The sequence below is a fragment of the Loxodonta africana genome, chromosome 17, assembly GCF_030014295.1.
Source record: "Loxodonta africana isolate mLoxAfr1 chromosome 17, mLoxAfr1.hap2, whole genome shotgun sequence".
NCBI classification, from domain to species: Eukaryota; Metazoa; Chordata; class Mammalia; order Proboscidea; family Elephantidae; genus Loxodonta; species Loxodonta africana.
This window is the reverse complement of record NC_087358.1, coordinates 5,963,515-6,035,603: the sequence shown is the minus strand read 5'-3', so window position 1 is coordinate 6,035,603 and position 72,089 is coordinate 5,963,515. Positions and strand designations below refer to the sequence as shown.

At 42.7% G+C, this 72,089-nt stretch overlaps 1 protein-coding gene and 1 long non-coding RNA gene across 4 annotated transcripts; one reads left to right on the top strand and one right to left on the bottom strand.

The window, feature by feature from the left end:
- Positions 1 to 24,590: 24,590 nt before the first annotated feature.
- On the top strand, positions 24,591 to 55,476 carry LOC100670514 (zinc finger protein 883-like). Of its 3 annotated transcripts, XM_023547264.2 has the most exons (6): positions 24,591 to 25,554; positions 32,985 to 33,216; positions 48,655 to 48,708; positions 50,321 to 50,447; positions 51,725 to 51,875; positions 52,481 to 55,476. In XM_023547264.2, the coding sequence occupies exons 4-6, from the start codon at positions 50,414 to 50,416 to the stop codon at positions 54,012 to 54,014; spliced, it is 1,719 nt and encodes a 572-aa protein (XP_023403032.1). In that variant the 5' UTR covers positions 24,591 to 25,554; positions 32,985 to 33,216; positions 48,655 to 48,708; positions 50,321 to 50,413; the 3' UTR covers positions 54,015 to 55,476. The 3 variants fall into 3 exon arrangements, with proteins under 3 accessions (XP_023403032.1, XP_010587677.1, XP_064126023.1); XM_010589375.3 differs by lacking the exon at positions 48,655 to 48,708 and having other exon boundaries at positions 24,592 to 25,554; XM_064269953.1 differs by lacking the exons at positions 24,591 to 25,554; positions 48,655 to 48,708 and having other exon boundaries at positions 26,194 to 33,216.
- A 6,439-nt stretch (positions 55,477 to 61,915) lies between these two features.
- LOC111750513 (uncharacterized) lies at positions 61,916 to 66,207 on the bottom strand. The gene is made up of 3 exons (XR_002785635.2): positions 64,568 to 66,207; positions 63,163 to 63,321; positions 61,916 to 63,011 (listed from the first exon to the last, which is right to left on the bottom strand). It is a non-coding gene; the product is annotated as an uncharacterized LOC111750513 (long non-coding RNA).
- Between the last annotated feature and the right edge of the window lie 5,882 nt (positions 66,208 to 72,089).

Here is a 72,089-nt window from a genome sequence, read left to right as displayed (position 1 = left end):
CTGAGCAGGGTTCCGTATTGTGACAGCAGACCATGGGCTCCCCCACACCAAGGAGACAATGGAGGACGGTGAGTAAGACATAGAAAATAATGATGCCCAGCTACCACCACTGAACATTTTGATCAAATATATACGAATCCCGATTAAACAAGGAAAATGCAGAACAGAATTTCAAGTTCTCATGGAATCCAGACTTTCTGGAGACATGGAGGCTGGATAAACCCCTGAAACAATTGCCCTGAGATAATCTTTTAAACCTTAAACCAAAAATATTCCTTGAAGTCTTCTTTAAACCAAGTAATAGATTAACTTAACTAGTAATTAATGTCTTCCTTGAGCATTGTGCCCTTTTTAGAACTATCTATACTGGGTTTTTGTTTATATGGGATCAAAGTGACAACACCATCTTGAAAGATTAAATAGGAACCTTAGGGGCAATGAGTTTATGTTAGCAGGGGAAGAACAACTAGGAAAAGGAGGGTGAGAATGGTTGTAAAACTTGAAGGATGTAATCATTGTCAGTGAACCGTACACGTAAAGATGGTGGAATCGGTGTATGTTCTGCTGTGCGTAGTCTCAACAACAAAAACAAAAAATTGAAAAGAAAAAGATATAGGGAAGAATGGGCAGGAGAAGCCCCAAGATCTGCCTCCCAACAGAAAAAGTGAAAGTCTGAGCATTTGGCGCAAGGGAGCATGCCCATCTTAAGGAGCCCTGGTGGCACTCAGCTGCTAACCAAAAGGTTGGTGGTTCTGCAGGAGAAATGACCTGGAAATCTCCTTCCATAAAGTTTACAGCCTAGGAAACCCCATGGGGCAGTTCTACTCTGTCACATAGGTTGTACAAATTGAAAACAACTCGATGGCCCCTAACAACAACAACAACACACCCACCTTGATGTTGACTTTCGGGATGTTCTGACCCCAGTACTGCAGACATGGGGTATCTGGGCCAGCGCTGCTGCTAGAGGCCACTGTCGACAGTTAAAACGGACCCTCCACATGGACTCCAGTTACCTAAGACTAACCTGCCTGTTAGTGTGCCTTGAATATGCTCTAGGTTTCCATGGCGATGACTTAAACTTTTCACCTTCTTTCAGACCTTGGGGGAGAGCTTGGCTCTCTGGTTTCCATAACAACAACTTAAACACAAATCTCTGTCTCGCTTCATTGGAAAAGAACTGCTAGAGATCTTTTCAATGAACTGGCTGCTCTACCTGTAGCTTAAAAAGTAAAAATGAAATCACACACCAGCTTGGAAGTTTTAGATCTCTGCTCCTAATGAGAAGGTGAAAAGTCTCACACTCGTGTTTGGGGATGGCTGGTTTCATGGCTTTGACACTTCGTGTGTCCACCCAGATACACTGGCTGTCCGCATCTTCAGGAATTACCTACACTCCACACTTCTCCTCCACTCCCCTTTGCCTGGCAGGTGAAACAGCTGCACGTTCAAGGCCGTTTGCCTTCCTACAGCGTGGTAAAGAAGGAAGGGAAGGACAGGGCCAGGGAGACTAGCTAGCCCTCCTGCCCAGCCCAGCCCTTAGGACCAGGGAAAGAAGCCATGAAGAACAGGGGTGACCCCTCAGTTCATTGTCAATAAACTGGCCAGCGGCAGCCCAGGACTCAGATTACCAGGTGCCATCAAATCAACTCCAACTCGTGGTGACTCCATAGGGTCTGCAGCGACTGATTTTTCAGAAGTAGATCGCTAGGCCTTTGTTCCAAGGTGCCTCTGGGTGGGCTTGAACATGCAACCAATCACTTAGCAGCCAAGCACATTAACTGTTTGTGCCACATTGCTTCTATTTTGATTCTATTTTTGTGTAGATTCATAAACCAACAAGTTACTTGATTTATGATCTGTTTTGGTGGCTCAGTGGTTAAGAGCTATGACTGCTAACCAGAAGGTCAGCAGTTTCAATCCATCAGCCACTCCTTAGAAATCCTATGGGGCAGTTCTTCTCGGTCCTATAAGGTCACTATGAGTCAGAATCAACTCATCAGAAACAGGTTTAGGTTTATTATTATTATTATTATTTGTTCTCTGTTAAAATAATTATAGGACAAAATTGTCTGGTTGGGTGATAAAACTGATAGGTCAACTCGATGGGCACCGAGGTAGGAGTCAGGCAGTGCGGGGTTTGATTCCTGGTCCCACCATTTCCTGGATGGGAAGCATTTTAACCTCTCTAAGTGCTTTCTTACCTGTGAGGTGAAGTGATGATGCCTTGTCTCACCCAGTTTCTGTGACACGCAAACAGAATGGTCAATGAAGAAGCCCTGCCACAATGCCTGGTACTTGGTCAACAATTCATAAAAGTTAGTTTCCTCTTTCATGCTTCCTCTTTTCCCCTGGTGCTCTTCTTGCTCCTTTCTAGAGACCAAAAAAACAAAAAACAAAAAAACACATTGCTGCCAAGTCAATTCTGATTCATAGTGACCATATAAAACCAAACCCACTGCCATGGAGTCAATTCTGACTCGTAGCCACCCCACTGGGTTTCCAAGGCTATAAATCTCAATGAAGCAGATGGCCACATCGTTCTCTCGAGGAGCCCCTGGTGGTTTGAAACCACCAACTTTTTAGTTAGCAGTTGATCGCTTTAACAACTGCGCTGCTCCTTAGTGACCCTATAGGTAGGGCTGATTACCCTATAAGCAAGGTATGCACAGGCCCAATTGTACCTTCCCACCAATCTGCAGTGAACAATTTCACCTGCCCCCCACCACGTCAACAATGTGGTGAAACCCGTGTGAAACTTCTCACCACAGATTAGCAAGTAAATGCAATTAAGCCCGTGAGTACCTTGCCCAACACAAGCTGGTGCATACCATACTTACCGGTTCACCCACCCTTGGCAATAGGACAGAGTAGAACTGCCCCATAGGGCTTCCTAGGCTGTAATCTTTACAGAAGCAGACTGCCACATCTTTCTCCTACAGAGCAGCTGGAGGCTTCAAACCACCGACATTTCAGTTAGCAGCCGAGTGCTTAGCCACTGCGCCACCAGGGCTCCTCTTTCTAAGGGAGGAAAAAAGTTTTGCTTTTCTTCCATTCTTTGATGGTTTAATACCTGAGGGTGAGGGGAGGAGAACCATTAATCATTGCTGAAAACAAACCTGGGACCTTTAAAAATATGCAATGTCTCGGAAAGGAGACTGATCATACTGAGAAACTGCGTTTTGTTTTCATGTTGATATGTCTAGGGTGCACCTCAGGACCAATAAACATCAAGTAAAAGATGAAAGAGATGAGGAATGTTGGCAAAGATGTCACAGCAAGAAAAGACCGAGCATGCCTCATTTTGCCCCAAGGCGGGCAGGATGCGATTAAAGGGTGTTTTCATCTATAAAGGCCGTCAAGGCCTTTTTGTTCTGTGAGAGAAACAGCTTGCCGCTGACAGGTGGGCTGGATCAAATCACTGAAATCCATAATCCTTGTCTGCCTGGGTAAGTTTTTTTTCTGTCTCCCACAAAGGGCACCATTGATGTGGTCAGGTGCATGGAAGCAGAAGGGGGGTTGCTAATTCCTTATTAGGATAATTTATGGAGCCTTAGTAGCGCAGTGGTTAAAGCAGTTGGCTGCTGACCAAAAAGTAGGCAGATTCAAAACCTCCAGCGGCTCCGTGGACATGGCAGTCTGCTTCCATAGAGATTTATAGCCTTGGAAACCCCATGGGGCGACTATGAGTCAGAATCGACTCACTGGCAGTAGGCTTCGGGTTTTGTCCAAACTTAAGGTGTCTGAGTGCCTCAAACATTTTCAGCTCGGCTACTAACCTAAAGGTTGGCAGTTCGAACCAACCCAGCAGCCATGGAAGAAAGGCCTGGTGCTTTGATTCTGTAAAGATTGTTGTTGGGTGCTGTTAAGTCGATTTTGACCCATAGCGACCCCATGTCACAGAGTAGAATTGCCTCATAGGGTTTTCTTGACCGACTCTTTATTGAAGGAGCCATGGTACTGCAATGGTTAAAGCACTTGGCTGCTAACCAATAGGTCCACAGTTCGAACCCACCAGGTGCTTCACAGGAGAAAGATGTGGCAGTCTGCTTCCGTAAAGATTATAGCCTTGGGAGAATGAAGAACACCAAAAGACACAAGGTAATTATGAGCCCAAGAGACAGAAAGGGCCACGTAAGCCAGAGACTACATCAGCCTGAGACCAGAAAAACTAGATGGTGCCTGGCCAAAACCGATGACTACTCTGACAGGGAACACAGCAGAGAACCCCTGAGGGAGCAGGAGACCAGTGGGATGCAGACCCCAAATTCTTGTAGAAAGTCCAGACTTAATGGTCTGACTGAGACTAGAAGGACCCCAGTGGTCATGGCCCCCAGACCTTCTCTTAGCCCAAGACAGGAACCATTCCCAAAGCTAACTCTTCAGACAGGGATTGGGCTGGACAATGGGATAGAAAAAGATGCTGGGGAAGAATGAGCTTCTTGGGTCAAGTAGACACTTGAGACTATGTTGGTATCTCCTGTTTGGAGGGGAGATGAGAGGGCAGAAGGGGTCAGAAGCTGGCGGAATAGACAGGAATAGCGAGAGTGGTGGGAGGAGTAGGCTGTCTCATTAGGGGGAGAGAAATTAGGAGTATATAGCAAGGTGTATATAAATTTTTGTATGAGAGGCTGACCCGATTTGTAAACTTTCACTTAAAGCACAATTAAAAAAAAAAAAAGATTACAGCTTTGGAAAACCTATGGGGCAGTTCTACTCTGTAACCTATTGGGTTGCCTTAAGTGGCAATCGGCTCGACGACAATGGATTTGGTTCAGTTTTGTCCAAAATCAATGTCCCCATGCATCCGGCCTGGGAAACCTCTTTGTAGCCTTAAAGATTCATGTTTGGCCATCTACAGATACAATGTAATCCCAACCCAAATTTCAATGGCATTTTTTAATGAGATGGAGAAACAAATCACCAACTTCATATGGAAAGGGAAGAGGCCCCAGATAAGTAAAGTGTTACTGAAGAAGAAGAACAAAGTAGGGGGCCTCACTCTACCTGATTTGGACTACCACCACGGTAGTCAAAACAGCGTGGCACTGGTACAACAACAGATACATAAACCAATGGAACAGAATTAAGAATCCAGAGGTAAAATCGTCCACCAACGAGGAGATGATATTTGACAAAGGCCCAAAGTTCATTAAATGGGGAAAAGACAGTCTTTTTAACAAATGGTGCTGGCATAACTGGATATCCATCCACCTGCAAAAAAATGAAACAAGACCCATACCTCACTCCATGCACAAAAACTAACTCAAAATGGATCAAAGACCTAAATATAAACTCTAAAATGATAAAGATCATGGAAGAAAAAAATAGGGACAACGCTAGGAGCCCTAATACATGGTATAAACAGTATACAAAACATTACTAACAATGCGCAAACACCAGAAGAGAAACTAGACAGCTGGGAGCTCCTAAAAATCAAACACTTACGATCGTCCAAAGACTTCATCAAAAGAGTAAAAAGACAAGCTATACACTGGAAACAAAATTTTGGCTATGACAAATCCAATCAGCATCTAATCTCTGAAATCTACCAGATGCTGCAAAACCTCAACAACAAAAAGACAAATAACCCAATAAAAAACGGGCGAAGGATATTGTGTTAGTTATCTAGTGCTACTGTAACAGAAATACCACACGTGGATGGCTTTAAAAAAGAAATTTATTTTCTCAAGGTAAAGTAGGCTGAAAGTCCAAATTCAGGGTGTCAGCTCCAGGGGAAGGCTTTCTCTCTCTGTCTGCTCTGGAGGACGATTCCTTGTCATCTGTCCTCCCTGGTTGAGGAGCTTCTCAGGTGCAGGGACCCAGGGTCCAAAGGATGAGTTCTGCTCCCAGTGCTGCTTTCTTGGTGGTATAAGGTCCCCTTGCCTCTCTGCTCATTTCTTTCTTTTATATCTCAAGGTTGTCTCAAAACACAAACCAATCTTGTAGTCTGAGTCCTGTCTCACTAGCAACTACCACCCATCCTCCCTCATTAACATGATAGAGCCAGGATTTACAAGATATGGGAAGATAACGTAACACAAAGTCCATACACAGCCAAACTGATACACACATTTTTGGGGGGATATAATTCAATCCATGACAGATATGAGCAGGCACTTCAACAAAGAACACATTCAGGCAGCTACCACATACATGAGGAAATGCTCAGGATCATTAGCCATTAAGGAAATGCAAATGAAAACTACAATGAGATAGCATCTCACCTCAACAAGGCTAGCATTAATCCAAAAAACACAAAATAATAAATGTTGGAGAGGTTGTGGATAGACTGGAACACTTCTACATTGCTGGTGGGAATATAAAATGGTACAACCACTTTGGAAATTGATTTGGCACTTCCTTAAAAAGCTAGAAGTACCATACGATCCAGCAATCCCATTGCTTGGAATATATCCTAGAGAAATAACAGCCTTCACACGAATAGATACATGCACAAACATGTTCATTGCAGCAGTGTTCACAATAGCAAAAAGATGGAAATAACCTAGGTGCTCATCAATGGACGAATGGATAAACAAATTATGGTCTATTCGCATGATGGAATACTACGCAATAGTAAATAACAGTGATGAATCCACAAAACATCTCATAACATGGATGAATCTGGAAGGCATTTTGCTGAGTAAAATTAGTCACAAAAGGACAAGTATTATATGAGACCACTATTACAAGAACTCAAAAAAAGGTTTAAACACAGAAGGAAACATTCTTTGATGGTTACAAGGGTGATTATCAAGGGAGAGGGGTATTCACTACATAGTAGACAAGAATTACCTTAGGTGAAGGAAAAGACAACACACAATACAGGGAAGTCAGCACAACTGGACTAAACCAAAAGCTAAGAAGTTTCCTGATTACAACCAAACACTATATGGGACAGAGTAACAGGGGTAGGGGTCTGGGGACCATGGTTTCAGGGTACTCCTAAGTCAACTGGCGTAACAAAGTTTATTAAGAAAACGTTCTACATTCCACTTTGGTGAGTGGTGTCTGGAGTCTTAAAAGCTAGTGAGCAGCTATCTAAGATGATCAATTGGTCCCAAACACCTGGAACAAAGGAGAATGAAGAGCACCAAAGACACAAGGAAAATTTTAGCCCAAGAGACAGAAAGGGCCACATAAACCAGAGACTACATCAGCTTGAGACCAGGAGAACTAGATAGTGCCCAGGTACCACCAATGACTGCCCTAACAGGGAACACAACAAAGAGTCCCTGACAGAACAGGAGAAAAGTGGGGTGCAGAACTCAAATTCTAGTAAAAAGACCAGATTTAATGGTCTGACTAAGACTGGAGGGACCCTGGAAGATATGGCCACCAGACTCTCTGTTAGCCCAGAACTGAAACCATTCCTGAAGCCAACTCTTCAGACAAAGATTAGACTGGACTATAAGACATAAAATGATACTCATGAAGACTGTGCCTCTTAGCTCAAGTAGATACAGCAGACTAAATGGGCAGCTCCTGTCTGGAGGCAAGATAATATGGAAAAAAGGGACAGGAGCTGGCTCAAAGCACGCGGGAAATCCGGGGTGGAAAGGAGGAGTGTGCTGTCAAATTACAGGGAGAGCAATTAGGGTCACATAACAATGTGCATTTAAATTTTTGTATGAGAAACTACTGTAAACTTGCGCTTAAAGCACAATTAAAAAAAAAGATTCATGCTTTGGCGTTAATAAGATTCCTTCAAAACGTCAATGCCAAAATACGTGAGGCAGAGCCAAGATGGCGGAATAGACAGATGCTTCCGTCGAGCCCTCTTTCCAACAAAGAACCGAAAAAACAAGTGAAATGAGTATATTTGTGACAAGCTGGGAGCCCTGATCATCAAAGGCAAGCTTAGACAATGAACTGAGGGGTAGGGGAAGGAAGAGACCATTCAGAAGCAGAGAGAAGTTACCGGACCTGAATCACGGGGAGCCCTCTGGCACCATTCCCAGAGCGGCGGTGGCCGCGGCGGCGGCGGGCTGGTCCTAGCGTTTGGCCACAGTTTCCTCAGGGAGAAGCAGCAGCCACAGAGCCCACTCACACCTCCTGAACCTGAGGAGAAGGGCACTCTCGGCAAAAGCTAAGTACTTGCGTATATTTTACCGTGCCCCCCCCACCCCCAAGTCGGCTTCAGCGGCTGAACCCCTGGGCCTGAGATAGACCCTGGTGAGCACCTAGAGCCATCCTCCCGGCCTTGGGGAAGGAAAAAATTTGCAACTGGGGGGAAAAGATAATTTGCTAGCTCCATTAAGTGGGGGAGCTCAGGACAGAAGCAGCTCTTGTCCAGGCATAAACCGTCTGTAGACCTTGAGCACCTTTCCCTTCTGCATGGACCTGTGTGGGCCTATTTCGGGAGAATAGGCCCTTGTTGGCAAACTCCAACCATTTCAGCTATGCTCTGGAGAGGTGGGTGTTTGACGTTTGACATTGCTTTGCCTATTAAACAAGGTCCTCACCTACCCACATCAGGGACCTAAGGACTGGTGGCTCCACTTGGGTTGCCCAGCCACCAGAGACAGGGGGCCAGGGATAACTGGTACCTCCCAGTCCTTACAACAAAAACTTTGGGTACCCATGGTCCCTCTGCAGAGTCCACCCACCAGCACGCTCTAGGGAACAGAGGCGCATTTTCCTCAGAGACACGTGGGAGTTGTTTCTCAGCCCCCTGCCTTGTTCAGAGTGTGCCCCCTGCTGCAATCAGATACGGGTATATACGCCAATCACCCCTGCCCCTCTAAGACTCTAGGACAGATCCTGTACCACACACTTGATATCAGCTACCTGGAAACCTGAGCTGAATTCATACAAGAAAACTGAATGGACGCCTAGACTGATATACATGATAACAGCTCTAGCCAGCTGGGGACAGGACACAAGAGCTCCAAAGGCAAAAATAATTAAGCTAGCTCACTCAAGCAACCCATAGGGGTATACCAAAACAAAATAAAGCAAGCAGCTACGACACAATAAGCAAGCATAAACGAATACAATAACTTATAGATGGCTTGGAGACAACAGTGAATATCAAGTCGCATAAAGAAACAGGCCATGATCACCTCAACGGGCTCTCAAAACAAAGAATCCAGGGATCTTTTAGATGAAAGTGCTTTCCTGGAATTACCAGACACAGAACACGAAAGTTTAATATACAGAACCCTTCAAGACATCAGGAAGGAAATGAGGCAATACGCAGAACAAGCCAAGGAACAGACAGATAAAGCAACTGAAGAAATCAGAAAGATTATTCAGGAACATGATGAGAAGTTTAATAAGCTGGAAAAATCCATAGACAGACAGCAATCAGAAATTCAGAAGATTAACAATAAAATTACAGAATTAGATAACTCAGTAGAAAGTCAGAGGAGCAGAATTGAGCAAGTAGAAGCTAGAATTGCTGAACTCGAAGATAAATCACTTGGCACTAATTGAAGAAAAATCAGATAAAAGAATTTAAAAAAATGAAGAAAACTTAAGAATCATTTGGGACCCTATCAAGAGAAATAACCTACAAGTGATTGGAGTACCAGAACAGGGAGGGATAACAGAAAATACAGAGAAAATTGTTGAGGATTTGTTGGCAGAAAACTTCCCTGATATTGTGAAAGGTGAGAAGATATCTATCCAAGATGCTCATCGAACTCCACATAAGGTAGATCTTAAAAGAAAGTCACCAAGACATATTATAATCAAGCTTGCCAAAACCAAAGATAAAGACATAATTATAAGAGCAGCAAAGGATAAACAAAAAGTCACCTACAAGGGAGAGCCAATAAGAATAAGCTTGGACTACTCGGCAGAAACCATGCAGGCAAGAAGGCAATGGGATGACATATTTTAAAAATTGAAGGAAAAAAATTGCCTGCCAAGAATCATATATCCATCAAAACTGTCTCTTAAATATGAAGGTGAAATTAAGACATTTCCAGATAAATACAAGTTGAGGGAATTCGTAAAAAGCAAACCAAAACTACAAGAAATACTAAAGGGAGTTCTTTGATTAGAAAATCAATAATATCAGGTATCAACCCAAGACTAGAACACTGGGCAGAGCAACCAGAAGTCAACCCAGACAGGGAAATCCAAAAAAACAAAGCAAGATTATTAAAAAAAAAAAAAAAGCCCAACACAGGGTAACGGCGATGTTATTATATGAAAGAAGATAACATTAGAATAATAAAGAGGGACTAAGAAATGTAATCATACACCTTCCATATGGAGAGGAAGATGAGGCGATACAAGGCAATAAAAGTTAGTTATAAATTTAGAAAAATAGGGGTAAATAATAAGGTAACCACAAAGGAGACAAACTATCCTACTCATCAAAATAAAATACAAGGGTAAAATACAGACTCAGTGGAAACAAAATCAACAACAACAAATATGAGGAAAGGACAATATATAAAGAAAATCTACTCAGCACATAAAATCAAGTGGGAAAAAGAAACGGTCAACACACAAAAAAAGACATCAAAATGATAGCACTAAATTCATACCTATCCATAATTACCCTGAATGTAAATAGACTAAATGCACCAATAAAGAGACAGAGAGTGGCAGAATGGATTAAAAAACAAGATCCGTCTATATGCTGCCTACAAGAGACACACCTTAGACTTAAAGACAAACTAAAACTCAAAGGATGGAAAAAAATATATCAAGCAAACAACAATCAAAAAAGAACAGAAGTGGCAGTATTAATTTCTGACAAAATAGACTTTAAAGCGAAATCCATCAGAAAGGATAAGGAAGGACACTATATAATGATTAAAGGGACAATACACCAAGAAGATACAACCATATTAAATATTTATGCACCCAATGACGGGGTGCAAGATACATAAAACTCTACCAGCATTGAAAAGTGAGATAGCTCCACAATAATAGTAGGAGACTTCAACACACCACTTTTGGTGAAGGACAGGACAACCAGAAAGAAGCTCAACAAAGACATGGAAGATCTAAATGCCACAATCAACCAACTTGACCTAGTAGACATATACAGAACACTCCACCCAACAGCAACCAACTATACTTTATTTTCTAGCACACGTGGAACATTCTCTAGAATAGACCACATATTAGGTCATAAAGCAAGCCTTAGCAGAATCCAAAACATTGAAATATTACAAAGCATCTTCTCTGATCATAAGGCCATAAAAGTGGAAATCAATAACAGGAAAAGCAGGGAAAAGAAATCAAACACTTGGAAACTGAACAATACCCTGCTCAAAAAAGGCTGGATTATAGAAGACATTAAGGATGGAATAAAGAAATTCATAAAATCCAATGAGGACAAAAACTTTTCCTATCAGAACCTTCGGGACACAGCAAAAGGGGTGCTCTGCGGCCAGTTTATATCAATAAATGCACACATCCAAAAGGAAGAAAGGGCCAAAATCAAAGAACTATCCCTACAGCTTGAACAAATAGAGAGCAACAAAAGAAACCCACAGTCACCAGAAGAAAACAAATAATAAAAATCAGAGCTGAACTAAATGAAATAGAAAACAGAAAAATAATTGAAAGAATTAACAAGACCAAAAGCTGGTTTTTTGAAAAACTCAACAAAATTGATAAACCACTGGCCAAACTGACAAAAGAAAAACAGGAGAGGAAGCGAATTACCCAAATAAGAAATGAGATGGGCGATATTACAACAGGCCCAATGGAAATTAAAAGAATCATATCAGACTACTATGAAAAACTATATTCAAACAAATTTGAAAACCTAGAAAGAAATGGATGAATTCCTAGAAACTCACTACCTACCTAAACTAATACAAACAGAGGTAGAACAACTAAATAGACCCATAACAAAAGAAGAGATTGAAAAGGTAATCAAAAAACTCCCAACAAAAAAAAACCCTGGTCCGGACGGCTTCACTGCAGAGTTCTACCAAACTTTCAGAGAAGAGTTAACACCACTACTACTGAAGGTATTTCAGAGCATAGAAAAGGGTGGAATACTACCAAACTCATTCTATAAAGCCACCATATCCCTGATACCAAGACCAGGTAAAGACACCACAAGAAAAGAAAATTATAGACCTATATCCCTCACGAATGTAGATGCAAAAATCCTCAACAAAATACTAGCCAATAGAATTCAACAGCATATGAAAAAAATAATTCACCATGACCAAGTGGGATTCATACCAGGTATGCAGGGATGGTTCAACATTAGAAAAACAATTAATGTAATGCACCACATAAATAAAACAAAAGACAAGAATCACATGATTTTATCAATTGATGCAGAAAAGGCATTTGACAAAGTTCAACACTAATTCATGATAAAAACTTTCAGCAAAATAGGGAGACAAGGAAAATTTCTCAACATAATAAAGGGCATTTATACAAAGCCAACAGCCAACATCACCCTAAATGGAGACAGCCTGAAAACATTCCCATTGAGATCAGGAACCAGACAAGGATGCCCTTCATCACCACTCTTACTCAACATTGTGCTGGAAGTCCTAGCCAGAGCAATTAGGCTAGCTAAAGAAATAAAGGGCATCCAGATTGGCAAGGAAGGAGTAAAAGTATCTCTATTTGCAGATGACACGATCTTATACACAGAAAACCCTAAGGAATCCTCCAGAAAACTACTGAAACTAATAGAAGAGTTCAGCAGAGTGTTGGGATACAAGATAAACATACAAAAATCAGGTGGATTCCTCTACACCAACAAAAAGAACATCAAAGAGGAAATCACTGAATCAATGCCATTTACAGTAGCCCCCAAGAGGATAAAATACTTAGGAATAAATCTTACCAGAGATGTAAAAGACTTATACAAAGAAAACTACAGTACACTTCTGCAAGAAACCAAAAGAGACTTACATAAGTGGAAGAACATACCTTGCTCATGGATAGGAAGACTTGATATTATAAAAATGTCTATTCTACCAAAAGCGATCTATACATTTAATGCAATTCCAATCCAAATCCCAAGGACATTCTTTAATGAGATGGAGAAACAAATCACCAATTTCATCTGGAAGGGAAAGAGGCCCTGGATAAATAAGGCATTACTGAAAAAGAAGAACAAAGTGGGAGGCCTTACTTTACCTGATTTTAGAACCTATTATACCGCCACAGTAGTCAAAACAGCCTGGTACTGGTACAACAACAGATACATGGACCAATGGAACAGAATTAAGAATCCAGACCTAAATCTATCCATATATGAGCAGTTGATAATTGATAAAGGCCCCAAAACAGTTAAATGGGAAAAAGACAGTCTTTTAACAAATGGTGCTGGCATAACTGGATATCCATCTGCAAAAAAATGAAACAAGACCCATACCTCACTCCATGCACAAAAACTAACTCAAAATGCATCAAAGACCTAATTATAAAATCTAAAACAATAAAGATCATGGAAGGAAAAATAGGGACAACGTTAGGAGCCCTAATACATGGCATAAACAGTATAGAAAACATTATAAAAAACGTAGAAGAAAAACTAGATAACTGGGAGCTCCTAAAAATCAAACACTTATGCTCATCCAAAGACTTCACCAAAAGAGTAAAAAGGCTACCTACAGACTCGGAAAAATTTTTTAGCTATGACATTTCTGATCAGCGCCTGATCTCTAAAATCTACATGATGCTGCAAAAACTGAGCTGCAAAATGACAAATACCCAATTAAAAATTGGGCAAAAGATATGAATAGACACTTAAGAAGACATTCAGGAAGCTAACAGATATATGAGGAAATGTTCACGATCATTAGCCATAGAGAAATGCAGATCAAAACTACAATGAGGTTTCATCTCACTCCAACAAGGCTGGCATTAATCCAAAAAACACAAAATAATAAATGTTGGAGAGGCTGTGGAGAGATTGGAACACTTGTACACTGCTGGTGGGAACGTAAAAGGTACAACCACTTTGGAAATCCATTTGGCGCTTCCTGAAAAAGTTAGAAATAGAACTACCATACGATCCAGCAATCCCACTCCTTGTAATATATCCCAGAGAAATAAGAGCCTTTACACGAACAGATATATGCACACCCATGTTTACTGCAGCACTGTTTACAATAGCAAAAAGATGGAAGCAACCAAGGTGCCCATCAACGGATGAATGGATAAATAAATTACGGTATATTCACACAATGGAATACTACGCATCCATAAAGAACAGTGAGGAATCTGTGAAACATAACATAACATGGAGGAACCTGGAAGGCATTATGCTGAGTGAAATTAGTCAGTTGCAAAAGGACAAATATTGTACAAAACCACTATTATAAAAATTTGAGAAATAGTTTCAACTGAAAAGAAAACATTCTTTTGTGGTTACGAGAAGGGGGAGGGAGGGAGGGTGGGAGAGAGGTATTCACTAATGAGATAGTAGATAAGAACTACTTTAGGTGAAGGGAAAGACAGCACACAATACCGGGGAGGTCAGCACAATTGGACTAAATCAAAAGCAAAGAAGTTTCCTGAATAAACTGAATGCTTCGAAGGCCAGCTTAGCAGGGGCAGAGGTCTGGGGACCATGGTTTCAGGGGACATCTAAGTCAACTGGCATAATAAAATCTATTAAGAAAACATTCTGCAACCCACTTTGAATAGTGGTGTCTGGGGTCTTAAACGCTAGCTAGTAGCCATCTAAGTTACATCAATTGGTCTCAACCCACCTGGATCAAAGGAGAATGAAGAACACCAAGGACACAAGGTGATAACGAGTTCAAGAGACAGAAAGGGCCACATGAACCAGAGACTACATCATCCTGAGACCAGAAGAACTAGATGGTGCCTGGCTACAACGGATGACTGCCCTGACAGGGAACACAACAGAGAACCCCTGAGGGAACAGGAGAGCAGTGGGATGCAGATCCCAAATTCTCATAAAAACACCAGACTTAATGGTTTGACTGAGAATAGAAGGACCTCAGTGGTCATGGCCCCCAGACCTTCTGTTGGCCCAGGACAGGAACCATTCCTGAAGCCAACTCTTCAGACACGGATTGGGCTGGACAATGGGTTGGAGAGGGATGCTGGTGAGGAGTGAGCTTCTTGGATCAGGTGGACACTTGAGACTATGTCGGCATCTCCTGCCTGGAGGGGACATGAGAGGGTGGAGGGGGTTAGAAGCTGGCAAAAAGGACATGAAAAGAGAGAGTGGAGGGAGAGAGCATCCTGTCTCATTAGGGGTAGAGTAATTGGAAGTGTGTAGCAAGGTGTATGGAAACCCTGGTGGTGTAGTGGTTAAGTGCTATGGCTGCTAACCAAAGGGTCGGCTGTTCAAATCTGCCAGGTGCTTCTTGAAAACTGTATGGGGCAGTTGTACTCTGTCCTATAAGGTCACTATGAGCTGGAATCGACTCGAGGGCACTGGGTTTTTTGGGTAGCAAGGTGTATATGGGTTTTTGTGTGAGAGACTGACTTGATTTGTAAACTTTCACTTAAAGTACAATAAAAAAAAAAAAAGTCAGTGCCTTGCAAGGAGAGAGCCTGAGAGGAGCCTGAATTCTCTCACACCGCCTTATGATTTTCTTGCAGCAGATTCCTGTCTTCTCTAGAATGAGCCAGGATCAGTAGCAGAGTGATTGGTGACTTTGATGTGTTACCAATGGACTTTCAATATGCCTTGCTCAGATGGCATCAACCAAGTTCGTGGTCTGTACTCCACTGGGTTAGATGGCCCCATCGTAAGTAGTGACTGTACCATTTCTAAGGTTTACTAGAATTGACGTAAGAAGGCAGGTATAATTGACATAAGACATAGGGATTGTTTTGGAAAGTCTGACGTTGGGAGAGCACAGTAGCATAAAGTTCAGTCATTGAAGCCACGCTGGCATCACGTCCTAAACAGGTAATCACTGCACCGCGTAGAACAGGCCCTACACCTTTCCTGGGTGTCCTACAGGGCAGGTGCTCAGTACGACGTGGTCGATAACAACTATCACTTTATGGAGCGCCTGCTTTGTACCAAGTCCTGGGCAATACCTACATGATCTCTATCTTCACATCAACGCCATCTTACAGACAAGGAAACTGAAGCTCAGAGAAGTAACATGATTTATTGGAAGGGATGGCAGAATCAGCATTGGCTTTGTCATTTCCACTGAGAAGTCTTGACTCTCGGAGTGGAGTAGACAATGGGGAGGTGTTTTGTCACGGGTGGACGGCGAGGGCTTAGGGACAAGCACAAGTCACAGGTCCTGGGATTTGTAGGCTCTGCACAGGTCCCAGCTGAGCATCCGTGTTGGGCATCAGTAGCGCGCCTATAAGTTGAGCCCACAGTCCTCTTGGTAGCCTCAGGTAGCAGCCGAGGCAGCATTCCGTAACAGGTAAGCATGTGGGTTCTAAGTCTGGCTCTGGACTTTGTAGCTGTTTGAACCTGAACAAGAGCTGTAGCCTCAGTTTCCTCATCTATGATGGTGATAACGAGAATCCCCAACTCCCTGGACCACAACTCCCACAGCCTCCACCAGACTGAGTCCAGTACAACTAGATGGTGCTCGGTTACCACCACTGACTGCTCTGACAGGGATCACAATAGAGGGTCCCAGACCGAGCTGGAGAAAAATGTAGAACAAAATTCTCGCTCACAAAAAAAGACCAGACTTACTGGCCTGACAGAGGCTGGAGAAACCCTGAGAGTATGGCCTCCAGACATAAGGGGGCATACCAGCCCAAGGCAAGGACAAGAAGGCAGAAGGAGACAGGAAAGCTGGGAACTCAAGGTCTGAGACGGGAGAGTGTTGACATGTCACAGGGCTGGCAATCAATGTCACAAAACAATGTGTGTACTAATTGTTCAATGACAAGCTAGTTTGTTCTGTAAACCTTCATCTAAACATAATAATTAAAAATTCTAATTCACAAAGAAGAGAAAACCAGACTTGCTGATCTGACAGAGACTGGAGAAACCTTGAGAGTATGGTTCCTGGAAATCCTTTTAGCTCAGTAATGAAGTCACTCCTGAGGTTCACCCTTCAGACAGAGATTAGACAGGCCCATAAAACAAAACGAGTCTAAATGGGCACACCAGCCCAGGGGCCAGAATGAGAAGGCAGGAGGGGACAGGAAAGCTGAAGATGGGGAACCCAAGGTCGAGGAGAGAGTGTTGACATGTCACAGGGTTGGCAACCAATGGCACAAAACAATATGTGTACTAATTGCTTAGTGAGAAACTAGTTTGCTCTGTAAACCTTCATTTAAAGCACAATAATAATAAAAAAAAAAATACCCAAATCCTGTTGTCAGTTGCCGTGGCGTTGATTCCGACCCCTGGCAACCCCATGTGTGCAGAGTGGAACTGTTCCATAGTTTTCAAAGCTCCGACCACTTGCAAGCAGATTGCCAGGCATTTCTTCCTAGGCATCTCTGAGTAGATTCAAGGTTAAAGCCCACTTCCCCAGGGCTCCCCTCACTCTGCTGGGCTCTCCCTTTCCCTCATTCTGCTGTCCTTGCAAACCGCGCCTTCTAACGTGTTTGTCTAGAAGGCCAAATCTTTGCGCATGCGCATGCCAAGGCCTTGGCACATGCGCAGATTAAGAGACTCAAGTCTTTACCTGACCCTGGACCTAAGCATCACCGGAAGGGAAGGTATTCTCCAGCGCACAGTTCCACCTGAGCTCCTTTGGGAAGCGAGAAGTCTCACAACTCAAACTTCCTATAAAGAGTGACTAAGCATGACTCAGGGTCCAGATCTCCAAATTTGGGCACGGGAGGGCTCGGGGTGTAGGGTTTCAGGCACCAATCCTTGCCTTCTGGGGAGGAGGACAGAAGGGTTGGGAGCATTTGGTCTTTTGGCCACTAGGCCCCACGTTGCTCCTTGTCTGTGCAGACAATAAGTTTGCCACTTTCTGTTTCCCTTGCAATTGGTGGTCATCTTATTTCAATTGGCTAATAGGACAGGACAAGAACCTGAGAGGCAGTTGGTTACAAAGCCACCAATCTTTCGGCTAAGTAGTCAAGCAGTTAACCGCTTGCGCCCCCAGGGACTCCTGCCCATCTCCTAAAACCTGCTGCCGTCATCAATTCCAACTCCTAACGACCCCATAGGGCAGCGTAGAACTGCCCCATAGGGTTTCCAAGGAGCAGCTGGTCGATTTGAACTGCCAACCTTTCAGGTAGTAGCTGAGTGCTTAACCGCTGTGCCACCAGGGCTCCTTACCCATCCCCTGGAGTAGCAATAAAGATTAAAAATGAGATACCCTGTGAAGCACTCAGCATAGCATCAGATGCACGGTCAGTAAGAAAAATTTTCTCCCTACTTCCAGGACATCAGACTCCTGTTTGCCTGGTGTTTAAGAAAGCTTTGCTCCTTCCCAGGGTCTAGGTTGTCTGAAGGTGCTCTGATCACCCCTCTCATCCCAGCCCCATCCCTCTCCTCCCACCCCGACCACATACCCAATCCAGAGACCCTGCTATGGCACTGCGATCCCTCCAAGCATCTTAAAATAAACTGACATTGAAGATGGTGCCCGGCCACACTCGATGACTGCCCTGGCAGGAGCACATCAGAGAACCCCTGAGGGAGAAGGAGATCAGTGGGATGCAGACCCCAAATTCTCACAAAAAGACCATACTTAATGGTCTGACTGAGACTAGAGGAATCCCGGCAGTCATGGTCCCCAAAGCTTCTGTTGGCCCAGGACAGGAACCATTCCCGAAGACAACTCAACAGACATAAAAGGGACTGGACAGTGGATAGGAGAGAGATGCTGATGAAGAGTGAGCTAATTATATCAAGTGGTCACTTGAGACTGTGTTGGCATCTCCTGTCTGGAGGGGGGATAGGAGGATAGAGAGAGTTGGAAGCTGGCAAAATGGTCAGGAAAGGAGAGACTGGAAGGGCTGACTCATTAGGGGGAGAGCAAGTGGGAGAAGGGAGTAAGGTGTATATAAACTTATATGTGACAGTCTGACTTGATTTGTAAACGTTCACTTGAAGCTCAATAAAAGTTAATAAAAAAATAAAAAATAAATAAACTGACATTGAAAAGACATTCTGTGAGATTTTAATTCTGTTAACTCCTGCCTAAAGGATCCCTAGTGGTGCAATGGTTAAGTCCTCAGCAGCTAAGCGCAAGGTCGGTGGTTTGAACCAACCAGCCACTCCAAGGGAGAAAGATGTGGCAGTCTGCTTTCCTAAAGTTTACAGCCTTGGAAATCCCATGGGGCAGCTCTACTCTGTTCTTTAGGGTCGCTTTGAGTCAGAATTGACTTGAGAGCAACAGGTAACTCCTGTCTGCCTAAAGCTCCAAAAACGCCTTGGAATGTATTCCAGCCCTACCATTTGTTCCCTTTATGGGGACACAGTCAGCAGTTGGAGAAACAACTAAAAGGGTGTTATTTGCCTCAGTCCTTTTTACGACATGAGACATCTACCTGCATGATTTCAGAGGCAGGCACAGACCTCCCCCAGACTGAGTGAAACTGCCAAACCCCAGCCAAGTTTAGTCTTGCATTTTTTATTTAGAAATAGCAGATAGAACTTTCTGTTCATGTTCTTCTTCCATTCAAAAAAACCAACAGGTATGCGGAAAGACCACACAGCTCCAGAGATTTACACCCACACATCTGCTGAGGAGAACAAAATATTTTTTATTTTTAACACCATTAAGATCTTTAGCTTTTTTATTTATTCTATTTTGTTGTTGTTGTTACGAATACACACAGTGGAACGTACACCAATTCAACAATTTCTACCTGTACAATTCAGTGACTACATTCTTCAAGCTGTGCAAGCATTCTCACCCCGCTTTTCCCAATTGTTCCTCCCCATTAACGTAAACTCACTGTGCCCTCCCCCCAAGATTCCTGTCTCACCTTTCAAGTGGCTATTGATCCCATATAAATAGTTCTTTAAAAGAGCACAATGTTGAAGGCACAGGTTAAGTTAAACTGTTGTTTGGTTTAAAGATTTCAAGGGATATTTTTGATTTAAGGTTTAAAGATTATCTCAGGGCAGTAGTTTTGGAAGTTCATCCAGCCTCAATGGCTCCAGAAAGTCTGGATTTCGTGCAGATTTAAAATTCCGTTTTACATTTCTCCCCCTTTTGATCAGGATTCTTTTGTAGAATCTTTAATCAAAATGTTCAGTAATGGTTGCTGGGCACCATCCAATTCTAGCTGGTCTCATGGCAAAAGAGGTCATTTTATCTTTTTAGGTTTTGATACCTATATCCAATACAGTTCCAGATAGAGAGTGTATACATTTCAGGTTCATTTTTCCTCTTTGACAGCAGTTGGGATCTCTGCATAAGTAGAGATGTTACTTGAATTTATGAGTTTGCTTTGAACAGGGAGGACATGTAGGCAATTGAAGGGTAGCCTTTCCTTACCTGGTGTTTGTTGGTAGGATGAGTAGGCCTTACAGCATTTAGGCACCTGTTGCCCCCTGTCCTAATATTCCCTGTGAGAGTGTGTGTTGGGGTGTCTTAATTGCCTGGGACTGCTGTAACACAAATACCACAAGTGGGTGCCTTCAAATAACAGAAATTTATTTTCTCACAGTTCTGGAAGCTAAAAGTCCAAATCAGGGTCTTGGCCCTGTTGATTCCTTCCTTGTCAGTAGCCCTGGGTGTTCCTTGGTTCCTAGGCTCACAGGCTACGCTCACATCATTTCTTCTTGTGTGTGTGTATGTCTTCTGGTCTTTTTATAACTCAGAATTGATTAGGTTTAGGACCCACCCCACACTGGTATGACCTCATTAGCATAAAAGAAGAAAATCTCTATTTCCAAACAGGATCACATTCACAGGTAGAAAGCCAAGAATTCAACTCACATTTGGGGAGGGGGGAGGGTACACAATTCATAACATAGAGGATGGAGAAGATGAGTGGAGATGGAATACCAAAAAAAAACCCAAAGTCATTGCCATCAAGTTGATTTTGACTCATAACGACCCTATAGAACAGCCCCATTGAGTTTCCAAGGCGCAGGTGGTAGATTTGAACTACCAACTTTTTGGTTAGTAGCTGTAGCACTTAACCACTGCACCACCAGGGAGATAGAATGGTAGTGTAAAAAGAGGCAATGAACCCTTGCCACTAGAGGAGATCTGGTGGGTTACTCTTGTGTGTGGCCTTTCTAGCCATGGTCTTGTAGCTCCCACCCACATGATTGTGTGATGGAGCAGTTGTGGCCTATCAAGGGGATTGGTCAGTTTTGCCTTAAAAGAGAGCCAATTCCAAAGCAGGAAGTGGAGCCCACCACCAAGGAAGGAGAGAGCAGCAGGAAGAGATGGCCTGGTGGGCTTCCAGGCCATGGAGAGAGAAAGCTGAGTGCCTTTGGGTAGAGACTGCAGGCCAGAGACTGCAAGCACGGCTGGGAAGAGGCTATCTTGATGGAAGAACTGTATCTTGAGTGTTCCTGAGCCTGAACTGTAAATGTTACTTAATAAAGCTCGTAATTGTGAGTATGGTCTGTGAATTTTGTGTGGCCATTTCAATGAGTTATCGAACCCAAAGCAGAGGCAGGAGGCCTGTCTGACCTCCATTTCATAGGAATCAGCGTTGGGCTGTTGATCTTGGTTCTTCTTCCCCCTAGTGGGATTGGAGGAGGTCTGACACTGCCCCAAGCCATTTTTACAATTGGTTTCAGAAGCAGGATTCTTTGCAGTGGCTCCACACTCCTGAAAGCATGGAATTTTTTAAAAGAAAGAATGAAGGGGCTTAGGAAGTGAAACTTTTGAATGGTTGCTTTGGTTGTTACCTATATTTGCTGAAAAGCCTCAGCTGGAGAGGCCTGGGGACAAAGCCAGGCCAGATAAGGCTATGCTGCAGCAGAAGGGCGTAAAGCCCCACCTGGAGTGGCCTGGAGCCAAAGCCAGGCCAGATAAGCAGGATGGTTGATAGGGGGCCAGGGTCTTCTGGTTCCACCAAGTCGGAGGCCCAAGGCCACATGCATGTGAGTAGGAAGATAGTTAAGTCCTAGAAAAGACCACACCTTTAATGCTTTAAAAGGGTTGTGTTTAGGATTATTAGCTTATCTGAATGTACTATGGATATTGACTGTTTCTCCTACCTAAAGTTGGAAAAAAAAAAAAAAAAGTTGGAAAGCAGACCTAAATGTATGCTGGAAATGAATATTGAGTATTATAGATTACAGAGTGTGTAACTCCGCCTACAGCCAAAACTTGATTGCAGTAGCCCTGTGTATGGAGCGGAGGCTGAGGTCAAAAACCTGAGCCCCACCCAGACTTGCATTTGAGAAGACAAGAAGAACCACCGAGAACTGCTGAGAGGACTGGCAGGAACCCTCCTCCAGGACTGGAAGTTAAAGGGAGCTGGGGAGTAGACAGCCTGGTCTGCTCACTTGTGGTGACCACCTGGTCCGCTGATGAGTGGCAGTGGGGGAAGTGCAGCAATGAAGAGATGGGCTGAGTTTGGACATGTTCCACTGGCACCCGTTGACCTAGCCCATGGGAGCTAGGGACTAGAGACAGGAAGGGCTGGCTGGTCAGAAGTAAAGGGGATTGTGTGGATTTTAAGTTTACGGGTGGGCCATTTTTATGGATCATCTTATTTTGCAATATTTTGTCCTTTTTGAAATTTCATCTCTGAGACTTAGAACTTACACATTTTTGGCCCTGGTGGAAGTAGTAATCTTACCATGTTCATTCGGTCTGACTTCACTGTTTTACTTAAGGTCCTGTTTGCCTTTAAAATTCTGCTACCCTGTGGTCTTCAAAATGCACTAGTTTTTATGCATAAAGAAGTCTCACCGGTTTGCTTCATCCATCATTCCATTGCTTTTGCAGTAAATAGGACTGGTGTTAAGGAGCCCCGGTGGCTCAAGGGTTAAGCACTCGGCTGCTAATCTGGGAAGATCTGCAGTTTGAACCCACCCAGAGGCTGCTTGGAAGAAAAGACCTGCTCCAATAAAGATTACAGCCTAGAAAACTCCATGGAGCAGGCCTACTGTCACGTGAGATTGCTATGAGTCAAAATCGACTAGATAACAGCAAACAATACAATATGATTGTTTACCATTCATCCACCTCTGGTCTAGACTACAATGGAGGGCCAGAGAGGAAGGGGGTTTGGAGTTGTTTGAATCAAAGGCACTCCTCGTATGGATGCATAAACCGCTCCCTGACTGTTCACATAACTCAGGAGTGGCGGATGTGCCTACTCTGTGATCACAAAGGAACTGGTCTGTTACGGATTGAACTGTGTCCCCCCAAAACATATGTTGTAAATCCTAACCTCTCTGTCTGTGGTTATAATCCCATTTAAGAATCAGTTGTCTCTGTTATGTTAATGAGACAGGATTGGTATATGATGTGTCTTAAATCAATCTCTTTTGAAACATAAGAGGTTAAACAAGCAAGTAAGCAGCAGAGACAGGGGGAAGAGAGATACCAGGCCACATGAAGGTCACTAAGGAGCAGAAGCTGAAGGGATAAAGACCTTCCTCCAGAGCCAACAGAGAAAGCCTTGCCTTAGAGCCCAGATTTCTAGCCTCCTAAACTGTGGGAAAATATGTTTGTTAAAGCCACTCACTTGTGGTACTTCTGTTATAGCACCACTAGGTAACTAAGAAAAACACCATCAACCATCTTGACCTAATTGACGTTTATTGAACACTCTACCTAACAATGGCATCCAAAACCCCGCTGCAGCTGAGTCAATTCCAACTCATAGCAACCCTATAGGGCAGAGTAGAACTGTCCCATAGTTTCCAAGGAGCGCCTGGTGGATTCGAACTGCCTCCTTTTTGGTTAGCAGCTGTAGCATTTCACCACTACGCCACACCAGGGCTTCCAACAATGGCATAAGACACATTATTTCTACAAACTCATTAAGTATTCATCAAGACAGACCATATGCTGGCTTATAACACAGACTTTAACAACAGAATAAAATGAATGAATAAATGAAGAAAAACTGGTATATTCATCCATTGGAATAAAACACAGTGACAAAAACATTAACAAATTATTGCTATGTGCAACAACATAGATAAAATCTTAGAGACAATATTTTAACTGGGTGGAGTCAGGCACAATATGATTTTGATTATATGAAGTCCAAGGCTGGGCAAATTTTATCTCTGGCAATAGCTGTCAGAATACCGGTTACTCCTAGGGTGAACAGGAGGGTATCTTCTCTCGTACTGGAAAATTTCCCTAACTTATCTCAGAGGAGGTTGTTTGAGCGTATACCCAGATGTAAAAATTCATTGCATTGTACACTTAAGATTAGTACACTTTATGCACTTTATTATATGGCTCAGTGGTTAAGCATTTGGGTGCTAAACCAAAAGGTATGCAGTTCAAATCTACCACCCGATCCTTGGAAACCCTATGGGGCAGTTCTAGTCTGTCCAGTAGGGTCGCTATGAGTCAGAATCGACTTGATGGCAACAGGTTTTGTTTTATATATAAGAAAAAAGTAAAAAATGTTTATAATTGTCATTTTCAAAGGTATTTCATCTTTTACCTACTGGCCCCCAGAACGACGGGTACCTTTCTGCCTCTCACCCTGGAAAACTCCTCTCTGCGGAGTCCTCAACACTTGGAGAGGTCAGATGGGGTTTGCAGAGCCTGTACCCTGGGATTAAGGGCACTAAAATTTATAATCAAAGGTACTTGACGTGTTTGAGGGTTCTGTCTACAGTACAGGCCTGACTCCATATTAACCGGAGTTTATCAAAAGGCAACTTTGGCTTGCTAATCTCAGAAAATGTACTCACAAGATGATTGCAAATTGTTCCAAGGAAACTTACTGAAACTTGTGGTTTTCTGTAAAGGCATCAACTAATCAGAAACATGTTAACTCATTGCGGTTTCTTCTTGGAATCTATTTAGCATGTTTTATAATATTCATGATCTTTCCTGTAACTTCTCTAAATATTTACAGTTGTTACTGTAATGAGTTATCATCTGCCCATATCAAGATAGGATTAGTACAACATTCATCAAATTTCCATAGTTCGTTCCTGTTTTCTGTGTAGCACTACCCCACATTTCCCACCTCCTCCTCGGAGCGCTGGTTTCATTCGGTGAATTCAGTGCTTCCCCAATTTCTGAGTTGTTCTCGTGCTTCAATAAAATCTCTTTAAAACATTATTTTTACAGATTGACTCTTTAGCCGCTTAGCCACTTCGACACCTGCTCATAGGGAAAGATACCTGATATGCAAGAGACGACAAACCATGAAACAGAGGCCAAACTGTAGATTTGAACAATTCTAAAGATGGGAAAATATCTATGAGGAGCAAACCAATTATTTCTCTAAAGAAGCTAGTAACATTTTTCCAAATGGCCAAATATGCAGATACCAACCTTCTCTGCTCCCCAAGGATATCTCTGATTACTGAAATTCGCGTTTCTGCTCATATAGCATTTAAGGAAACCTAGATTTTTCCTCTGTAGAAGAAATAAGGGCAGCGCTGGGCAAATGCCAAATACAAGAGGGTACCACCGGACCAGAGGTCACCAACTAGAGCGCTCTAGGTTTCCGCACCGACACCTCCCCTGGGGCACCGAGCGGCCCGGAAGCGGAAGTGTACGTCCTCAGGTCAGCTCGGCAACGACGTTCGTCGCCGTCCTGCTCTGCCTTGAGGTGGGTTTGCCTCTGTCCCCGGGCGGCCTGACCCCCTCGGGTCTGAGGGCGCGGCACCTGGCCGCCTGCGCACCCCCGCTCTCCGCCTCCCGGGCCACTTTTGGGACTCCCCCGGCTCCCTGCGCGACCCCGGCCCAGCGGCGTTCCTGCTTTCTGGAGGCCGCGGAGGTGGGACCTGCGTCGGGGTGCGAACAGCTGACAGCGCGGGAATCCTCGCCGAGCAGAGGCCTGGCTGTCAGAGCAGCGCTTCGGCGTCCGGGAGCGCGGCGTCCGCGGAGCGCGGGCGGGCGGGCGGGCGGGCGGCGTCACGGCCTCGGGGTCGCCGGGTCGGAGGTCAGAGGCTGAAGGCCGGCGTCCGCCCCCCGTCGGCCGCGCCCCTTTGCTTTTCTTCTGAGTTTTACGGTGTAGCCTCCGCCGGGCTCCGGGGCTGCCCCCCCGACACACCCGCTGCACCGCCCTCCCCGCCGACACCCTGCACCCTCCCCGACACCCCGCACCACCCCCGCAGACACACACCCCACACCACCCCCCCGACACACCCCCTGACACCCACTGCACCACCCTCCCTGCCGACGCCCTGCACCCTCCCCTACACCCCGTACCACCCCCGCAGACACACACCCCACACCACCCCCCCGACACACCCCCTGACACCCATTGCACCACCCTCCCTGCCGACGCCCTGCACCCTCCCCTACGCCCCGTACCACCCCCGCAGACACACACCCCGCACCACCCTCCCTGGCACACACACCCTAGAGCTCCTGTCGGCCCGGCCACCGGCCTGTGTGTGTTCCTACCGTTTCCTGAGCTGTCTGGGAAGGGCTGGGCGTCCTGCGAGTACACACTGCACCTCCTATTCACACTACGACGCTGAGCTAGGGAGTCTTGGGGCATTTCCCAAAAGTACCAGTCTTGGAGGAGTTAAGGAGCTCGCCCGGGGACACGTATCTAGTAAGTGGCGGTGTCCTAACTCACATTCAGGTCTGTTCTCACCTGAAGGGGCATATCGATCCCAATTTCCCTGCCCAAAATGGCCCCTTTCTGTTTTGTGCTTCATCAGGCAGGACTTTTGTGCTGGTCATACAAAAATGAAGATCTTGGTGAGGAATAGATCCCATCTCCTTTACTGGTTATAGGTATTTAAGACAGATGAAGAACTAGGAAACAGGAATTGGAAGTAGTGCGTACATTTAGGGCCATGTTTATCCCTATGTGCTTAAGCCTTTAGCTGCTAGCCGACTGCTAACCAGAAGGTCCCGTGGTTCAACCCCTACCAGCCACTCCACGGGAGAAAGATATGGCAGCCCGCTTCCCTAAAGGTGTACAGCCTTGGAAACCCTGTGGGGCAGTTCTACTCAACAGCAGTGGGTTTGGGTTTTTGGTTTTATCCCAGTCTTGGGATTTCTTTGGCTGTAAGGCAGAAACATTCATCACGATTGTGTGAGAAACTTTAGGGCCGGTCCTGGTTGGTCTGATGTAAAATGGGATGTAGCTGAACAAGCTTAATAGAGGTGATGAGGGATGTACAGAGATACACAGCCAGTGTGTGTGATCTTGCTGGATTGGATGCGGGTGATTGAACCCCAATTTTTGCTGTGAAAGAACCCTACTCCTTCAAAGGTCAAAGGCTTCTTTGAGCAAAAAGTGTGCATATTCCCAGTGTCCAAAGAACAAGTCCTAGGAATGAGGGCAGAATGGGAGGGCTGTGTAATGAAACTTTTGCTTATACTTCAGGGAATCCTAGAGGATCGGCCACACCACAGTGTTGCAAAATGTACCTCATCTTTTGTAGTAATTGTTTTACAAGGTAAAAGTCAGGTAGGGAGTACCTGGGTGGAGGAAAAGGTTCAGATTACTAGCCGGAAAGGTAGGCGGTTTGATCCACCCAGAAGTGCCTTGGAATACAGGCTTCTGAAAGATCATAGCATTGAAAACCCTATGGAGCAAATTTAAAGGGTCTAAATTTATTAATTTTCTGTTTGAGAAATCACTGGGAACTCCAGTGCCATTAGCGTAATCTCTCTCTTTTTTTTACTTAGAACTATAATTCATGTGAATTTTTTGTGTGTGTGTGGTGGAAGCAGTTCTGTTTTTTGTTTGTTTTTTCTTCATATTAATAACAAAGCGATCTGACCCAATTACCTTTAAAAGTCCATTCTTTACGCACTGCCGTTCCTCAAATGTGATTTTATTTCTCTAGGTTAGTACAGCCTAAGGTCGATGTGAAACCTTTGCTGTCTGTATCCCCATACCAAAAACAACGTGTTGCCCTTCAGTCGATTCCGACTCATAGTGATCCCATAGGACAGAGTAGAACTGCGCCGTGGGGATTCCAAGGAGCAGCTGGAGGATTTAAACTGTCAACCTTTTGGTTAGCAGCCGAGCTCTTAACAGCTAAGCAACCAGGGATCCGCTGCAGTGAAGAACATTGGTATGAAGATAACCTGCTTTCGTCCCTGCTTTCCAGTCTTTTGGTTATGTACCTGTTGTTGTTAGGTGCAGTGAAGGCAATTTTAGACTCATGGCGACCCCGTGTGACAGAGCTGTGCCGTAGGGTGTTCTTGGCTGTAATCTTTATGGGAGCAGATAAGCAGGTCTTTCTCCTACAGAGCCGTTGGGAGGGCTCCAGCCACCGACCTTTGGGTTAGCAGCTGACAGCTTAGCCACTTTTGCCACCGGTGCTGGTTTGTAGGGTATATTGCACGTTTAACTTTTTGAAGAACCGCCAAGCTTTTCCACAGAGGCTGTACCATTTCATAATCCCACCAGCAATTTGTCCACATTCTCTCCAACTCTTGTTGTTTTCTGTTTTTCTGATAGTCACCGTCCTCGGAGGGATGAGGTGGTATATCATGTGATTTTGACTGGCATTTCTCTAATGACTAAAGGCATCAGGCATCCTTCCATGTGCTTATTGACCATTTGCATATTGTCTTTGGTGAAATGTCTATTTTTTTGCCCATTTTTAGAATGGCTCGTTGGTATATTGGTGAGTGGAAAGAGGTCTTGACATACCTTGAGTACTAAAGCCTTAAGGGATATGTGATTCCCAAATGCAGTAAAACCTGTGGAAGCTGCAGCCTGTGTAAAGCCTGTCAGAGAAGGAAAACTCGTGTATTTGCCACTAACACGAGTCATAGAAAAGTGGTAAGATTGGATCCTGCCAAAGGCGGAAAACTTGTGAGACCTGGAAAAACAAGCTGGCCCCGTCTAGTGCCGGCTCTCAGAGGTTTCTCTGAGTTTTCTCCCATCTGCAGGTTGTCTCTTCGCTTTGTTCACAAAGTTCTTTGATGCTCACGATTTTTAATTTATCTGTTTTGTCTTTTGTTGCTTGCGCTTTTGATATCATATCTGAAAATCCTTTATTGAAAACTTGTGTATCGATAAAATATTCTTATTTTTTAAATGATAAAAATACTGCACCTGTCAAATATCTAAGTGGATAGAGCAAAAATGATCATTAAACACCACTTGTGACCTAAACATCAGTAGAAACATGTTGTTTCTTTTTATTTTTCCCTTTCCTTCTCTAGAGATAAAACCCAGTGCCATCGAGTCGATTCCAACCCATAGCAACCCTGTAGGACAGAGTAGAACTGCCCCATAGAGTTTCCAAGGAGCGCCTGGCGGATTTCAACTGCAGACCCTTTGGTTAGCAGCCATAGCACTTAACCACTACGCCACCAGGGTTTCCTCCCTACAGGTAGATATTCTAAACGTACTCCCTCTTTGGACCAGAGTTCCCCTTGGAGACATGACTGGTAGTATAGTCATTTCACATCAAATTCAAACTTCCATTCAAAACTACAGAATTTCCTAGTTCAGAATCTAAGAGTTGCCCCTCTGGTAACAGCAGGATATCAATTTAAACATCGCCTAAAGGCCTAATACCTGCCGAAGCTGTGCTCTTCCTTCCCTGAGCTTGGAGCTTCAGGAGTACAAGTGGAGCCTGTTTCAGAGGTCAGTTTGATTCTTCATGGCCAGGAGGAGACAACCTTCAGGTTGAGATATGGGCTCTTGGGTACCAGTGGACTCAGACACCACACCCTTTCCATAGTCCACCTGGGGCACTAAGGACCGTGTGGCTCCAAAACCTAACACGTCCAAGACAGAGCTTTTAAAATCTCACCTGAACAAATCTGCTTCTTGTCTGGCTTTCCCAACCAGTAAGTGGCATCAGCATCCGTTCACTAGATTAGGGGAAGCAGCAGTCCAAGCTACCCTGAAAAAAGCCTCTCGACTTCCTTGTACTTTTTCTCTTGTCACAAGACGGTATAATCTCCATTCAGCAGCAAGAAGCATATTTCAGAAATGCAAACCAAGTAAGCTATCAATCACATAGAATAAAATCCACGTATTTTACTTTGACCAACAATATTGTCTCCCATGTATCTGTCAGTTTGTCATACTGTGGGGGCTTGATGTGTTGCTGTAATGCTGGAAGCCTCACGAGGACTGGTCTTTGTCTTCAGGGACTGGTCCCTTGTAATAACATGTCCAAAGTATATTTATGTATTCCATTTCCCTAGTGTTCAACGCGTTAAATCTCTTGTTGAGGTGGTCTCTAAATTCAGGTGGGGTATACTTAGACTCAACAGCACTGGGTTTATACTTAGGGTCGTACTTTGGCTCTTGTGGACTTGCTCTAATTTTCTTCAGCTTCAACTTGATCTTGCATATGAGCAAGTCTGTTTCCCAGTCACCCCCTGGCCTTGTTCTGACTGATGATATTGAGCTTTTCCACCGTTTTTTTCCACAGGCTTAGTCGATTTGATTCCTGCGTCTTCCATCTGGTGAGGTCCACATGTACAGTCACCACTTATGTTGTTGAAAAAATACATTTGCATTGAAGAAGTCATTGGTTTGCAAAATTCTATCATGTGATCTCTGGCATCCTTACTATCACCAAGAACGTATTTTCCTTCTACCAGTCTTCTTTGTTTCCGCCTTTTGCATTCCAATCGCCAGTAATTATTAATGCATCTTGATTGCATGTTTGATCAATTTCAGACTGCAGAAGTTGGTAAAAATCTTCAGTTTCTTCATCTTTGTCCTTAGTGGTTGGTGTGTAAATTTGAATAATAGATGTATTAACTGGTCTTCCTTGTAGGCATGTGGATACCATCTTATTACTGACAGCGTTGTACTTCAGGATAGATCTTTAAATGTTCTTTTTGACGATGAATGTGACACCATTCCTCTTCAAGTTGTCATTCCCAGCAGAGTAGACCATGTGATTGTCTGATTCGGAATGGCCAATACCAGTCCATTGAGCTCGCTACTGCCTAGGATATTGATGTTTGTGCATTCCATTTTGTTTTCGAGGACTTCCAATTTTCCTAGATTCGTACTTCATACATTATACCACGTGTCTGTCAGTTTGTTGTACTGTGGTGGCTTGGCTGTTGCTGTGATGCTGGAAACCTTGCCACCAGTATTTCAGATACCGGCAGGGTCACCCTTGGTGGACAGCTTTTAGCAGAGCTTCCAGACTAAGACAGACTGTGCAGAAACAGAACATGTCTATCTTCACAGAAAGTTCCCTTGGATAGTGCTGCTCAAGTGTGTATACAACAGGTGGTGATCTGTGTGTGGTTATTCTGTGTGTGTCCTCAGTGATTGGTATCATAGGCCAGAAGGAACAAGAAAACAAAGTACATAGTGTCTGTTCATAGACTGACAGTCTAGCATGGGAGACAGTTTTAAATAAATAATGAAAAACCAGGGACAGCTGATACCTGTAATAAAAGAACCTAACCCGAGAGTCAGGTTAGATGGCTTGAAAGGGAAAATGATTTAAGTGAAGATTCAGAAAATTAGTTTTGTTTAACTACATGCCTGGTTGTGTAGGGCTGATAGCACGGGGTATGGGTGGGTGTGGAAAGAGTACTTCGGTTGGGAAAAGTGAGTGTGTAAATCCCTGAGGCAATAGAGAACCCCCAGTATCATCCCTTCCTTCGTGAAGGTCAGAGATGATTGAAGCAGATGAATCCAAGTGTGTGTGTGTTGGGAGGGGGGGTGCCTGTGAGGCAGATTGGAGGAGGCGGTTCCAGCAGGGCACCTAGAACCGTGTCGACTACTCTGGGCTCTTTGAAGGCCAGTGGACAGCCACTGACGGGCATTAGGCAGCTCCTTTGCTGCAGATAGATTTTGGAAATGATAACCATGATTGAATGACGCTGGGCAAGAGCTTGTTATGAACAAGTTAAGGAAGACTGAGGAGGCCTAGGCATGGAGATTGGTTGTGGATCAGGAAAATAGAGCACTGATATAATGTAGAGAGTTCAAAGGGCATTCGTTGATAGAGTGTTTTTTCTTTGAGTTACAGGCTGTAGATCAGTGAATGCTTCTCATGGTTGAATGTCAGTGTGGATAAACCCGGGGAACTTGTTAAAACGTGGATTTGAACTCAGCAGTTCTGGGTGGGGGGCTTGAGATTCTATGTATTGAATCAGCTCCTGGTTTATGCTGGAAATAATAAGGATGTGAATTAAAATTAGAGAGTGCTGTTGAAGAAAATAATAAAAGGAAGGGTAACGCTTAAAAGGGATTCACTGATGTAAAAATCACGAGAGAGAGAGAGAGAGAGAGCGCACATTGACGCTGAGACCAGTGTCAGTGAAAGAATAGGAGTCGGCTTGGAAGGGAGCAGGTTGGGAAGAAATGGGAACAGAGGTGGGAGGTGGCTCTTTAGAGAAAACATAATGGTTTTCTGATTTGTTTGTTGTCTTTCAGCCTTGTAATAACCCAAAGTGCTCAGGAATCCTCCCCGGTTTTCCAGAAGCCTAGGGCTGGTAGAGCCCTGGTTTGAGAAGGAACTAGAGCCCTGGTTTGAGAAGGAAGGGGAGCACGGGGAGGGACTGAAGGGGAGAAAAAAATGTTAGTTTCAAAAGCAACAGGAAAAATACCAATCCGATATTAAAGTGCTAGAAATGAAGTGAAACATTGTTTAAAAAGCACAGTAGAAGGGTCTTAACAGCACAAATTAAAAATGAACAATGATGAGTTTATTGACAAAACTTGAAAGGCATGCTCTTCCTGAAAATTCACCCATGTTAATATCAAATAATAGTGCGTGTGTTGATCTGTAAGGGACAGAGCTACAAAGGTGAACCCACAGCTTCAACATTATTGGACTCCTGACTCCCTGGAGGAAATGAGGTTCACGTTTTGCAGCCTGGCCAGGTCTGGTTGCTTCTTATGCTCTGGGATAAGTAAATTCCTCCATCTGTGATCTTGTTGCAGAAAGACGAGCCTACGGAGCTGCATGAAGAATGCAGGCGTGTGCTCTGGGTGCTGCAGTCTGTTCTGCCTTCAGCGCAAATGCCCTCGGGGTGGAGCATTGCTCTGAGCCTGAGAGGAAGCCAAAACCCTGTCACCCCCTGCTTCCTCAATACTGTTTTCTCCTCATCCTCCTTCCGTTCCAGGTCTCAAGTGCATTGCAGGAAGAACTAATAGGACCTAGTGCAACTGTCTCGCACATCCGTAAACGACAAGGAAGGATTTCAGCTGCTCCGACTGGTGTGTGGACCAGACATTATTCACCTACTTCCAAGCTGCCCAGTGCTCTGCATCCAGTCCCATTCCTCTTCTTGAAGTAACTTCTTGGGCTTAGAGACAACATTCTCTTAGACCTCCAGAAGGTGGAGCAAGGAAATGGTGAGTTCTATGGAGAGCTGAACCATTCTTACCGTAAGTGGGTGAGGCTGGAATTGTTGGGGGAGCAGCTGTGTGCTGCGAGCCTGTGGTTCCTCAGTGAAGAAAAAAGGTGGCAGAGGAGGCCAAGGGACTGAGCCCTAGGAGCACGCTAAGGCCCTGCTCCGCTGTCACTGGGCGCTTCCACTATACACATGTGTTTTCTCAAGATTTGGATGCCTGGGGTCACCTTCCTTATAGGACTCTCAGAGCTGGCACCACGTGGCCTTAAATCCCCACCCTGGGCCTTGGCGCTCTGTGTCGAATGGCAGAGTTGCCTGACCAGAGCCTGAAGACAGAGCAGCTCTGGGCTGTGGCGGTTGAGCCCTGTCCTGCAGAACCATCCTTGTCCCATCTCTCTGACCAGTTTTCTTGACTTCCCCAGGCACTGGGGCATTTCTGTGCACTTCTAAAACTACAGCTCCCCCTCTCACACTGTGTTACGGGTTAGGAAAAGGGGGAGAGAGTCATCGATGAAGGTTCTGACTGTTTATGGGGTCCTGGGTGATATTGGTGATCTCCTAATGTCACCAAAGGTATGAAGTTGGCAATGGTGAATCCAGCTGGATCTTGTGTGGGTCTCCCGACCCATTTTTCCCCCCAGTGGAGAACGCTTTTGTCCTGAGGCTTTCAGGTGTATGGAAAGCACGAATCCCCAGTCTAAGTCCCTGTCCTCCCATCTATGCCTAGAGCTGGTATTTAATCCCTGTAATTTTTGACTGTTCTCCAAAGTCTTGAATTAGAATCTAAAATTTTAAAGTGTTCTCTTTGGCTAGAGAAGCTCAACACATGAGATGTGTGTATTTACGTTATTGTGTTTACAGTTTCCACTGGAAAAAAATTCTAGATCATTTGGTGTGTTTATTCTGAGAATTTTTTGATTTAGTAGATATAAACTTCTCAAATGTGGAGTAATGCCTGTTTTATCTGATGTAAAAGTTACCAAAGCTTACTTAAATCTTGAGAAGATTCTTAAAGACTCCTGTTACATTTAACAAGACCAGACTTTAATGGTCTGACTGAGACTGGAAGGTCATGGTCCCCAGACCTCTGTTACCCCAAGACAGGAACCATTCCCAAAGCCAACTCTTCAGACAGGGATTGGACTGGACTGTAGGATAGAAAATGATACTGGTGAAGGGTGAGCTTCTTGGCTCAAGTAGACATATGAGACTATGTGGGCAGCTCCTGTCTGGAGGGGAGATGAGAGGGCAGAGGGGGACAGAAGCTGGCCAAATGGACATGAAAATAGAGAGTGGAGGCAAAGAGTGTGCTGTCTTATTAGAGGGAGAGCAACTAGGAGTATATAGCAAGGTGTATATAAATTTTTGTATGAGACACTGACTTGATTTGTAAACTTTCACTTAAAGCACAATAAAAATTAAAAAAAAAAAAAAGACTCCTGTTATATTTAACAAGTCACTCCAGAACCCTTAATATGTTAAATATTTTAGCCATTTTAGAAACATCTTCCTGCGTGAGACAAAATAGATGTGCAGACTCTGATATCCGTGGTTACTGGGTTTAGAAAGAGAGCTCGAATTTATACTTCTGTGATTTGTACAAGTGTGTTGGACTGTTAATTAACAGTTGGGTCCTAAATGATTAAATTTTATATGTGTTTATTATCATTACAAATATGAATTTCTAGTCAAAACACTTAATACCCCATTTGACTTATGTTTGAAAGTATAATGTAGCTTACTGAAATGAAGCTTTTCCAGTAGATGGCACCTTTAGGGTTTGGAACACAGTGCGAGCTGTAAACGCATACGCTATGAAGACTTCGTCCTGCTCTTGTCCTGGTGCGGCCCATCCCTCTTCCCCCAGCTTCCTGTAAATAACCAGTTGTATTACTCTTTGAAGCATCTTGCCAGTCAGTGTTTATGTAAAAGCAAGCAAATAGGATTTTTTTAGTTACTCCAGTTTGTTACACGAAAGATAGCATGGGATTTACACTCTTTAACAGATTGTCATGGTGATCTCTTCATAACAGTACATGTCCAAGCCTGTTGCCATTGAGCTGATACACACTCACAGTGACCCTCTAGGACAGGGTAGAACTGCCCCACAGGGTTTCCAAGGAGTGGCTGGTGAATTCGAACTGCCAGTTTTTTGGTTAGCAGCCAAGCTCTTAAGCGCTGTGCCCTGCAAGTCCAGCAATACATAGAGAGCTTAACTGCACATTCTTATAAAACTCCAGAATACTACATATGACCGATGGTAGTTTTTTGTTGTTGTTGTTTTTAATTATATCGCCATAAATAGACACTTTGATTGTGGCCATTTTTTGCTTTTACAGTGCTTGTTTTAGTAAATATAAATGTAAAGATGTAAGATTCAGGAATCAATAGTTTAGGTATAAAAGCCCTTCAGAACTAAGATAAGTAAAATCAAAATGAAAGGGTTTCATAATTGGTACAGTAAAATTACATTTCTTTTGTTTTTTAAATAATGCTTTAAACTTTCTATTGTCAACTCTATCATTATCAAGGAGTGCATAAACTTATCCTGTATAATTCAGTAATCCGAGTTCCTGATAATAAATAGGCCTTGGTCAGTTTTTATGGACTCCCCGTGTGTCCCTCCCTGATCTCTTCTCCTGCTGCCTAGAGACTGTTACTATCTGTATTTGGAAGTTTATGACAATTACCAGTATTAAACCATTGCTGTCGAGTCGATTCCGACTCATAGCAACCCTATTGGACAGGGTAGAACTTCCCATACAGTTTCCACGGCGTGCCTGGTAGATTTGAACTGCTGAACTTTATGGTTTGCAGCCTAGCTTTTAACCACTGCACTACCAGGATTTCCATTACCAGTATTAGTGCTAGCTATTACTATAACCAAAAAAACCAAACCCAGTGCTGCCGAGTCGATTCCGACTCATAGCGACCCTATAGACAGGGTAGAACTGCCCCATAGAGTTTCCAAGGAGCACCTGGTGGATTCAAACTGCTGACCCTTTGGTTAGCAACTGCACTACTTAACCACTACACCGCCAGGGTTTCCAGCTATTACTATAGCTTTATCATATTTACTTTTGCCTGTTTTAAGCTTTCTGTAAATTCTGTTGTTACTCTGAGTTCTTCAATGATTTGTTTCCTCAGGATGCTTTTGAGTTCTGTATATGTTGATGTTTGTAGCTGTAGCCTACCCAGGGGCCTCTGTATGCATATTCCCATTGTATGAATGGGCCACAATCTACTTACCCATCGTAAGCTTCAGGATTTGGGTGATTCAAGTGTAATTTTTGCTCCTGTGAGTCGTGGTGCTCTTCTGTTCATTGTCTTTCCAGGCTCTACGCGCTCCTGCACGATAACTCTGCAGTGGGAAAACGGCTGAGTTGTAGACCATAGCCGTGTTCAGATTCACTAGGAAATACTGATGCATTTTACAGCTTGTTCCTTTCACAAAGTATATATACATCTTATTTGTTCCATCTGCTTATCTGATTAGTTTTTTGCTGTTGTAAAGATTGTGAAATGGCATCTTTTATTTTATTCTGTAATTACCTTATACTACTTTACTACTGACAAGACTGTGCATATTTTCCTACTGTTAATTTATATTTCTATGACTTTTTAGGTCTTCTTGATAAACTGTGATGATTATGTTATATGTCAGCTTGCCTAGGCCATGATCCCCAATATTATCCTGTATTTTGTGATCTAATGTAATTATCCTCCATTTTGTGATATTATGTAATTATCCTCCATTTTATGTGTTGTAAATCCTGACCTGTATGTGTTAATGAGGCAGGATTAGGGTGGAATGTATCTTGAGTCACACTCTTACGGGAGGGTCACACCTTAGGTTGCTCCCTTCCTCAGGTCACAGCCCTGATTTGATGTAAGGGGAGTTTCCCTGGAATGTGACCTGCATCCATTATATGTGGATGATTTGACAAAGCTCACTTGCCCTTGATCCTGCATCCAACTTGTCCTCATCTGACCTTCGGTTCTTGGGACATGAGCCAGCAGCATGCCGTCTGACCTGCCGACATTGGGTTCATCAGCCCCTACAGCTACATGAGTCAGGAGAAGTCTTCGGCCCGACCTACAGACTTGGGAGTTGCCAGCCTTTACAACAGTGTGAGCCATTTTCTTGAGATAAATCTCAGTATCTGTCAATTTCTCTGTGTATATACTCTGTACATACACACACACACGCACGCACGCACGCACACGAAAGCACGCATGCACGCTTCAGTGGTTTTGCTTCTCCAGAGAACCCAGCCTAAGATATGACTCAAACTTTGGGAATTTTTCTCCTGGTATGTAACTTATCTTTTCACTGACTTTAAGAATTTTTTTCTCTATTCTGATGCCACAAAGTCATTTGCTTATAATTTCTGAAAGTATTATAATTTTATTTCTTCATATTTAAAACTAATCTACCTGGAGTTGATTATTTTACATATGGAGTACATGGGAATAGATGAATTATTCCTATTACATAATTAATTGATTTTAATAAAAAGCTAGTTGCCATAGAGTAGGTTCTGAGTCATGGTTACACCATGTGTTTCAGAGTAGAACCGTACTCTAGGGTTTTCAGCAGTTGATTTTTGGAAGTAGATTGCCAGACCTTTCTTCAGAGGTGCCTGTGGGTAGACTTAAACCACCAACCTTTCAGTTTGTGGAAGAGCGCTTAACTCTTGACTCCATTTAGGTGATGCTACCACATATATTGAAGTGTCTGTGCTTTCTGTCGCTGCCCTGCGTTGCTTGCCGTGTCATGAACAGCTTTATATAAATCAGTGGGCCTTATCCAGGGCTGTTTGTTTTTTTCCATTGGTCTATTTGTGTATTCCTATACACCCTCTCCTCACTTATTGACATGGTTAGGTTCCAAAGACCCAGTCATTATGTGAAATTAGTGTTAGATGAAAATGGAGAATAACTACATTGGATCACAAAATGGAGGAAAACTACATCATTACATAACTGCCAAACAACTCAGAATCATGGCCCAGCCAAGTTGACACATAACCTTAACCATCAAAGTTGCCGTTACTCTTGCCTTGCACCTCAGTGTTTGTAACTGCCAGACATACATCATTAATGCACAAAATAGTTAGTAGATTTTTTTACTGTTGTCAAATGCCATATGGCAGACAACAAGATAGTAAGTCAGGAGAAGGTGTACTGATACTACACTGTCTAATATATTAGAGCATTGTTTACAAAGTAGGTATACATATAATTACACGTATGACATGTTCATGCCTTTTTCCTTAGAACATGTTGGCTATTCGTGGACATTTGCACTTCCGAGTATATTTTTAATGTATTTTTTTGTGGAGTCCTAAATTGTTTGGAATTTTATGGAAGGATATTGGAAATAATAGTCTCCCTGGGGAGAACAGTTCTCTAGGAGCATGTTCTTCCTTTTTGTTTATTTCACCCTATTTGAATGTCATTTAATAATGTCTTATAATTTTTTCATTAGGATCTTTAATTTGCTTAGTTACACTCCTTTTAGGTACCTTTTATTTTTACTAAAATACATGTTATGTTTTAAAAGTTAATTTCTCAACTGCTTGGTACTAGTGTATATAAGTGAAATCCTTAAACCTTTCTGATGTTTACTTTGTAATCTGTAGACTTACTAAAATCTCACAGGTTACAATCATCTGTACCGTCTTTTGGGGGTTCTACATATACAGTTATTTAATCTATAAAATAAATTGGGGAGAGGGTTCCACCTCCATTTAACATTCTTTATTTCTTTACCTTTTTATTCTTTCTTGTTCTTTTTTGGCATATACCTGCTAGAACCTTTAGGATAATGTGGTGTAGGAATGAAATAATGGGTATCATTGTTTTCTATCTGCTTTTACTAGGAAAATGTGGAATTTTTCAGTATGTATGTTCTTGGGGGTATACTTTTTGTATATGCCCATTTTCAGATTGTACATGTTTCTTTCCATTTCTGAATTTCAGGAATGCAGGAAAATATAATATAATATATGTACATGTTTCCCCCATCCGAAAGTAGAGTGTTCCTTTGAAACCTTTTGTGACCGAAATGGAGTAAAGCTAAGAAGCAATTACCATTAGCTTAAGCTTGTTGTCGTTGAGTTGACTGTAACCTGTAGTGACCCTATAGGACAGAGGAGAACTGCCCCGCAGGGTTTCCAAGTAGCAGCTGGTGGATTCCCACTGCTGACCCTTTGGTTAGCAGCCGAGCTCTTCACCATTAACCACTGCGCCATCAGGGCTTCACCATTAGTTTACGTGAAAAGTTTTTGAGCGTTCCCAGACCCAAAAAATAACCTACCAAATTATACCAAATAACAATATAAAACCTAAAATAATGGTTAAATATGTCTAGTTTTACACCGTTTCACACCCTTACCAGCTCTCTTAAGCTTTTCTGATAGCTTAGGACACATTTTGCTAACGGATAGACAAGATAAGTCAAGATAAAGCACAGATGTTCACAGACACAGTTCAAAGCTATGGCTGCTTGATGCCGAGATGCTGAGGGTCCTTCCTGGGCGAGGAGCTTGGCAAGGCCACTCCCTGCTCGGGGCGTGCCCTACCTCCTAAACGTCTCTGCAAAACTAACGCTAAATGCTATTTCCGCTTTTCACCTTTTTTTTTTTTTTTTAAAGAGAAAAATCCCCTTCAGATTTCTTTTTGGGTAGCGAAAACAGGTACTATTTCAGGTCTTTCATAAAAGCAAAGTGGCACATTGGAAAAGCAGGGGGAACCTCTACAGTTGAGGGATCTATAAAATGAACATCCCTGTCATAGAGGCAGATTGCTCCTGACATACCCGCCCCCGTGAGTTGATTTTCCGTCACAATCTTCACTCTGCCCTTTTGATGTAATTGGTATCTTGACATAATTGATGCTCATTTATTTGCTTTCCTTTATACTTTTATCACCTATATCCAAAAATAAAAAATAAAAAACCAAACCCATTGCCATCAAGTTGATTCTGACTCATAGCGACCCTGTAGGACAGAATAGTACTGCCCCATAGGGTTTCCAAGGAGTGACTGGTGGATTCCAACTGCTAAGCTTTTGTTTAGCAGCCGAGTTCTTAACCACTGCACCACCAGGACTCTATCGTGTATATATTTAAAAAAAAAAAAAGGCATTGCTGTCGATTCCAGCTTATATGCGTCCTTAAAACCCAGCCCAGTGCTGTTGAGTCGATTCCGACTCGTAGCGACCCTATAGGACAGGGTAGAACTGCCCCACAGAGTTTCCAAGGAGTGCCTGGCAGATTTGAACTGCCGACTCTTTGGTTAGCAGCCTTTGCACTTAACAGCTATGCCACCAGCATTTCTGATACGCATCCTTAGATCAATATATTTTCTTTTTGACGGTTTTTATGCTGTAAACAAATAGAATAATACCTTATGTACTTTTTATATGAAGTCCTTCAGTTTAAATTCACATTAGAAAAACTCGGTCATGAATATACTGTTTTTATATATCTTTCCCTCTTTGAGGTCTTATTCTCATTTTGGTCTCAACATGCTGTAAGTGACCTCTGCATCCTCTCTATAAAATGTACTCCCCTTGTCAACTTCCACATCTTAAGTTGATGGCACACCATCTGTCTTAGTTTTCTAGCGCTGCTATAACGGAAATACCACAAATGGGTGGCTTTAATAAATACAAATTAATTTTCTCAGTTTAGAAGGCTAGAAGTCTGAATTCAGGGTGCTGGTGCTGGGGGAAGGCTTTCTTTCTCTGTTGGCTCTAGAGGAAGGTCCTTGTCTCTTTTCAGCGTCTTCATCCTTGGCTTCTTGGTAATCATCATGTCCATGGTATCACTCTTCTGTCATCTCTGCTTTCTTGCTGCTTACCTAATCTCCTTTTATGTCTCAAAAGAGATTGACTCAAGACACACCCTCCCTAATACAGCCTCATTGATGTAACAAAGACGACCCATCCCCAAATGGGATAATAACCGCAGGTAGTGTAGAGTTAGGCTTTACAACACGTATTTTTTTGGGGGGGGTAGTGGGGGACACAATTCAATCTATAACACTCTTCTTCCAGCTTTCAGGGGAGGAAATCTTGGATCCATTCTTGTCCTCTGTTTCTTTCACAGCCCAGCCTTCGGTACGTCAGGAAGTTCTGTTGCTTCTACCTTAAGTCTAGGACCGTCTGTCGTACACCGCCCCCAGACGGTGTACAGCCGCCACCCCAGTCTCAACCATCATCATTTCCAGCCGCCACCCCAGTCTCAACCATCATCGTTTCTTAGCCGATTTTTCCCGTAGCCTTATAACGTATCTTCCTGCTTATTATTTCCCACCACACACCAGTTCTTTGAGAGCTGTCATATCAGTTTCCTCCTGTGCTCAGAAGCGTAAAATTGCTCTGCATTTCACTCATATTAAAAACCGGGTTCTTTTCAGTTGCCACCAACCTCCCCAGACCATGGTATGCCACTGTCGTGGGCTGAGTGGTACCCCCCAGACCATGGTACGCCACTGTCGTGGGCTGAGTTGTACCCCCCAGACCATGGTACGCCACTGTCGTGGGCTGAGTGGTACCCCCCAGACCATGGTACGCCACTGTCGTGGGCTGAGTGGTACCCCCCAGACCATGGTACGCCACTGTCGTGGGCTGAGTGGTATCCCCCAGACCACGGTACGCCACCGTCGTGGGCTGAGTGGTACCCCCAGAAGAGCTGTCAACTTGGCTAGGTCGTGGTTCCCAGTGTCGTATGATTGTCTACCATTTTTTGTCATCTCATGTGATTTCCCTCTGTGTTATAAATCCTATCACTATGACGTAATAAGATGGATTAGCAGCAGTTATTGTTGAGATCTGTAAGATTAGATAGTATCTTAAGTCTGTCTCTTTTCAGATTCAAAAGAGAGAAGGGAGCAGAGAGACAGGGGGACCTCATACCACCCAGAAAGCAGTTCCGGGAGCAGAGCGTGTCCTTTGGACCTGGCATCCCTGTGCAGAGAAGCTCTAGTCCAGGGAAAGATTGATGAGAAAGCCAACAGAGAGAGAAAGCCTTACCCTGGAGCTGATGCCCTGAATTTGGACTTTTAGCCTACTTTACCGCGGGGTTTTAGCGGGTTTAGTGTGAGGAAATAAACTTCTCTTTGTTAAAGCCATCCACCTGTGGTATTTCTGTTACAGCGGCACCTAAGTGACGAAGGCCCTACCACATCACTCAGCCCTAACCACTAGAACTGTCTTACATGTTTTAGCTTATCTGATTTTCTGTTTATTCATTTTTGTTTTTTAATATCTTTTTTTAGAGCAGTTTTAGGTTTTCAGATGAATTGAGTGGAAAGTACAGAGTTCCTATATATCTCTGCTTTGTCCTGTCCCCGTATTTCAGCTTTTCCTACTATATAGCATTTTGTATTAGTATGCTAAATTTCTTAAGATTGTTCAACCAATATTGGTGACATTATTATTTACACAAAGCCATAGTTTACATTAGGGTACACTCTTTGTGTTTTATACTTTATAGGATTTGACAAATGCATAATGTCACATATCCACCATTATAATATCATTCAGCATAGTTTCACTGCCCTAAAAACCCTTATGTCCCACTGTTTCTTTCTTTCCCTTCTACTCTGAAACCTGGCATACACTGGTCTTTCTGCTGTCTGTATACTTCTGCATTTTCCAGAATGTTAGATAATTGGAACCTTTTTCAGAGTGGTGGAGTGGTTTCTTTTACTTAATAATATTCATTTAATGTTCTGCCGTGTCTTTACACAACTTGATAGCTCATTTCTTTTTACTGCTGAGTAATATTCCAGTGTATGGATGCACCACACTTTGCTTATCTGTTCACCTGTTGAAGGGCCTCTTGGTTGCCTCCCATTTTTGGGGTAATTATGAATAAAGCTGTTATAAATATTTGTGTGCAGATTTTTGTGTGGACTTAGGTTTTCATCTTGTTTGGATAAATTCCAAGGAGTACGGTTGCTAGATCATATGGTAAGGGTATGTTCAATTTTGTAAGAAACTGCCAAACTAGGTGTGTACCATTTTGCATTCCCACCAGCGGTGACTTGAGAGTTTCTGTTGCTCCACCTTGTGGTCGTGTTGTCAGTTGTTTGGAGTTAAGCCATTCTAATTAATATGTGGGAAACCCTGGTGGCGTAGTGGTTAAGTGCTACGGCTGCTAACCAAAGGGTCGGCAGTTTGAATCTGCTAGGCGGTCCTTGGAAACTCTATGGGGCAGTTCTACTCTATCCTGTAGGGTCACTATGAGTCAGAATTGACTATCAGTCGGAATTGACTCTACGGCACTGGGTTTGGTTTTTTTTTTTTGGTAATCAGTATGTAATGGCATCTTATTGTTATAATTTGCAGTTGCTTAATGATACGATGTTGAGCATCTTCTCATAGGCCTGTTTGTCCCCTGTATATTTTCTTTGGTGAAGTGTTTGTTCAGATGTTTCGCTCATTTTCTGATTGGGTTTTTCCATTCTTATTGTGGAGTTTTAAGAGCTCTTTGTATATTTTGAATAAAAAACCAAACCTGTTGCTGTTGAGTCTATTCTGACTAATGGCGTCCCCATGTTTTACAGAGTAGAACTGTTCTGTGGGGTTTTCTTGTAATCTTTATGGGATCAGATCACCAGGCCGCTGGGTGGGTTCGAACTGCAACTAGGTGGTACACAAACGGATTGCTCTACCCAGGGATCTTATATTTTGAATATAAGAAAAAAAATTTTTTTGAATACGAACCCTTTATCACATATGTGTTTTGGAAAGATTTTCTCCTAGTTTTTGGCTTGAATTTTCATTTTCTAAACAGTGTCTTTTGCAGAGCAGAAATTTTTCGTTTTGTTAAACTATTTTATTGTAGTTAATATATAGGTAATAAAACATCTGCAGAGATTTTTCATTTTAATGAAGTCCCGTTTACCCATTTTTTTCTATTATGGATCATGCTTTTAGTATTGTGTCTAAAAAGCATCACTAAACCGAAGTCTTGGATATCTAGACTAAATCCCACTCGGTTGTGTATAGTTCAGTATATGTTGTTATGTTTTGTTGGGGAGTTTTGCATCTGTGTTCATGAGAGATAGTGGTCTGTAGTTTTTCTTTCTTGTAATGATGTAATATCTTTGGTGTTTGGTATTTGGGTGATACTGGCCTCACAAAATTAATTTGCAAGTATTTGCTCTGCTTCTGTTTTCTGGGAGAGATAGAGGATCTGGTATACTTTCTTGATTAATTGTGTGGTAGGATGAACCCATCTGAGCCTGGTGCTTTTTGTTTTTGCATGTTTTTACTTATTGATTTAATTATTTAACAGATATAGCCCTATCCAGATGATCTCTTTCTCCTTGTGTATATTTTGTTAAATTATGTCTTACAAGGAATGGATCCATTTTATCTTGGTTATCACGTTTGTGGGCATAAAGTAGTTCATAATATTCCTTTAATGTTGATGGGATCAATAATAACGGCCCCTCTTTCATTTCTGATATTAGCTGTTTGTGTCTGCTCATCAGTGCTCTAGATTTTTTTTCCCCCTAAAGAAACAGTTTTGGTTTTGGTGACTTCTCTATTGATTTCCTATTTTCGTTTTTGTTGATTTGTTCTCTCATTTTTATTATTTCTTTTCTTCTGCTTACTTTGGATTTAGTTGGCTCTTCTTTTTCTTGTTTCCTAAGATGGAATCCAAGGTGATTGATATTAGCACTGTCTTCATTTTTACCGTGTGCTTTCAGTGCCGTAAATTTCCCTCTCAGCATGGCTTTCTCTTCATCCAACAAATTTTGATCAGTTGTATTTTCATTTTCACTTAGTTTAAAATATTTTGTAATTTCTCTTAGAACTTCTTTGTCCTGTGTGTAATTTAGAAGGGTGTTGTTTAATCTCCATGTATGTTGGGATTTTCCAGGTATCTTTCTTTTACTGGTTTCTAGTTTAATTTCCTTGTGGCCTGAGCACATACTTTGTATCATTTCTAATCCTTTAAATTTGTTAAATTGTGTTTTGTGGCCCAGAATGTGGTCTACCTTGGTGACTGTTCCCTGTGAGCTTGAGCAGGCTGTGTACTGTGTTGTTTTTAGATGACATTGTACAAATGTTAGTTAGATCCAGTTGATTGACAGTGTTGTTACTTCAGGTGTGACTTTTCTGAGTTTCTGCCTGTTGGCTCCGTCAGTTACTAACAGAGGAGTGTTGAAGTCTCCAGCTATAAAAGTAGATTTGTTTATTTCTCCTTTCAGTTCTATTGGTTTTGGCCTCACTTATTTTGGCACTCTGTTTTAGGTACATACAAGGTAAGGCTCATTATGTCTTCTTGAAGAATTGGCCCTTTTATCATGTAATACCCCTCTTTATCCCCATTGTTTTTTCTTGCTCTGGAATCTTCTTTGTCTGAAATTAACACAACTACTCCATCCTTCTTTGAGTATGTTTTGTTCATCCATTCATCTGTTGATGGACATTTGGGTTGTTTCTACATTTTGGCTATTGTGAACAGTGCAGCTGTGAATATTGGTGTACAGTTTTCTGTATGATTTTCTGCTTTTAATTCTGGGTATTTGACAAGGAGTGGGATTTTCTCTTTGATTTTGTGCAGTTTAAATAGGATATCACTAGATGTAGTTTTTTTGTGTTTATCCTTCTTGGTGGTCCCTGAACTTCCTGAATCTTTGCTTTGGTGTGCGTCATTAATTTTCTAAAATTTTCAGTCATTATTACCTCAAATATTTCTTATGTTTCTACTGTCTTTTCTTTCTGGTATTCTTAATACATGGATGCCGCCCCCCCCCCCCCTTTTAGTGATTGCCCCACAGCTCTAGAATATTCTGTTCATTTTTTTCATTCTTTTTTCTCTTTGCATTTCAGTTTTGAGAGTTTCCTCTAACATATCTTCAAGTTCACTGATTCTTTCCTTGGCTTTGTCCTGTCATTTGATGGACTTGTTCAAGGCATTTTCATTTCAGTTACAGTGTTGTTTATTTCTAGCATTTCCTTAGGTATCTTTGTTACAGTTTCCATCTCTCTGCTTATATCACTCACGTGTCGTTACATGTGACATACTGTATTTATTAGCATCCTCGGCATGTTGTAGTTATTTGGAATTTTTGGTCTGATAATTCCAAGATCTGTGGTGTATCCTAGACTGACTTTGGTACTTGCTCTGGCTCTTCCAGCTGTGCTTGTCTTCAGTGTGCCTAGTAGTTTCTTTGTTGAAAGATTGTGTACTAAATAAAAGGAAATGAGGTAAATAAATAGGCCTTTAGTGTGAGGTTTTATCTTTATCTTGCTAGAAGTTAGGCTGTTTACTGTTTGCTATAGTTGTCAGCTGCTCTGATGTTCTTGTGTTTTTTTCTTCCCTGTTTGGGTTTCCTAGGGAAAAAAAAAACCAAACCCACTGCCGTGGGGTCGATTCCAACTCACAGCGACCCTATAGGACACAGTAGAACTTGCGTCCACAGGGTTTCCAAGGAATGTCTGGTAGATTCAAACTGCCGACCTTTTGGTTAGCAGCCGTAGCTCTTAACCACTAGGCCACCAGGGTTTCTGGGTTTCCTAGAGACTTCTTAAATCAGGCCTGAGACTTGGAGGTCTTTCTATTGTTATCGCGCTATTATATGAGATCTATGGATGTCATTTTTTTTTTTTTTTTATGGATGTCATGGTAAGGGTGGACAAAGAGGAACCCTGGTTTAAGTCTCAGTCTTTTAGTGAGCCTGTGCCCCAGAGCAGTAACCGTACAAGGGTTTCTCTGCTTCTCCCATCACCCACTTTGGTGAGATAGGAAGCCTCGATGGGGCTGGAGTTGGGTATTACACTACTGCAGGTCGGTTAGACTCTGGTAAAATAGGTTCCCTTGAGGGAAGGCCTTGTCAGGAAGAACAGAATCCTCTGGGAGATTTTTGAAATGGCTGCTTTTTCTCATCCCTCTACTGGAAGAAGGAAGCACCGAGAGATTTTTCTCTGACGGTTATATTGAGGAGCTGATACAGTTCCTACAGGTAAAACCCAAAAAAACCTCTGTGGGTCTTCTTAAGACTGGGCCTCCCTGGCATTTTTAACCCTGAAGTTTGTCCACATCAAGCGTCCAGCAGTTCAGCGATTACATATTAAGTTTTCCTGTGCTGATACTGAGCCTAGAGGCGATTGTGGTCCTAGGTTTTTGCTCTGGTACGAGCCTCTGTATCTACTTATGTGTCTCTCCAGTTCAGGGGCAGCATTTGTCTCTGTGACCTCAATTTTCTGAGTTCGGTATGTTCACATTTTTTCTTGTGAGGATGGTGATGACGACTTCCAAGTTCCTTATATATCAGACTAGAAACTGAAAGTCTTCATATGAGTTTTGTTTCGTTATCGTGGTCTTTATTTTCATGTTACTTTCTTTATCCTATTCATTTATGCTGCTTTTGTTTTTCCAGTTTTCCAAATTTATACGTTTAGCCTACTACTAATGACCCTTTCTTTCCTGGGTGTAAGCAGTGTATCTTCCCTTTCCCAAGCGTGAAGGTCAGTGGAGCCCTTTGACTCCTGCCTCTACTTTGGGACTTACTGATGTAGACAAGCCTGTGAAATTTGTATGGGTGTTTGCAAAATCGCCATAGTCTGCATCCAAGTTTTTAGAATTGAAAGTGTGACCTTTTTTTCCTTACCAGCCAGGTTTCACTCGCTCATGTTTTCTAAAATGATTATTGTCCTCCCTGCGCAAACTTGCTCAAGATAAACTTGCTCGTGTTGCTTGCTGCTTACCCCCTTACTGCGCTGCGTTTTCCATAGACTGTATCGGCACTTGACGTTTCATATGTACATGTATACATTTTTTAATTTACTGTCCACACTCAAAGATTTTATGATCCAAGTTCATCAGATATTTCTGTTTTGTTCACTGCTGTATTTGCTTTGGCAACATGAAGTAGGCTCTGTGTCAGTACTACTTAAATCAGTTTTAAATAATGAAGGTAGCCATAGTTAAGAGGAGCTCTGGTGGTGCAGTAGTTAAGAGCTCTAGCAGCTAACCAAAAGGCCGCAGTTCAGATCCACCAGCTGCTCCTTGGAAATCCTATGGGGCAGTCCTACTCTGTTCTTTGGGGTCGCTATGAGTCGGAATCAGCTTGACAGCGCACAACAACAACATAGTTAAGAGGCTGAAGGGAAGAGGTCTTGTCTGAGACACAAGGCTTTGCCAGGAGAAGTAGCTGTGGGTTTTCAAAATTGCCTGGGTGTTTCCTTTGTCTCCTCTCCCTAGCATCCAACAGGGCTCTAGATCATCCATGGTGTTACTGGACAGTAACAGCCAGGATAACAAAACTGTATGCATATGAACAAAAATTTACTTGTCAGGAATTTAGGTTTCAAAGGCAAATTGGCATGCATGGTGATCCTGGCTGAGCAATATTCCATGTGGGCCACGTTGAGTGTGTGACGAATTGATTTTTCTAATTTTACTCAGCTGTGAACTGTGTGAAATAAGATCTGCTTCGGAGAGTCATGAGATACAAAAGAGGTAATGTGTCAAAAACTTTTTGCAAAACCTTTCAGAAATTGTAGTTGCTCAATGCATGAACTATTTCGTCATTACCATATTGTATTTTGAATGTTAGGGTTTTTGATGACTTTAAAATATGTAACCTGGCCCACTGTAGTGGAGGAGAGTTTTGGATTTTGGCTCTAGCTCAAAGTTTTTTGTGACACCATCATACCAGCATTGATTAGACATGACATAGCTGACCTCACCCGTTCCCTGACAAGAGAAGTCTTCTTCTTCTGAAGCTGCTCTGTTTTAGCCCCCAGAGTGTGGCTTAGCAGCCCCTTTTCCTCACTGCATGGGGCAGCCAGTGGGTTGGCGCTGTTTCACAGAAGTCACTCTCACAGACCAGGGGATTCCAGTGGTCAGGGTTCAGGTAGTCATGGTTGGGTGCCTTCCAGAGGCTACAAATGTGAGAGAATTTTGGAGTGGACCCTCTGGAGGGCTGGTGTGTAAGTCTGTGTTTCCTAGGCTTCATGGGCAATTTAACAGGTAAACCATCTCTACCTCAACTTACTTAAAAAATTAATTTTTATGGTAAAAATTATATATAACAAAACATTCATGAATTCAGCAAGGTTTACCTGTATAACTTGTTGACATCGATTACATTCATCATGTTGTGCAGTCATTTAAAAATGCGAATCATAACCTCTGTTCATGGTCAGCAAGCCTAAGGGCTTGCTACTCTTGTTTCTGCAGAGAGAGTGCTCTTTGTCTTCTTATAAGATTAGACTGCTTGTGTGAGGGTCTATGGCTTAGGTTAGTTGAGAGGAGCAGTCACTAATAATTGGTATATGGAGGTATCAGGTCTTGAAATTTGAGAATTATGGGGAGACCTGGATTCTTGTGTTTCCTGTCTGCTGCTTGAGCTCTTTATAACTTGTGTTACTTTTGCCTGTCTCTAAGAAGGGGGAACAGAGTGAATGACAGAACAACTGAGTTTTTTGAAAAATAAGTGTTTGACATGTAACAATTCATAATTCTCAAAAAAAAAAAAAATACTCTTTTTTCAGCAGGTGGGCCTGTCACCTCCTGATCTCCTAGAGTTCACGAAAATATGATCAGGTCAGGGCCTTAGGTTGCCACTTTGTGCAGGCCCCTGGTCCTTCCATGGCTGTGAGGAGCAAAAAGAAACACTACCATTCCGCAGTTTTTTCCCAGTTGCTTATACCTTATCCTGCCTTTGCCCTGTGCTTTATGTTGAGTATTCTGGTGAAACACCTCTGGAAAGAGGTGAAATTGTTCGTAAGGAAGCAAGAATCTGAATTAGAGCATTTCTGTAATTTCTGCTATGTTTTCTAACTGTTCTAGACCATAAAAAAAGAGGAATAAGACTGCAATTGGTCACAGTCAAACTGTGGAGAGATAATTTCAGTGTGTTAGAAGTCTGTGAGACAGAATACAAGCGCAGTTAGTGAAGGGATGAGGCTGATGGCTATACCTTAGAGTAGACCCTGGTAGAACACAGAACTTTGTGTCAAATCCCTGTGAATTCTCAGTTTCCTAGGACTGTCAGCCTCATCCTTCATTCTTGTGCACATTGGAGTACATGGTACCTTGCTGATTCAGAATGTGTGGGGTGTTTTAGGACTCAGTGGTCGTTGAGGATGTGGCTGTGGTCTTTAGCCAGGAAGAGTGGGCTTTGCTGGATCTTGCTCAGAGGAAACTCTACAGAGATGTGATGATGGAAACCTTCAGAAACCTGGCATCAGTAGGTAAGAACGGCATGGTTTTTTTTTTTAATTTCCTTTAGTAAACAAAAATATTTTACTCATTGTACCCTTCAGCAAAAAATTAGACAGGCCCATAAAACAAAATGAGACTAAATGGGCACACCAGCCCAGGGGCAAGGACGAGAAGGCAGGAGGGGTCAGGAAACCTGGTAATGGGAAACCCAAGGTTGAGAAGGGGAGACTGTTGTTGTGTCAGTGGGGTTGGCAACCAATGTCACAAAACAATATGTATATTAATGGTTCAACGAGAAACTAATTTTCTCTGTAAACCTTCATCTAAGGTGTATATATATATATATATAATTTTTTGTTTGTTTGTTTTACTCATTGACTTTGCTCCAGTATTTGGGCTGAGGAATGGGAATAAATTTTTCAATAAAACAGGCACGACATGGTCCCTTGGTCTGTGGAGCTAACTCACGTATCCTGGCTTCCCCGTGAATGTAAAGCTTTATGCATTAAATTGGCTTTCATTTCTCTTGTGATTAAAAGCCCTGAGGCTCTTCAGTGTTTCAGGTGTAAGCATTGGCTTCAGGCGTCACTTTGGAGCACTGAAAGGTTTGTGTTTTGGGACCTTATAGAGAGTTTTGCTATGTTTATTACCAGTATGAGATGATTATTTTGCTGGAAATAAACATACACCTGTCCATCTTTAGAGACCCCAAAGAGCAAAATATTGGCTCAGTGTCAGGGAAATGTTCATCACTCTGTACTGTCTTGCCTTATGATATGCATTACTTCATAAACACCATGTCAGCTGTACACATTTGTCTTCCCAGAGAAGCAAGGACAGTGGAGATAGGACTCATCCAGAGCCACTGTCTCAGGGAGCACCAGGAAACAAATACTTTTTTGAAGGACCAGCCCTGCATGGAGGGAATTACATTTGAGTCAGTCAACTAGAAAATGTCTCTTTTGGGTTGAGAACAGAACTTGACAGATACCTAAGATTAATTTTCTGATTTTTGCAATCCTCTCACACCTGTGGTCATGGACACTCTTTTCCTCTTTTAATGTTACATGTGTATTGTGTCCAATATCTTTCTGCTTAGCTCTCCTAATTGTACCTGTTTATGTCACCATCACTGTCAATCTTCATGCATGTATTTCCTGGTAAGTTGCTTTTTAACCATTGCCAAAGTGCTGAAACAGGGAAATGTGGCTAAGTCTTTCTTTGCTCACAGCAGCCTTTTTTTTTCCCCCTGATAATTCCTTTTTTTGTTTCATATTGTGAACCTTAACTTGAAATAATGGATCAGTCTCTCGAAACCTTAATGATGGAGAAAAGTTACCCAGTGAACATATAATGGTGCGATTCATGAAGAACAACATCTGGTCCTCCATATCAGGAGAAATCTCCAGATCACATGACAATAAAGAGCAGCATAAAGGCCCAAAGAGACATTTGAGGTGAGTGTCATTCATACTAGAGAAAACAGTGCCTAAGGTTTTGTGACATTATATACTTACATATGCATATACATGTGTATATATATATATATATACACACACACATGTACATGTTAATATATATAATACTTGGTAAAGTTGAAGGTCAGTAAAAAAGGGAGACCCTCAACAAGATGAGTTGACACAGTGGCTACAACAGTGGGCTCAAACATAGCAATGATTGTGAGAATAGTGCAGGACCAGGTAATATTTCATTTTGTTGTATATGGGGTCGCCATGAGTCAGACCAACTTGAAGACACCTAACAACAATAATTTATATAAACCTAGCTGTAAAATTATGTTTTCAGAGAATTTTCACAATATCACATTTTCATAAACGGGAATCAGATATTGAGTATTTGAAACATACTTTACTTGGACACAATTACCGGAAAGCCACATATTTTAGAAAAATAGTGACAGTAATGGTAGTATTTCTGCTAGATGATTTACCTTATGAAGCACGAGACAAGTCAGGGCAAAAACCATGCACATTCACTGTGTTTGGTAATGGTGACATGGGAACAAATTTATTTCCAATGGCATGTTGCCTGTTTTTAACAGAAGTCATACAGTAAAGAACCTATGTGAAAGTAATGAAGGCAGTCGGTGTGGGAAAACCTTCAACTGGATTCCAAATCTTACTGTGCTTAAAAAAAGTCCTTCAGAAATAAACCGTTTTGAATGCTGTGAGCATGGAAAAGCATTCATGGATCACCCGTCACATAAGCATCGTACCAGATCTCACACTGGATGCAATACCTGTCAGGGTAAGAAATGTGGAGAAGCCTGCAGTTGTCCCTCTCAGCTAACCACTCCTGTGAGAACTCTTACTAGAAAGAAACCCCATAAATGTAAGTTATGTGGGAAGGAGTTCATTTGTATCTCATCGCTTAAGAATGCTGTGACAATACTCACTGGTGAGAAGCACTATGAATGTAATGAATGTAGGAAACATTTCTGTACTTTCGCATCTTTTCAGACACATGTGAGAAGTCATAAGCATGAGTGTAAAGAGTGTTGTAAAACCTATAGTCATCCTTCATCCCTCAATTTACATGAAACATTTCCTAAAAGAGATAAGCCTTATGAATGTAAGGAATGTGGGAAAGCCTTTAGTGAAGCCTCATCCCTTACTAAACATAAAAGAACTCACAGTGGAGAGAGGCCTTATGAATGTAAGGAATGTGGGAAAGCCTTTAGTGAGGCCTCATCCCTTACTAAACATAAAAGAATTCACAGTGGAGAGAGGCCTTACGAATGTAAGGAATGTGGGAAAGCCTTTAGTCAGTCATCACACCTCACTATACATATAAGAGCTCACAATGGGCAGAGGCCTTATGAATGTAAGGAATGTGGGAAAGCCTTTAGTTATGCCTCATCCCTCACTGCACACATAAGAACTCACACTGGAGAGAGACCCTATGAATGCAAGGAATGTGGGAAAGCCTTTAGGCATGCCTCACACCTCACTACACATATAAGAACTCACAGTGGAGAAAGACCTTTTGAATGTAAGGAATGTGGGAAAGCCTTTAGTGATTCCTCAGCCCTCACTTCACATATAAGAACTCATAGTGGAGAGAAACCTTATGAATGTAAGGCATGTGGGAAAGCCTTTAGTCATGCCTCTTCCCTCACTATACATATAAGAACTCACAGTGGAGTGACACCTTATGAGTGTAAGGAATGTAAAAAAACCTTTAGTGACCCCTCAGCCCTCACTTTACATAAAAGAACTCACACTGGAGAGAAACCTTACGAATGTAAGGAATGTGGTAAAGCCTTTAGGTGTTCCTCACACCTTACTGCACATAGAAGAACTCACAGTGGAGTGAGGCCTTATGAATGTAAGGAATGTGGGAAAGCCTTTAGTCGTTCCTCACACCTCACTACACATATAAGAACTCACAGTGGAGAGAAGCCTTATAAATGTAAGGAATGTGGGAAAGCCTTTAGAGATACCTCAGCCCTTGCTTCACATATAAGAACTCACACTGGAGAGAGGCCCTATGAATGTAAGGAATGTGGGAAAACCTTTAGTCAGGCCTCACACCTCACTACACATAAACGAACTCACAGGGGAGAGAAGCTTTAAGAATGAAAGGAATGTCTTTAGGCAATCCGTAAACCTCACTGCACATATAAGAACTCGCCATGAAGAAGGCCTGTGAATGTAAGAAATGTGGGAAAGCCTATAGTCATTCTCACACCCATTTAACATAGGAAAATTCACAATGGAGAGACTACTGTATGTCAAGAGTGGGATGCTTCATTCTTACTGCTATACTTACAAACAGCAAATTTCCCAAAGTCTGTGATTAAAGAAAGTTTCTCAGTGTTAGAAAGCAATAGCAACTCAAAGAAGGGGGTCATTAGAGCTACTTTGTGCCTTTGGGACAAATGACAAGTTTCATTGTAATTGCGGGGCTGTCCTCATCAGTGTTTGTTACTTTCACAGTCCAGGCTAAATTTTACCTTTCTTAAAGTCTTTGGCTATTATGAATAAGGCTGCAGAGAATAACCTTGAGCAAATGTGATTTTATATTTTTAAATGTTTTATTGATGTTATTTTGCACACAATAAAATACATTGATCTTGTATTTAAGAGTGTTTTGTTTTGTTTCCATGTTTATCACATTTCCTTTCATTCTCTCCTATTATAAAGTTAGCTATTGTACCTTTTATAATTACTTTGAGACTACACATTTCCTGTTTTTCATCATACTTTGGCCTACTAATTTTAATACTCATTGATAATTATTACCTATGATTATTATTACTGTGGTGTTTACCAAATGGTATCTTCCATCCCAGTCATTTCTTCTATGTTTATTAATTGGAATTCTGCAAGAAATAGCTTTGCCTTCTCACCCCTTCATTCCTCAAATTGTTTATACCCGTGTATTACCTTTTTTTTCTTTTTTTTTGTGCAAATTGTCCCGTTTGGTTATTAGAAGCTCCCTTTCATAAATTGTGTCCCCCAAAAATGTGTATATCAATTTGCCTAGGCCATGATTCCCAGTATTGTGTGATTGTCCTCCATTTCGTGATTGATGTAAAAAAATTTTTCCTATATGTTGTAAATCCTAATCTCTGCCTGTGGTTAATGAGGCAAGATTGGATTATGTTGAAGAGAATTAGGGTGGGATGTAATTCTCTTTGCTCAGGTCACATCCCTGATCCAATGTAAGGGGAGTTTCCCTGGGGTGTGGCCAGTACCACCTTTTATCTTACAAGAGATAAAAGGAAAGGGAGGCAAGTAGAGGGTAGGGGACCTCATACCACCAAGAAAGCAGTGCTGGGAGCAGAGTGCATCCTTTGGACCCAAGGTTCCTGCACAGAGAAGCTCCTAGACCACAGGTATACTGATGACAAGGACCTTCCTCCAGAGCTGACAGAGAGAGAAAGCCTTCCCTGGAGGTGATGCCCTGGATCTGGACTTGTAACCTACTAGACTGCAAGAGAATAAATTTCTTTTTGTTAAAGCCATCCACTTGTGGTATTTCTGTTGTAGCAGCACCAGATGACTAAGACACTCCCTTAAATAGGTTCCTGTATTTTTTTTTTTTTTTTTACATATCCCCATTATAATTTGTTCATTACTTTCTGCCAGTGTTTGAGGCTCATCTTGTCCTTTTCCTTCCCAAACCCTGGATCAGACTTACCTCCAAGAAACCATGGTCCCTTTTATTAGAGAATAATAATTAGAAGCAAAAGACCTGGGCATGAAGTAGCCTAATAGCTACTGGGCCCTCAAAGTAGGAAGAGCTAGGAAATACATGTGTGAGTGTACTCATACAAAAACATATTTATACCAGTTTCCCTATGGATCTGTATATATTTTTAAAACCATCTGTATATATTTCAAAATACTCATATCTCTGATTCTAGTCCAATACCACAGGGTTCATTTTAGCTTTTTCCTTTTCATTATGTGTTACTCCTTTCTGTAATAGTAATGCTCCTGCCCTCATTATTCACAATACACTTCTTGCTGAACTTTAGAATATTCATAGTTGCAGAATTGCTAACTGCGAGGTGATGAACTACCTTGCAGAAAGCGATTTGGCCTTTGAGGTTCCTGAGAGTCGGACTGCAGCTGAGGCTAATGAGTGAAGGCAGGTAAGATCAGAGGGACCACCTGGTGGCCTGATGCTAACCTCTTGAGGCATAATTTAGTTTATCATGAAGAATTGGCCAATAAAAGCCCAGAAGTCGGAGGCTTAAGGGAACTTCCCAGTTGGTGAAAAATCTCATGTGGAAGGTAGCATGTCCTAGGGACATAGAAGCTCTGCACTGGGATCCTCCCAGACTTTGTCCCATATCTCTCTTCATTTGTATCCTCTTTTAATATTAAAGTTGGTATTGTGAAGATGGCCTTTTTGTGAATTCTATGAGTCATTCCAGTGTATTATTGAACTGAAAGGAGAGTCAGAAGTAAGTGGGCTGGGAACCCATAACCTTGAGGCTGGTATTCTAAGGGGGTTAGAGGGAACCCTCAGACTTTTAGCCGGCAGATCAGAAGCTGGGAGTTGTTCAGATTCCCAGACTTGCAGCTGGTGTCTGCCTGTTTGGCAGCCTGAAGAACAGTGTCCTTGTAACTTGTGAGGTCTGGCCTAGCCCTGGGTGGCTAGAGTCAGAGGGAGAATCCTGCATGGATGGCTGGTGTCAGAGCTAAACAAGGACAGGAATCTGAGATTTCCGCATGAAGCAGTTGGCATGTAAAGTGGGATTTCTTAGTCTCTTGGTGTCATGGATTGAATTGTGTCCCCCCGCCAAAATATATCAATTTGGCTAGACCATGATTGCCAGTATTGTGATTGTCCACAATTTTGTCATCTGATGTACTTTGTCTTGTAAATCCTGCCTGTATGATGTCAATGAGGGGGGATAGACTGCAGTTACATTAATGAGGCAGGACTCAATCTACAAGATGGGATTGTGTCTTGAGCTAATCTCTTTTGGGATATAAAAGAGAGAAGCAAGTAGAGAAACAAGGGGACCTCATACCACCAAGAAAGCAGCATCAAGAACACACTGATTTCTTAGGACCCAGGATTCCTGCACAGAGAAGCTCCTAGTCCAGGGGAAGATTGATGAGGAGAAGGAACTTCTTCCAGAGCCAGCAGAGAGAGAAAACCTTCCCCTGGAGCTGATGTCCTGAATTTGGACTCGTAGCCTACTAAACAGTGAGAGAATAAATTTACCTTTTTCAAAACCATCCACTTGTATTTCTGTTATAGCAGCACTAGATAACCAAGACACTTTGGTATTGAGAGAGTGGGGTGCTGCCCTAACAGATACATAAAACGTGGAAGCGGTTTTGAAACTATAAGCGGATAGAGAACCAGCAGCAGCAGAACCAGGAGACCAGCACCAGACAGAACTAGAGCCAACCTACAGAGTGAGAGAGCTGAGTCTCTGTGTACAGGAGGCTTTCTGGTGGAGTGGGGTGGCCTCTGGGCACTTATTGGTAGAGCTAGGCTTGCCAACCCATGGAGCAAGAGAGCTGAGTGCCTTCCAACTAAAATTTACTGGCAGAGTGGGGTGCTTCCAGGCACTTACTGATGGAGCTACAGAGATTTGGAACACTTGCCTGAGCAGGGCAAATGTGGGTGTGAAGCCCAAGGGGCTGAGAGGCCAAGGAACCAGGAACCAGAAGCTAAAGATTCAAGGAACACAGGAAGCAACACAGCCTCAGTCTCAAAAGGTATGGCCACAACCTTTGGGGTTTCAAAGGATGGAGCCATGGCCTCTGGTGTTTCTAAGAGCAGAGTTGACACCCAGATGGACTAGAAGAATGGTGCATCTAAAGCTGAGGGAGCAGAGTTGCCGTTCCAGTGGGCCTGGAAAGCAAAGCTGAAGCCCAAGGCTGAGGGGCCTCCACTCAGAATCCGGAGATTGTGGCCAATACCTAGAGTCTGGAGGGCAGGGCCATCGTTTAAATAGTCTCAGAGAACAGAGGAGTATTTTCAAAGCCTTGAGGGCTAATGTAATGTGTTCTGCTGACTTGCTTGGTGCCTGTTATCCCTTCTTTGCCTCCAGTTTCTCCCATTTGTAATGGAAATGTCTAGCTTGTGCCTGTTCCGCCACTGTACCTTTGGAAGCAGATAACTTGTATTCTAGATTTCACAGATGAAGAGGAATTTTTGGATTTTGGACTTGGACTTAAGACTGTTGCTGTGGTATGATGGGGTGAATATGTTTTGCTTGTTGTAAGGACATTTTTGGGGGGCCAAAGGGTAGAATGTCATGGATTGAATTGTGTCTCCCCAAAATATGTGTATCAATTTGACTAGGCCATGATTGCCAGTATTGATTGATTGTCCACCATTTTGTCATCTGATGTGATTTTCCTCTGTGTTGTAAATCCTACCTCTATGATGTTAATGACGGGGGAATAGGTGGTAATTATGTTAATAAGGCAGGACTCAATCTACAAGATTGGATTGTGTCTTGAGCCATTCTCTTCTGGGATATAAAAGATAAGGGGACCTCATACCACCAAGAAAGCAGCTCCAGGAACACATCGAATCCTTAGGACCTGGGATTCCTGCGCAGAGAAGTTCCTAGTCCAGGGGAAGATTGATGAGAAGTACCTTCCTCCAGAGCTGACTAGAGAGAGAAAGCCTTCCCCTGGAGCTCACACCCTGAATTGGACTTGTAGCCTACTAAACTGTGAGAGAATAAATTTCTCTTTGTCAAAGCCATCCACCTGTAGTATTTCTGTTACAACAGCACTAGATAACCAAGACGTCTGGGCAAAGATAGTAAGAAGTTGAAGCCATTAAGCTCCATCTAAGCTTAAAACTGTGTCTCAACTACTGTATGTGATGATTGGTGGAATTTTAGTGCGGGTTGGAAAATGAGTTGAACCAGACTCATGTCTGTGCACCTTATGTCTGTACACAGTAAGGACTCAATACATAATTTTTAATGAGTGAGTGAATGAGTAAATAGATGAATACATTTAGAGGCAATCAGGCAGGGACTTCTTTGGTTTCCTGCCTCTCCCTACAAAAATGTCTGCCCCCACACCCATCTACACCTCCATACTTTGAAAAATTTGGCCCTCTCAGTCAGTCTGGGTCACCTCCTTTTCTGGTCCATCACACCATCAATCATTTACTCTCTCTCCCATGCCTTCAATATCTCCTGTCTTCTGTTTGCCTTTGATAGCAAATCCCTCCAACCTAATTGAACCATCTTTTAGCTGTGTTTCAGCTCTTTCCACAGTCTTCTTGTGTAAGCTTCTTTGAAAAGGTGCTGCAGCCACCTGTGTTCTTGGCTTCAACCACCAATCCAGTCAACTCCCATATGTCCACATCCCCAGCAGAGATCTCTTTCCCAGGCTTAAGTCCTAAATATCCTATAATCATTACGATAGCCTACAAAGAGTTTATCTTGTCATAATTGTATCCTTTAGCCACTGTACCACTGAACGATGTAGTTCTGTAGATAGAGACCACGCTCACGTGATCTGTAATGATGCCGAATTCATAACCAAATGAAATATTTTAAATGTCCTGGTTTTTTTTAACTTAGGAAAAAAACGTGATTTAAAAAAAAAAGAGCAGAGATTCCCTAAGAAGAACGTATTCACAGTACACTAGATGTCTGTATCTTTTAAACAAAGTTCACTGGTGAGTGGCAGGGAGCATTTCATGGGATTTCCAGGGAGATAATGTGTCTTGATTTCAGAACAGCATTGGATACGTGGCATGATTATATTCATGGTGTCTGATAGGAGAAGAATCCCTGAGAAGGAAGAGATGGGAGAACTGTACCACTCTAGGTTTTACTTAATCAAGGACTGAATATGGGTCAAGCTTTAAGGAGGTGAGCATATGTTTGAAGAGAGAGTCCTTGATTTCACAGGCACAGAGCCCTTCAGCGTGACCACCAAAAAACAAAACCCACTGCCGTCGAGTTGATTCCAACTCATAGCCACCCTGGATGACCACGGGTCTGTGGAATTGGTTATCTAAAGTGGAATGTAATGGAAAATTCCCAACAATAAGATCAACGAAACTAGAGGCCAAAGTAGTAGCTAAAAATCCGCACAGACACTAAAGCCCTCAGAAGTGATGCAGAATTTAGGAGTGAATGTAAGGATGAGCCAGCTTCCAAAGTCATTAGTGGAGTAAATGACTGGGAGGTGGACAGACAGCAGTAATGTGGATGGAGAGAAACTGGTATAGTCTAAAGGCAGTAAAAGGAGCAAGGGATTTTACATGTGAGCGGAGGAAGGTCAGACCCCAAGTGGTACTAGGGATTGAGAACAATTCTGATCTCACTCCTGGAATCAGGTACAAAGGCCATGCGACAAAATTCAAAGTGCTGAATCTGGATTTTTAAAAATCCAGAAACAACCTGGAGAAGGGAGACTCTCACACAAAGTAGATTGTCTACAAATGAGGATTGGGAATTACTAGAAGAAAGGTTAGCCCACTTCCACCTCTATTTTCCTTAGGAGCTCTTTATCCCCCTTTGCTTACCAGCCCTGCAGTGTTTCCCAGCTCCCATAGTTCTGCTTTATTCTGCTTGTTTTTTTGTACCACTCTTTAAGTTTGCGAAATATACCCCCTTCCGTGTATCGGATGAGATGAGACCCATCTACCACCTCTAATTTTGTAACTCCCGGTTTTAGTACAGGATTTCTGGGTGATTCCTCTCAAACCTGCAGCGTCATTTGTAATTGTTTCCAGTTTCTGCCTTTTATCCTCATGGCCACGGGAAGCGTAGGTGTTTTCCGTCTGTGTGTCTGTTTCTATCGTCTGTGCTTCTTCATTCTCTGTGTGCCTGATAATTTGTTGTTCTGTGATAGACATTATATTCATTGGGTTTTCTTATTTTTCCAACAGTTCTTAACATATACTAAATAAAATACAACAATCGTGAATATGTTTGTAGTCAAAGATCAACAGCTGTCAATATGTTAGATATTTTTAGTTAAAGACATAACTGAAGATACAGTTTTTCTTCCAAAGAAGGTTTTTGTTGTTACTTTTGCTATGCCAGATGTCTGGAGTTGCTACCAATCTCAGAAACCTTAAAACATTCAGAGCTTGAGATTCCCATTAGGATGGCTCGCAGCCAGGCCACGAAGTCCTTGTGCTGTATTGCTATGGCTCTCACTTTTGTTAATCTGAGCTTCAACTTCTTTCGCTACGTCTGAAGCTTGTTTATGTAGTTATCTGTCTGAATCAGCCTCCTGTTGCTGAAGTTCACCTGAAGTGCTTGGCTCCTCTCTCATCCCATGTTCTTCTGAATTGTGTCCAGCAATTCCTTGATATCTTACTTCTTGAATAAGACTTTTTAGGTGTCTTCACTGGAAGACTTGGTTCAAACGAGTGAAAGTGAAGTCTCGTTTGTCCTTTGAACACTTACTGAAATTCAGCTTATCTATCTGTAGTTAGATATTTATTCCTCTCTGGATGGATGGAGGAAACCCTGCTGGTGTAGTGGTTAAGTGCTGTGGCTGCTAACCAAAAGATCGTCAGTTTGAATCCACCAGGCGCTCCTTGGAAACTCTATGGGGCAGTTCTACTCTGTCCTACAGGGTTGCTATGGGTCGGAATTGACTCAACGGCAGTGGGTTTGGTTTGGTTTTTTTTGAATCTTTACTGAAGCAGACTGTCACATCTTTCTCCCACGGAGCAGCTAGGGGGTTTGAACCGCCAACCTTTTGGCTAGCAGCCAAGCTCTTAACCACTGTGCCACAAAGCCTCCTTCAGATAGACAGACAGTCATATATGCACTTGTAAGAGATGAAGAAATGTACCAAACTGTATGACTGGGGAGATAAAACATGTATTTCAAAGGAAAGAGTCAAGATTGAAGGAAATGAAATCTCTCTAACCTTTAAAACTGCTTTTTCCTTTTACAACATTAATGACACTTTGTTTCTAAGACCTGGAGATGAATTTCAAGGAGAAATAGATAAAACTGTTTTGGTATAAAAGAAGAGTGTATTTAATAAAAAGCTGTGGCAATGGCACTGTGCCACATAGGGCAGGGCCCTGGCCAGTGTTGTAGCATTGGGCCACTGAGGTGTCAGTGAAGGGAGCGGCTAGGTGTCTCCTGGTGGGTTGCTGTCCCGGGGCTGCTGAGTTATCTTGGGTCATAATCCTGCACTGTTACACCCACACTGTGTTCCTCCCTGGGGCTGCACGCTCGTCCTGCCCTCTGCCCACGAGGTCCCCCAGACCAGTCCACACCACTTTACTCTGCCTGGATTTTCCTGGGGTTCCCGATCCTGTGTGCCTCTCTCTCAGGTCTGCCCACTCCCAGTACACACCTTGTCAGTCCTTCCTGGCCTGTCTCAGTCAGAGTCCTCTGTCTGGTGAGCAGGGTGTGGACGGTCCACCAATCTCCGCCTTTCTGCAGTCCTTGCTTCAGCGCTTCAACTCTCCCCTAGTTTAGTGCTCAGCCTGGTTCTCCGACCCTTCACTTGGCGTCCAGAGCTCCAAGATCGCTGGTTGCACGTGTTGTTACTTGTTTTCTTTGTCATTGTCTTGGGGAATTGTCAGGGTGCTGCTACCTGGGCTGCCATCTTGCCCCTCCTCCTCCTGACTTCTGTTTTGATCCCTGCAGACAGATTCTAGAAGAAATAGAAGGGTGAGGGGAAGAAAGGCTCACTTTTGACAAAGTTTTTCATGGTATGCGTTCCCTCGGGTCCAGTCATTCGCTGGGTGTATCTGGGGTAAGCACATTCACATATTTAAACAGATGTGACAATTTTCTGGGTACATACACAGGTAGGGTGTTCCTTTCTAATAAGAAAGTCCACTTTGGAAAAAACATCCATTCCAGACAGTGATTTAGAGCAGGCTCAGCGAACATTTTATAAAGGGCTAGAGAGTAAACATTTTAGGCTTTTCAGGCCATAGGTTCACCTCTGTGAAGACTTAACTCTGCCTTTGTAGCTTGAAAGCAGCTGTAGACAATACATCCGTGAACAGTTGTGGCTGTGTTCCAGTAACGTGGTATTTACAAAAGCAGCTGTTGGGCAGGTTTGGTGTGGGCTGTGTAGTGTGTTGTGTGGACCCCTGATGTAGACCGTAGACTCAGATCTAGGGAGCAAGCAACTCTAGAGGACACGGTAGAGTTAATAGAAGAAATCACCTGCAGCTTCCTAGGGCTTCACCCAGCAGAAGGTCCAGGATGATTACATTCCTCAGCCTCTGCCTGTGTCCCTGGCCAATACTGGTCCGTCATCCTGACCTTCCCTTATAACCTACCCAATTTAAAAAAAAGGTGCCTTCCAGCCAGCTGAGACTCATGGCAGGCATTGCGGTTCTTCTGTTCACGGCGATGGAAAACCTGGCAGCGGGTACTGTGATGGTCGCTCAGCAGCGTTAGTGTAGTGGATGCCAGTAAATTGGCCAATGTTGGGTTACCTGTGTGTTCACAAAAAGAAGAACGAACTGAACTGCGGGGCAGGGCTGACAACTGGATTGTCAATTTTTAAAAAAAAATTCCATGTACTTTATTATTCCTATTGTCTGTTACATTTGGAAAAGGAAATGCAAACCCCTGATAAAATACATACATTCAAGTAGTACAGGGTGTACAGTGAAAAGGCAAGTCTCACTCCTGACTCCAGTCATCCTCCCCAGAGGAACCCTCGTCATCATTTTCTTTGTGTATCCAGAAATATTCTATGCAAATGGTGCATTACCATACTTATTATTTGCACCTCACTTTTTTGTCTTTTTCACTTAATATGTCTTGGAAATCACTTCACACAGCACATGGGGAGGGATTGGCCTCTCTTTCTAACAGCTAAAAACAAAAAAATCAAACCCATTGCTGTCAAGTTGATTCTGACTCATAGCAACCCTACAGGACAGAGTAGAACTGCCCCACAAGATTTCCAAGGAGTGGCTGGTGGATTCAAACTGCCAACCTTTGGGTTAGCAGCTGAGCTCTTAACCACTGGGCCACCAGGGCTCCCTCTGCCAGCTAATGATGCATATTGCCCAGATGGACCATAAGGCATTATCCGGTTGTCTAGTGAAGACGGTTCCTTTCTTTCGTTCCTGTAGACAACGTTGCTGGCCACATTCTTGCCCTTCCTGCACACGTGTGAGCAGTATCTGTAGATAAATTCCTAGCTGTGAATCTTTTTTAAGCCACCGGATGCAGTTTAAAACGTACACTTCAAGTTTTGATAGACGCTGCCAGATTGCCTTCTGAGGGAACCGTGCCGGTATAAACTCTACCAATAATATTCCCCATACCGTTGCCAAAAGTGTTAATGCTGTGATCTTTGCCAAACCGGAATGTAAAAAATAGTATTCCGTGGGAATACCACTTTAGAAGACATTCCGGCAGTTTCTTAGGCCTACCCTTCTGATCCAGCAATAGCACTCCTAGGTATTTACCCAAATGGGTCAAAAACATATGTCCATGTAAGAGCCTGCATGCAAATGCTTACAGCTGCTTTATTCATAATTACAAATTGGAAGCAACCAAGATGTCACTTGACAGGTAAATGGGTAAACAGGTAGATAATGGTGCATCTACTCAATGGAGGATTATTCAGTGATAAAGAGAAACAAGCTATCAAGCTAAGAAAAGATAAGGAGGAATATTAAATGCATACTGCTGGGTGAGAGAAGCCAGTCCCAAAAAGCTACATACCCTGTGATTCCAAGTCTGTGACGTTCTGGAATAGTCGAAACTGTAGAGGCAGTACGAAGATCAGGGATTCAGGGAGAGAGAAGAGGCATGAATTTCGGGGCAGTGCAGCCATTCCACAGGATGCTGTGATGGTGGACACATGATGTTATGCATTTGTGAAAAGCCACAGGACTGTACAACACAAAGAGTGAACCCTGATGCGAACAATGGACTGCAGTTAATAGTTTGTCAGTATTGATTCGTCAGGTGTAACAAGTGTACCTACAGCCCACCACCGGAATGCAAGGTGTTACCAGTAGGAGAAACACTGTGTGGGTGTAGATGGCGTGCGTGGGGACTCTATGCAGAACCTTTCTGTATACATAAACGTCTCTAAAAGTAAAGTCTATTTAAATGCAACAAAAAATATGGTATCCAATTTGTTTTTAATTTATTTTTTATTATAACAAAGGCTGTGTAATCTTTCAAAGTTCCTTATATTTTGATTTCTCTGAACTGACTAGACATCATTTGGTTTTGGGTTTTGTTTTTTACAATTGAATTTAAGGAAGATTGTGGTAAAATACATGTAACGTAAACTTTGTATTTTAACCATCTTAATTTTTTTTTTTAATGTGGCATAGTGGTTAAGAACTACGGCTGCTAATCAAAAGGTCGGCAGTTTGAATCCACCAGGCGCTCCTTGGAAGCTCTATGGGGCAGTTCTACTCTGTCCTATAGGGTCGCTGTGAGTCAGGAGTAACTCGATGGCACTGGGTTTGGTTTTGGGTTTTAATGTACAAATGCATTCGTCACATTCATAGTGTTGTTCAACCATCACCCCATTTCAAAAAATTTTCATCACCACAAACAGAAACTCTGTACTTATTAAGCAATAACTCCCCATTTTCCCTCTCCCCCAGCCCCTGGCTGCGGTTGTTGGCTCCGACTCATAGCGAGCCTGTGTACAATAGGACAAAACGCAGCCACTAATAAAGCTTGCTCTCTCTGCATTTGCCTATTCTGAACATTTCATGTAAATGGAATCATTCGATACTTGTCCTTTCATGTCTGTCTTACTTCGCTTGCCATCATGTCTTCAAAGTTCATCCGTGTGTAGTGTGTACCAGAACTTCATATCTCTTTATGTTTGAATAATATCCCATTGTATGTATATATCATATTTTGTTTATACATTCATGTTTTGATGGGTACTTGGGTTGTTTTTACCTTGCCTATTTTGAATAATATTTCTGTGAACACTCGTGTACAAATATCCGTTTGAATCCCTGTTTTCAATTCTCTTGGGTATATACCTGGGTGTGGAATTGCTAGGTCACAGGGTAATTCTATGTGACTTTGTTTTTCACTAGTTGTAAAAAAAAAAAATCCTAGACACACCAAATACCTTGAGGGACCGGATTGCTGGGGCTGAGAGTGGGGGACCCATAGTCTCAGAGGACATCTAGGTCAATTGGCATAACATAGTTTATAAAGAAAATGTTCTACATTCCTACTTTGGTGAGTAGTACCTAGGGCCTTAAAAGCTTGCAAGCAACCATCTAAAATACATCTGGTTCCATACTGTCCAGAGCAAAGGAGAATGAAGAAAACCAAAGACATAAGGAAAATGTTAACCCAAAGGACTAGAGGACCACATGAACCAGAGCCTCCACCAGCCCTGAGCCTGGAAGAACTGGATGGTGCCTGGCTACCACGACGGACCGCTGTGACAGGATCACAACAGAGAGTCCCAGACAGAGTGGGAGAAAAATGTAGAATAATATTCAGATTCACAAAAAAAGACCAGATATGTTGGTCTGACAGAGACTGAAGGAACTGCCTAGATTATGGCCTCTGGAAACTCTGCTAACTCAGAACTGAAATGACTCCCGAAGTCCACCTTTCAGCCAAAGATTAGACAGGCCTATAAAACAAACGGTAACTCACGTGAGGAATGGACTTCTTAGTTCAGTCAAGTATACGAGACCAAATGGGCAACTCCTGCCCAAAAGCAAAATGAGACGGCAGGAAGGGACAGGAACTGGATGAATAGACACAGAGAACCCAAAGTGGAAAGTGGGAGTATGCTGTCACATTGTGGGAATTGCAACCAGTATCACAAAATAATATATGTATTAATTTTTGAATGAGAAACTAACTTGAGCTGTAAATTATCTCCTAAAGCACAATAAATACATATGAATATATTTGCACACTACCAAGTGTCTGCCAGTTTGTGATACTGGAAGTTTTGCCAACAGTATTTCAAATACCAGCAGAGTCACCCTTGGTGGACAGGTTTCAGTGGAGCTTCCAGACTAAGAGTAGGAAGAAGGACCTGGCCATCTACTTCTGAAAAATTGGCCCGTGAAAATCTTATGAATAGCAACAGAACATTGTCTGATATAGTCCTGTAAGATGAGCCCCTCAGGTGGGAAGGCACTCAAAATATGACTGGAGAAGACCTGCCTCCTCAAAGTAGAGATGATCTTAACAACATAGATGGAGTCAAGCTTTCGGACCTTCATCTGCTGATGTGGCACTACTCAAAATGAGAAGAAACAGCTGCAGACATCCACTAATAATTGGAAAGTAGAATGTACAAAGTATGACTAGGAAAATTTGAAGTTGTCAGAAATGAAATGGAATGGATAAAGATTGATATCCTAGGCATTAGTGAGCTGAAATGGACTGGTATTGGCCATTTTGAATCAGATAAACATATGGCTTACTGTGCCAAGAATGACAAATTGAAGAGGAATGGTGTCACATTCACCATCATGAAGAACATTTCAACATCTATGCTGAAGTACAACGCTGTCAGTCATAGGATAATACCCTTACACCTACGATGCCGACCAGTTAATACGATTATTATTCAAATTTATGCACCAACCACTAAGGCCACAGATGAAGGAATTGAAGATTTTTATCAACTTCTGGAGTCTCAAATTGATCAAACATGCAATCAAGGTGCATTAATAATTACTGGAGACTGGAATGCAAAAGCAGGAAACAAGAAGGATTACTGGTTGGAAAATACGGCCTTGGTGATAGAAACGACAGCAGAGATGGCATGATAGAATTTTGCAAGACCAGTGACTTTTTCCTTGCAGATACCTTTTTTCAACAACATAAATGGCAACTATAAACATGGACCTCTCCAGATGGAACACAGGAGTCAAATCAACTACATCTGTGAAAAGAGACAATGGAAAAGCCCCAAATTATCTGTTACAACAAGGCCAGGGGCTGACGCAGAACAGACCATCAATTGCTCATATGCAAGTTCAAGTTGAAGCTGAAGAAAATTAGAACAAGTTCATGAGAGCCAAAGTATGACCTTGAGTATATCCCACCTGAATTTAGAGAACATCGCAAGAATAGATTTGACGCTTTGAACACTAATGACCAAAGACCAGAAGAGTTGTAAAATGACATCAAGGACATCAGGTTGTTAAAAAGACATGAAAGAAAGAAAAGACCAAAATGTATGTCAGAAGACCCTCTGAAAGTTGCTCTTGAATGTCAAGTAGCTCAAGTGAAAGGAAGAAATGATGAAGTAAAAGAGCTGAACAGAAGATTTCAAAGGGCAGCTGGAGAAGACAAAGTATTATAATGAAATGTGCAGAGACCTGGAGATAGAAAACCGAAAGGAAAGAACATGTCTGGCATTTCTCAAGCTGAAAGAATTGAAGAAAAATTTTGAACCTCTAGTTGCAATATTGAAGGATTCTATGGGGAAAATATTAAATGAAGCAGGAAGCATCAAAAGAAGATGGAAGACAAAGAGTCAGTGTACCGAAAAGAATTAATTGGTCGACGTTCAACCATTTTAGGAGGTGGTATATGATCAAGAACTGATGGTGCTGAAGGAAGAGGTCCAAGCTACACTGAAGGCACTGGCAAAAAACAGGGCTCCGGGAATTGACAGAATACCAGTTGAGATGTTTGAACAAATGGTTGCAGAGCTGGAGGTGCTCACTCATCTATGCCAAGAAATTTGGAAGACAGTTACTTGGCCAACCAACTGAAAGAAATACAAATGTGTACCCATTCCAAAGAAAGGTGATCAAGCAAAATGCAGAAATTTTTGAACAGTATCATTAATATCACACACAAGTACATTTTTGCTGAGGGCCGTACAAAAGCGGTTGCAGCAGTACATCCACAGGGAACTGCCAGAAATTCAAGCCAGATTCAGAAGAGGATGTGGAACAAGGAGCATCATTGTTGGTGTCAGATAGATCCTGGCTGAAAGCAGAGAATACCAGAAGGATGTTCACTTGTGTTTTATTGACTATGCAAAAGCATTCGACTCTGTGAATCTCAACAAATTATGGATAACATTTCAAAAACTGAATTCCAGAACATTTAATTTTGCTCATGAGGAACCTGTACATAGACCAACAGGCAGTGGTTCAAACAGAACAAAGGGATATTGTGTGGCTTAAAGTCAGGAAAGGTGTGCGTCAGGGTTGTGTCCATTCACCATACTTCCTCAATCTGTGTGCTGAACAAATAATCCGAGAAGCTGGACTATATGAAGAAGAACGGGGCATCAGGATTGGAGGAAGACTCATTAACAACCTGCGTGATGCAGAAGACATGACCTTGCTTCCTGAAAGTGAGAACTTGAAACACTTACAAATGAAGATCAAAGACCACAGCCTTCAGTATGGATTACACCTCAACATAAAGAAAACAAAAATCCTCACAACTGGACCAATGAGCAACATCATGATAAACAGAGAAGTTTGAAGTAAAAGATTCCATTTTACTTGGATCCACTATCAACGACCATGGAAGCAGCAGTCAAGAAATCAAAAGATGCATTGCATTGGGCAAATCTGCTGCAAAAGACCTCTTTAAAGTGTTGAAAAGGAAAGATGTCGCTTTAAGGACTAAAACGTGCCTGACCCAAGCCATGGTGTTTTCAGCTGCCTCATATGCATGTGAAAACTGGACAGTGAATAAGGAAGACCAAAGAAGCACTGATGCCTTTGAATTATGATGTTGGCGAAGAATATTGATTATACCATGGATTGCCAGAAGAACAAATAAATCTGTCTTGGAAGAAGTACAGCCATAATAGTCATTAGTAGCAAGGACAGCAAGACCTCATCTCACATACTTTGGACATGTTATCAGGAAGGACCAGTACCTGGAGAAGGACATCATGCTTGGTAAAGTAGAGGGTCAGTGAAAGAGAGGAAGACCCTCAGCAAGATGGATTGACACGGTGGCTGCAACAATGGGCTCAAACACAGCAATGATTGTGAGGGTGACGCAGGACTGGGCAGTGTTTTGTTTTGTTGTACATGAGGTTGTTAGGAGTTATGACTGACTCAATGCACCTAACAACAACAACAATCTATATGGGATCAAATTTGTAACAGCAGCTCAAAAGGTTAGTTAGGAAGCTTAGGGGGCAGTGAGTTTATGTTAACGGGGGAGGAACAATTCAGAAAAGGAGGGTGAGAATGGCTGCAGAACTCAAAGAAAGTAATCAGTGTCACTCAGTTGCACATAAAGAAATGGTATGTTTTGCTGTGTATATTTCAACAACGAACACACGAAAATGAACTGAAAAACTGGAGCTAGATGGACTGAGTGGAATGTTAAAGTTAAGGGTTCAGAAGATAGAGCCCCCCCCAAAACAGGTCACCTTTTCATTCAGCTTTGCCCTGACAGTGAATATATTTTGCTGCTCAAGATCCAATCCACACCTATTTTCTGTGAGCTTAGAGGGTCAGGATGTTTTCACCCTATGATCTCTAAATCTTCTTTTCTCGGTGAGATGAGCCAGCTTGCTCTGGAAGCACAGACGTTTTGGGGCTGACGTCTTATCTTCGGTTCCTGCGGCACTAGGGTTTTAAGTGTCAGTTCCCTTTATTTAATGTGATAGCGAGTATCTCTAAATCAAGAGTCTCTGGGTGGTACAAACGGTTACTGCTCAGCTACTGACCAAAGGGTTGGAGGTTCAAGTCCACCCAGAGGTGCCCCGAAAGAAAGGCCTGGCAATCTGCTGAAAAATCAGCCTTTAGAAAACCCTGGAGCACAGTTCTACTCTCGACGGCAACTAGACAACCTCTAGATCGCTTTTTTTTTTTTTTTCAACTTCTTGATACAGGTGATTTAAAGTGTGGGCCTTTGGAACAGGGAGACTATTTTCTGAATTTATTGGGGTCCGTGGCAATGCAGGAATCATTTGTCTGACCTTCGACTCCAGCGGAAGGAAGTACGTGCCTCCTCCAGGATCTTCAGCCATTAGGTGGTGTGACCCCTGACTCGCCATCCTAGCGGGCAACTCTGTTTCCTTGGCTAGTGACTGTGTGAAAATACGGAGCTACAATAGCAGGCATTGTCTGCATACCCCAAAACACAGCAAGCTACTTCCTGTCAAGTGGTCCCCACAAAATAAGGATGCAAGATTCGGCATCTGTAGTAAATGTTGAAGGAATCAAATGAGAGGGGCCAAGGACGCGTGCAACAACCCCACGTCTTTGTTCTCTGGCGCTCCGTTTCACTACCAACTCTAAAGCTCTGTTAGGCCAGGATGCGTTCTGTGTAGCTCTGTGTGCTCCCGTGGTGTTGGCAATGACTGATGGTTCGGAACCAGATTGCCGGGCCTTCTTCCAAAGTGCCTCTAGGTGGACTTGAACCTCCAAGCTTTCTGTCAACAGCTGAGCACATTCACCTTTCGCACCCCTCCCCAAGGACTCCCACTGCAAACCCTGTGGAGTTCAGTTCTACTGTGACACACACGGGGTCACCATGAGTCAGAGGCCAACTGGTACGGAGTCCCTGGGTGTGCACACAATTAACATGCTCGGCTGCTAACCAAAGGTTGAAGGTGGGTTCAGGTCCACTCGGGTGCCTTGGAAGAAAGGCCTGGTGATCTACTTCCAAAAAATCAGCCATTTAAAACCCTGTGGAGCACAGTTCTACTCTGACACACATGGGGTCGCCATGAGTCGGGGGCCAACTGGATGACAAAAAAATACCAACCCGCTGCCATCAAGCCGATCCCTACTCATGGTGACCTGGATGCAGAAAACCACATGTACGCCCAGCTCTGCTGCGTGCAGTTGGTCCTTCACTACCTGGTTTATGTCTACTCTGTTCTTTCATTTGCTGTGTCCATTCTTGGGAATTTTTCCCCAATTCTGCTCAGTAAAACTTATATAGAGAATCTAAGCAACAAAGATTTTTCAACTGTTAGAAGGGATAATTGAAGCCAAATTTAAAAAAAAAAAAAGAAAAATTTCTGTTTTAGCCTGGTTCTCCAGAGTGAGCCAAACCAGTGAGACATGTTATATATGCATGTATATATATGTATTTATTAATTTATATGTATACACACACACACACACACAGATTTACTTGGAGGAAATGGCTTACACAGTTGTGGGGACTGTCAAGTCCTAAATCTTTAGGTCAGACGGGAGGCTGGAGACTCCTGCAGGCTTACGTCCCAAGAGCTGGAGGTCCAGCAATGAGAAGAGTGCAGGGTCGAGAGAGAGCAAGCTTTGCCAGA

Excerpts from the sequence above, each read along its gene's own strand:
- LOC100670514 (XM_010589375.3), top strand. Across the intron at positions 50,448-51,724 it reads CAGAAACCTGGCATCAGTAG|TCTCTCGAAACCTTAATGAT; the intron begins GTAAGAACGGCA and ends ATAATGGATCAG. Across the intron at positions 51,876-52,480 it reads GGCCCAAAGAGACATTTGAG|AAGTCATACAGTAAAGAACC; the intron begins GTGAGTGTCATT and ends TGTTTTTAACAG.